We start from the raw sequence: 52,641 nt of genomic DNA on the forward strand, positions 1-52,641 counted from the left end.
ATGAACAATTTAACGAATTTAAACGTTGATTGTAGATGGCCTGCCTATTGTTCCGAGTTCAGACAGCCCGTTATTCCGTCGCACTATTGTCCAAATGGATCGTTGTTGTTCCGAAAACAAATTAAATGCCCAAGCATTGTTAGTCTGCTAGTTTCGACGGTTCATTGATCCGAAAACGAGCACTCTCCATGGTGCTGAAATGCTGCAAAATAGGTCTGCCCGTCAAGTAAGCTACATGTAGCCCTAGAATGTCTCTGTTGTTACATACAGTTGGTACAGTATTCCACATACAGTAGCCATAGCTCGGTTGCACCCACTCCTGATAAAAATGAAACATGTGAATGAATTTATCACATGTAAATATGATAAATGCTTAATTTGTACTTACCCATTAAATTATTCCCAAGACGTGGAGTGAAATATTGTCCCCTATGTTTCATATCCATGTAAAAGTTCTGGCACAAAACGTGTATTTAGTCAATTATCTTCACTTTTTCACGAGCTGCACGACGGACGACTTTCTCTCCGGGCGAGAGTTCCGGAATGATCGATGGACTGAATTAATCAAAACTTCCTCTGATCATCACAAACGTCATCAATGATTGACCAGGGAAGCACAAATGTTTGGCGCACACAATTGGCAGGTGCCTTGCGATAAGTGCTAGGTAATGAATCACACCACCTGCCAATTGTGTGCCCCAAACATTTGTGCTTCCCTGGTCAATTGGTGATGACGTTTGTGGTATTCAACAGGAATTGTTGGTAAATTCAGTACATCGATCATTCCGGGCCCTCGCCCGGAGAGAATGTCGTCCGTGTGCAGCTCGTGAAAAAGTGGAGATATTTGGCTAAATACACATTTTGTGCCAGAACTTTCACATGGATATGAAACTAGAGGACAATATTTCACTCTGCGTCTTTGGAATTATTTAATGGGCGAGTACAAACGAAGCATTTATCACATTTTTACGAGGAGCGGGTGCAACCGATTTATGCTTGTGATACAAAATTTACAAAGTATAAGAATGATCACAGACATTGTAGTGTATTTTGCGGGCAAAACTATGTATGTCTGTGGCTGTGGGGATGTCATTTATAGCCTACTTAACCAGAGACGTTATTTTATCTCTCTCTGCTGTCCACTCATGTCAGAAGAAGGCCTAATGCAGAGATGTCAAAATGCGACTGTTGGATTAGCCTACTTTTTAATCTGGGCATGCATGCTCCATTACTCCCAACTCACAACACACGAGTAAAATTCTAGGCTAATGATTTCACGTCTAGGATTTACAGGAATATGTAGTCTGCTAAATATTTTTATTTTCATTTCATAAGTTTGTGTATCAAGGGAGCTTTCCACCTGCAGTGCCCAAGCAAACGCCAGTCTGCTGCACAGAGCCGAGTTTGCCTATAAATATGATTGTTGTAAGGGGGATATTATGTGTTTTGTAAAACACAAACTGGACATTGATATTTATCCACAAAGCAAGATGCAGATAATAAAGATGCAATCATTCATAACTTTGCTATTCTACCCAACATTCAAACCCTATTTACTTGTCATTCCTACTGTAAATGTCACATAGTTAATAAGTCTAATGTGCAAGGGGGAGATATTTTGAGCAGCAAAAACTAAATGGATAACTTTGACGAAATAACTCTGCCTGAACGGCTGAACCACGTCCACTAGCATATTTCAAACAAACTTAAGGACCACGACCACCTACCTCCCCACAACAATAATATATACTTCATGTATAAGGAGGCATAATGCATTCATATATATTCTATTTGTTTTTATTTTACATTAATTATGTCAACAAGTTGAATTGAATTGAATTGGTTGCTTACTAGTTGAGTTGTGCAAATTACCTACAGTAGATTTTCAGGTTCAAACCACCTACTTTGTTGGCTGTTTCTGTAGCCCATCTAATCCCCATATATAGAGATTCTATTAGTTTATAATCAAAATGTACCACAATGACTTCATAAAAAAACACAATTGTATATTTAATATTGAATTGTTTTCTCTTATTTTATATTTTACTTAGACCTCCTGCACCTCCCTGTGTGTGAAGAGCAGAAATGTAGCCCAGTGTTGTCCAGGGGGAACAAGAGCTTCACAGATTAAAGAGGAACCAGATACTCTTCAAAGACCAGAGGGTGCTGATGCATGGGTCAAAATTAACATTACTAGCAGTGAAAAGTGAGGATGATGGTGAAAAAAGAGACGGCACCTCTAGCCAGTACCTCAACTGAACACATAAAAACACACGCTGATGTAGAGGACTGTACAGTATCACAACCAACAAGTGATGACCGGCTCCTCTCTTCACACTGTTCTGAATCTGACAATGAGCACAGTGATGAGTGTGAGGAAACCAGGCAATCGGCTTCAAACACTCTGAAATCACATAAGACACACAATGTGGAAGGGGAAAGTTTGCCCTTGAAGAACAACTTACAGGACCTGAAATCATCAAAAGAAATTCCATCCACAAGTCACACAAAGAAGAAACCCTTTAGTTGTACTATTTGTGGGAAATGTTTTTATCAAACTAGAGGTATGAAAAGACACAAGATGATCCATACAGGTGAAAGACCCTTTAGTTGTGCCGTTTGTGGCAAAGGCTGTGGACAAATAAGTGAGCTGAAGACACACATGAGGACTCACACCGGGGAAAAACTATTTTGTGAAGAAAATTTCAATCGAAATGGTCAACTGAAGATGCACATGAGGATTCATACAGGGGAAAAGCCATTTAGTTGTACAGTTTGTAACCAAAAGTTTAGTCGAAATGATCAGCTGAAGAGGCACATAAGGATTCATACTGGGGAAAAAGCTTTTGTTTGTACAGGTTGTGGCAAAAGTTTCATTCACAGTGGACATCTGAAGACACATATGAGGACTCATACAGGTAAAAAAAAAAAGTTCACTGGCAAACGATTTAAAATGTCTACATTTACCAAATGGTTCACCCATAAACTGTTTCATAAGAACATTGTTGTGAAAGATATACTTAAAACATAACTTGCTTGCATATATTATTTCTACAATTACCTTAATTACATCAACAGTGTATTTAACCGTCTCACTGCCACCTGGTGGACGCAAGAGCTAACGCTTGACTGCCGACCCAGATCTACTTCGTTTTAGTGTGTTGCACGCTGGATGCATTGTTTTGTGTGTTTTGTTTTGTGTGTTTTGCTTTTTTGCTTTTACTCACATGTTAGACAGCCGACATACGGATCCGACAAATATTTGGAGAAAGCCCTATGAAAAATAAGAAATACTGCATCAAGAAATATAAAATAAACAGTTTTCTCTAATTTGACCCTACAGACTTCCTGCATCTCCCTGTGTATAAAGCGGAGGTTTCTCCTAAACAGAGGAGTCCCAGTCTGGTTCAGGAGGAACCAGAGCCTCAGCAGATTAAAGATGAACAGGAGGAGCGAGTGAAAACTGAAGATGAGGATGAAAATAGAGTGACAGAGCCTCTATCCAGCACCTCAAATGTACAAATGAAAACAGAAGCTGATGAAGAGGACTTGAAGAAACCTTTTAATTGTACTGTTTGTGGCAAAGGGTTTGATCACATTAGAAGTCTAAAGAGGCACACAATGGTCCATACAGGGGAAAAACCCTTTAGTTGTACTGTTTGTGGCAAAGGTTGTGGTCAAATGAGTGAGCTTAAGACACACATGAGAACTCACACAGGGGAAAAACCCTTTAGTTGTCCATTTTGTGAACAAAGATTCAATCGAAATGATCAACTGACTCTGCACATGAGGAATCATACAGGGGAAAAGCCCTTTAGTTGTACAGTTTGTGAACAAAGATTTAGTCAAAATGGCCAACTGAAGATGCACATGAGGACTCATACAGGGGAAAAGCCCTTTAGTTGTACAATTTGTGGCAAAGGTTGTGTTCAAATGAATGATCTGAAAAAGCACATGAGCATTCATACAGGGGAAAAACCATTTAGCTGTAAAGTTTGTAAACAAAAGTTCAGTCGAAATGATAAACTGAAGATGCACCTAAGGACTCACACAGGAGAAAGGCCCTTTAGTTGTTCAGTTTGTGAACACAGATTTGCTCAAAGTGGGCAACTTAAGATTCATATGAGAACTCATACAGGGGAAAGGCCCTTTAGTTGTTCAGTTTGTGAACAAAGTTTCAGTCAAAGTGGTCAACTGACGATACACATGAGAACTCATACAGGGGAAAAACCCTTTACTTGTAAAGTTTGTGGCAAAGGCTGTATTCAAATGGGTGATCTGAAAAAACACATGGGAACTCATACAGGGGAAAAACCCTTTAGTTGTACAGTTTGTAACCAAAGGTTCAGTCGAAATGCTCAGCTCAATATGCATATGAGGAATCATACAGGGGAAAAGCCCTTCAGTTGTACAATTTGTGAACAAAGATTCAGCCGAACTCGTCAACTGAAAGTGCACATGAGGACTCATACATCGGAAAGTCCTTTTAGTTGTACAGTTTGTGGCACAAGCTTCATTCAAGGTGGACATCTGAAGACACACATGAGGACTCATACAGGTGAAAAACCCTTAAGTTGTATTATAAAAAAATAAAAAGCTTCAAAAGAACAATGAGAGATTCTCTGAAAACATCACATTTATTAAGGTCGCTCTGGCCATTTATCCAAAGGGACAACAACTCCAGGAAAAACAAAAGAACTCCCACAACCAGTCAGCAACAGATTAATATTGGAACTTATTGAGGGTTGATTCATTCCTCTGTAGCTATGTAACTACAATTAAATATTTACAAAACAATGTGTTGAGGAGCAAAATTTTACTCGCCACAAGAGAGGTGTCTTTGGATTCATAAATGTATGCTTACCAGTCAAATGTAAGCACCATTTTAAATTGTTTAGAGAAAACAAAATCCTTTCAACGTAGCCCTCTTAAAATAGGTTATGTAGTATGGCGTGTGTGTGTGTGTGTGTGTGTGTGTGTATTCATTCATAGGCTTAACTTAAATATTGTACGTGTGAATGTATGAATGCATGCTGTTTGAAATGAATGCTGCTTTTTTCTTCTCATTCAGAAAACCTCCAGAAAACTCTAACATACACTGTTGGCAGCCAAGTGATGCAGGACGAAGGTATTCAAGAAACCGTGTCAGACATAGACAGTGAAGACCAATTGAGAGCTAATATGGAGGACCTGGAACATGACAAAGACCATGGAACACCTGGAACATGATAAGACTCACATCGGCATTGTCCACTTTTCATGTTTAATTCCAATACCAGACTGATTTAAAGGGGAGACAAGGTCTACAAGGAAGGTGTATGCCAGTTTTGAGGACAACAACAATGGAACGACTCACCATTACCACCATTACCATTTGTAGTTTTGTTGGTCGCCTGATCAGTTTATTGCTTGCTGCTGTGTATAGCTAATAACAGATGATTGTGCTCAGCATTGATCCTACAAGTGTGTATAGTTATTAGTTAATGCGGATCATTATATTTCACGTTGTGAACAAAATAGTCCACAATTATTTCTCAATGATCAATGCCTGTTGTCTTTGGATGGCATGACAATCCATGAAACTTGTTTGGAAAATACAATAATCTATAATCTAACACACTTCCCAATCATTACCACTGCCAGTACAACCCAATTTATGAAAAAGTAAGACCCATATTATTATTATTATTATTATTATTACTCAACCTTGAATTCACACTCTTCCAGCATGATCAGATGATCCTGATCAGAAGCAAGACAATCACTTCAACACAGACAAATGGATGATACTGATTCATCAGACAGTGGATTGTTTTTACACCCGGATACCCCGTCCTGGACCAGGACAGGCTTCAGGCGCCCCTCCATAGGAGACCAGTGTTGTTTTTGGCAGCAAAGTTTGATTTTAGTTGTAGTCATAGTCCCTTGAATAGTTTATTTAGTTTCAGTCACATTTTAGTCACCTGGAATGTTTTAGCGTTAGTCTAGTTTTAGTCGACTAAATCTACAGTTGATTTAGTCGGTCTTGATGACGTCGTAATGACTGTTTTTACACTTTCTGAAAATAGCCGATCTACAAGCTTGTAGATCGGCTATTTTCAGCATGCAACCTAGTGTAAAATGACTTATACTGGATCTCTTGTCCACTAGTCCCATTTTAGTCTAGTTTTTATTTGTCAACGAAATTGTCAGTATACTATATTTATCATAGCTTAGTGTTCATCAGTGAAAAAAGGTTAGTCGACGAACACTTTTCGTCTTAGTTTTAGTCCACGAAATCAACGCTGGATCTGAACTAATTTAATTAGGCGTTGGGAACATGTTGCGACCGCATGCATGCGGTCGCAACAGGTTCCTAACGCTGATGTCGACCGCAGGGCAGTGTTCGAAACATTATGCATAACCTTCTGCATGAAAGGCATATATGCTCTAACGCTAACCACTACACTAGGACGGCCCGACCGTATAGGTCAGGGCATACTGTGTATATTAAACATTGCAATTGAGTATATTTCCTATGCAAATATTCTCATCACATATCAATTGATATGTAATATTGTATTTTCTTAATTATGATAAAATGTAGTCATGAAAAATATGTTGCGTTGAAGTGTCCAATCTGAACTGCTGTCTGCTGCAGATAATTGATTTTATTCATTTTTCTCAATGGAAGAGATTTCTTTCTTTCTTCCTTCCAGATAGTACTGTATCTTTATAACAAAAAACATCGCATGGATGCACCTGAGACGTTTCCTCAGTGATGTATCCCAAGGTCATCAAGGGTTTCGGGTCTCTCAAACAGCATACCCCTCACTCAGGCGACCCAGCCGGGCTGATCAAGTCACGACTTTACGTCCCAGTAGCTACCCTTAATCAGTCCCATTAGGGAAAAACCTGGGCCACACAGTCCGTTGGAACTACTCCAGAACTACTCTGCCAAGGCTGCGAGGTACGCTTCTGGCGCATGGAAGGACTATAGGCTCTGTGGGTTGTCCGGGCCCCTCCTATGTCTCATCAGGTCCACTCCTGCTCTCACCAGGCCCAGGACCTGTGCGTTGCACCAGAGTCCCAGCAACAGACACTTCATTCAGGAGTGGTGGGCAATGGTCCCGCAGACTCCACCTGAGCGAGAAGGTGGTGCTGCGGGCTCCACCTTCATACTATGTAACCTTTTCAATGAAAAGTATTTTTTTCTATATAAATATTTCACTGGCATATGTTTCCCAATAATGCGGGGGGTTTTTTGTTAGTTTTTTGGAACTTCTCTAAACTCTATTTTGAACTGTCTGCATGACACACCAGATTGTTGACGTCCCTATTTTATTTTATTTAATAAAATGGCGCACAGATCCACTATTCGTAACGATAGTTGAAGCCCAGTGGCCATACATACATTTCACACAAGCGTCTTAAGTTTCTTCTTCAGATATGTGGGCTTGCAGCTGCGGTCACACTTCCACTTTCCAGAAGTGATAAAGCATCGTCTTAAACTCTGTCTTGTTGTGAACCTTTTGTAGTGGCTCTCTGAAGTCTATATATGCTCTTGTGTACATTCACCAATATTGTGTATTATGCATACTTGGAAGTATTATGATGCCTTGTGTTTTGATGATTGCTTGTCATTGACACGCCTTTCAGCTTGTGGGTCATATTACTCTTGTGCAGGGACGTGCACACTGCACATATAGACATCAAAGGGGGCTTCAGCCCCTAGCTGCCCTTTTACCTGTCTGTAAAACTACCGCCCTTTCCAGACCACAAATGCAGCATTTACTATAGTGAAAGAAATGCAAATGGCACTCCTTTCCATGCCTTTCCACACAGCGCGACGCGTTGTGAACTTGTAGATGTGCCTTTGTCCAAGAGTGCCCTCTTACGGGATTTTAGCCCCTGCCCCTCTAACGCTCTCTGCACGTCCCTGCTCTTGTGAGTGTGTCTTGTCCTTTCCTTGCTGTGGTTCATTGTTCATAATTGTGTTCATTGCCTTTCAATATTAGGCCTACCACCGGTTTAGAGGAGCGGAGGCGCATCTAAACTAGTTAGATTGTATTGCTTTGTCACATATGCCTCCTCTCCAGTTGACATAATTTAATTACAAATATTTCAATAAATCAATAATTAATTAATATAATTATTATTAATTATTTTGTAGTAAAAACATTACATTTGTTTAATTGTATTCAAGTGGGAAGGTTTGTGACACTTAAGAGTACATTTATATGTCTTAGGCAAGTCATATTTAACTTTAATAATGTAATATTGTGAGCTTGTAGATCTGTTCAAGCCGTTACTTTGGGCATGTTTATCTGTAAAGACAGACCGATTAATCGGACCGATTAATTAATCGGTTTGATTGATTAATCGAACCGATGCCGATTAATCTAAAAACAACTAAAATCGGCCGATACCGATATGTTTGCTGATTAATCTCCCATCACTAATTATTATATAAAAAAGGATATAGAAATAATATATATATATATGATGGCACGATGAAATGTAGCCTAGATATACAAATCTTCATACAAAATCTACTCTAATCATGGAAACACATAATTCCATGGGCAAAATAATTGCCTTTGTTTGTATTGTAGGCTACATTTGTATTGGGAAAACTGGGATTACCTCACTCAACAGACGTGATGTTCTAGAAACTAAACATAGGCCTATGTGTTATATTACAATACCAGATGAATTAACATAAAATGACATTAATATTGTCACAAACAATAATATCATAATAATTATGTGAATTAAACACATTGAACCAGTGAATATTCATAACAGCAAACGTATCCGTATTAATAAGTAGGCTACAGTAGGCCTATAAGCTCTCTGCCGAGTCTGCCTGGTTAATTACTGTTGCATTTTATGGTCTTAAGCCGCCATCTAGCGGTCAAACATAGTAGACCTAATGGCCAAATTCAATGACCGTCGACTCGGCACAGTGCATTTAGACATTTAACTAATTTACCGGCAGGGCTGGACTGGGTCAAAAATTAGCCCCTGAAATTTGGCCCAGACCGCCCCACCACAACCGGCAAGCAGAAAGGCAGAAACTCTACCGCCCGCTCTGTCGCGGCACACACAAACAAACCTTAATCTCACCACTTTTATACTGAAAAACATCCATGTGTAAAATATATTAAAGCAAGGGGGGGCGGCTCACTCATTGGGCGGCCTACTGGGCATTTGCCCTGTACTTCAAGTGGCCAGTCCAGGCCTGGCTCCCATTCTCCATACCTAGGTGCAATTAACTTCCATAGGCAGCCCATTCATCCAAACAGAAAAGTCCTATCTGATTGTATTAAACAAGGTCAAACTCACCAACATTGAAGCTGTACGGAAAGCTTGAATTATAATATTCTCTTTCTATCCTCAAAGTGTTTGTTTCATAAAAATCCACTGTATAGGCTACATTATGTTATGAGCTACTTTGTGTCCTTGCAGGTGATTATTTTGTGTTGGAGTGCTGGAGTTTGGAAGTGCTCGTTAGATATAACTCAACTGTCCTGTGTAGCCTACCACCTGTTTTGAATTAGCACATAATGCAAGAGGCAGCAGGACATTGCTTTACAGAAAACGAGTGCTTCCAAACTCCGATGGAAACATGGCTACGGTCTGCAAATGGGCAATAGAGTCATATGGACTTGAGCGTCCCTTAATTCCTTCCATTATGTTCCTTGAGCACCAACACGGAAGCTTGCCCTCATTTGAGAGCATTCGCCCCAGAGCCGGAACCTTTCTTTGGACTATTTTTTACAGTCTATGTTTTGAACATGTGCAGAGGAGGGATGAGCAGAAGGCAGAGGAGAACAGGGATGGACAAAGAGGAGGTTTATGGATACGGCGACTGAGGAAGATGCAGAATATGGAAAGAGATGATTTGCTGGGGGCGACTCCTGGGATTTAAAAACAAACAAAATCCAGAAGAGCTCTTCTGTTTGTTTGTTTTTTTAAATACAAACATTTAAAAACTTTTTCAACTAAATAGTGTAAATAGCAAATTTACAACTTAAAGTTCACAACGTGTTGCAAAAGCAATGCGTTGTGAACTTAAATAGGGAAAATAGGGAAGGAACAAAGTGAACAAAGGGATACACCACCAAGATACCCATGTACCTGTCTAGATACTTCCTTAATGTTAACGAAGTCCACACCCCCAACACCAGAGGGAGTGCAATGAACCATGTACAGCCCAGATTCGGCACAAACTAGGGACTAAATTATTTTCGCTCCTATGCAAAACATTGTTGTGACCTACCGTGACCTCTGGCCCCTGCCATGTCTCCTGTATAGAGGAAAAATAGACGAATTACCACATAACATTCATAACATTTATCTGTAAATAATTTGTGATTCGTGCGCTGCAATATATTCTTCATGGGAATGGAGATCACGTTCTTTGCACTTGGTCACAAAGTAACCAACAGTTCGTACCGACCGCTGTTTCCTGCTCACAAACCCTGAAAACCCTACAGTGGTTCTGCAGACAGATTTATACAAGCGTACAACGCTTTAGACTCCAAATATAAATTCATACAAATCCTCACACATTACAGACTCCGTATACAACTAACAAGAACTCACAAGTGAAAGTATTAATGTTAGATTCTTATCCGTAGTTAATCATTAACTTCCATGTAGTCAAGTGACTGATGGTTTTAAGTCCACGGCTCCACTCGGCCTCATCGTAGAGCATGCAATAAAAGGTGATAATGATTCATGTGGCCCGTGGTAGTTGTAGACATGCACGTGCACAACAGATCTGTTGCACATTCTGCGAGGCGGAAAGCCTGGTGACGCATCCTGGGTACTTCCTGAGTACCCAGGATGGGGTCATGTTTAGACTACCCTAATAATGCCCTTTTCACTTGCCTCAGCCAAGCAACTCTGGTTTGGGGTGGCAAACGAGGCATCAATGTGGTTGTGAGTTTGTAGATATGTTATTTTCTATTTAAAATAGGACTTAGTGGCTTAGTGGCTAATGTAGCCTGTATACAGTTCAGTACATACATAAAACGCATTTAAAAAAAAAAGTTTTTTGTTTGAGTGTCCGTTGCTTATGTCGATTATGTCCAATATCCGAAAAAGGCCTATAGGGAGAAGCCATAGACTATACCTTTTCCCTTCCTTCCTTCCTACAAATGTGTGAAAGTCATATAAATACCAAAAATCACACCCGTGTGAAGTGAGGGGTGCTCGTATCATCTTTTTATTTTTTATCCTGACATACATAGCCTACCCAACCGACTTGATCGCATTGCACCGATCACAGTAGCTTTTACTCCCCCAAGGAAAAGGGGTCTGGGGACAAGAACCCCAGATGGATGGCCAGGTTGAACTGAAGGGTGGAGTTGGTCTGGAGGACGGCCAGGGGCGGGGCCTTGGAGGCGAGCTGCAGGGGCGGGGCCTTGGAGGCGAGCTGCAGGGGCGGGGCCTTGGAGGCGAGCTGCAGGGGCGGGGCCTTGGAGGCGAGCTGCAGGGGCGGGGCCTTGGAGGCGAGCTGCAGCGGCGGGGCCTCAGGCAGAGGAGACAGAGCCACAGAAGGGACTGCAGGCGGAGGAGCTGGGGCTGCAGACGGGGCTGCAGGTCGAGGAGCTGGGGCTGCAGACGGGGCTGCAGGTCGAGGAGCTGGGGCTGCAGACGGGGCTGCAGGTCGAGGAGCTGGGGTTGCAGGCGGAGAGCTGGGCAGTGGGGTGCTTTGGATACCACTGGGAGGATGTTGAGAGCCATGGCGACCACGCCTTCTCCTGGCAGGCCCACGGTTCCCCACACAAAGGGCCAAGCATGACCCCTCATATGGGTCCTGGACGGGAGTATGCTCAGGGTAGACAGGATTCTTTACCTTCCTACAAAAGTAGGCAAGCAGGCTCATAGGCTGGTCTTCCAGTGGTGCAGGAGTGGGGATAGCAGAAGCAGATGCAGGCTGGAGGCCCACAAACCCGAGTCTGATTGACTGGGGCTGGTTACAAGCAGGCTGGGAAGCAGGGGGGCCAGAACTGGAAAGCTGAAAGCTATTCAGCCTTTTCTTGACCACATCAAGGTGAGGAACGAAGTGGCTCACCCACGGCCTCTCACCAAACCATTTCTGTTGGGGTGAAATCCTCCCCAGCAGCTCAGCATGCTGGCTCAGAGGTGAAGCAATGAGGTAATTCACGGCATAATCAAACTCCTGTACTTTCAGCTGAAAGAGCTTTCGTTCTGCTGAGTCCATCGTGGTCAGTTTGTACTGTCACGGCGTGAGACAAGTATTGGACCCAAGTGCAGAACGGGAACAGCCCATAGATCCGAAGTCCCGTTAGTCCGAACATGCACTGCTCCCGTGCTTGCGGTTAGGTTTAGGTTTTCTCCCATGCTTGCGGTTAGGTTTAGGTTTAGGGTTAGAGATAGGGATAGTAATTTCGGAACAATGAACCTTCTGACTAATGACACGGCACCTGCAGAACCACACACAGGAAGGCAGGCAGATGAAGTTCAATTGAGATTTATTGACTAACACAGGACATACACGGGCTGGACACACCATAACAAACTATAAACTGACAAGTGAACACTGAATACACAGAGGCTTAAATAGACACAAAGACTAACTAGACACAGGTGCAACATAACTACAAACACATGATTGGCTGACACTAAACAGGACACAGGTGAAATACAATTACAAAGCAGACTGGTGAGACAAGGCAGGAGACTTAAAACAAGGCAGACAGGAAATCACAGAACACTACTACAAAATAAGGTACAGAACACAAATACAAGTAATAAGTCCCAAAACACAGACAAAGTCCAAGGGCAGAGGAGCGTACCGTGACAGTATATCGGCTACAGAAGATAGGCTACTTCTAAGTATTAATAATGAGGGTGTCTTACACCGCTGGTCTGGGAATGTCCATATTATATGGACCCTTTTTTAACGTGTTCGGGCCGGGTAGGACATAAAATGTGTACGCATTAGTAAGGCCAGGCGGGGCCTCGGGCCAGCCCAGTTCAGGCCCGGTTAGGGCCCAGTTAGGGCCCAGGTAAGGGCGGGCCTTCATTTTCCGGCCTGTTGAGAACTCTAGTTGTAGATAACTATGGGTCGTGCCCGTCTAGAGTCTGAATGGACAGGTATCAGTCAAAAGGGAGGCATCGCAGAGGAAGGACGGGTGGGGAAGGATCAACATATGGAATGACTGTCAGAACAGGTCAGCATGGTGTCGGTGAGGCCAAACCTGGAGCTGCTGGCCAGCTCCATATATGCAGTGTATTGCAGTCTTCTCTAGGCTATAGCTATTGGGTTTCATAAGGTCAATGTCATGATCTTCATATAATATATTAATATATTTGCAGGTTTTCATAGATATGTCACTATTATATTATTATTATTAGTTGTACCTTTGTAGGTAGCTAGAACTACAAATCATTTCCTATTCCTGAGTCATATATATGATGAGCAGGTGCTAAAAAAAAGCATCATCAATTAGAGCGGACAGCTCTCACCCCCTATACCTATAACTCCTGCCATCCGGCCAAGGGTTAACCCATTTAGGCCTGACGTCGAAATTAAAAAAATATATATTCAAAGATTTGTGCCGCATTTTCACAATCTTTCAAAAATAGCTCATAGCGCACCACCGGGTGGCGCGCTACGAGCTTGTAGATCTGGTCTTTTTCAATAGCTAAAGTATAACAAAATGCTTAGTTAAAACACCAACCCCTGTTACTAAAACCAACAGGTACAAATTCTCATTTATACCTATACCTCCATCCGGGCCATCAACAAGGGAAGCAGGAGGAGGTAGATGTAGTTACACTCGGTGCACTTTAGCTGTAGTTGCTCTTTATATTTAATATAACATCTGTATCTTGTGATAATGTATACGTATGTTTGTTGTCGTTATGCAGGTTCTACTGTTTGTAATGTCTTTAAGAGCTTTTATTATCTGCTGTAAAACAAAGTGCCCAGCTTGGGACATATATGAATAAACTGGACCTTGACCTATGCATAATAGATTAACGGTCATGCAAAATACTGTAAACCTCTTATGCCTGTAGTACATGCAGAGAATGAAGAGGTGCCACTAAAATAACCCAACTTAACCTTTGGGAGTCTTAGTCAAATCAACTTTTCACTAAGCTTTTTTATGATAGACAATAGATGTGGGCATTGCATCTATGATTGGATCAGTAAACCTTAAACTTAATCTGGAAGAAAACTTAATCTATTAACAGGGCTATCGACAATCAAAGGTATCCATATATATTTATTGTTATAATGTACAATACACACAGATAAAATGTATCATTGTTTAGTATTATGCTTCTACGTCTTGGTGGCACCTCGGCCCATGATGGACTTCTTAGTGTTTCTCTCTGGTCTCAAAAGGATTGTATAACACTTTGGTCCGAACAGTGCGACCAAAAGGCCAGAACTCGATGCTAAAATTGCAAACACCTCCACTACATCTGCATATTTGCCCGGAGAGCTGATATATGCCGGAATGAAGGCTATCCACACGGCGCAGAAGATCAACATGCTGAACGTGATTAACTTGGCTTCGTTGAAGTTGTCTGGAAGGTTTCTTGCCATGAACGCTAGCAGGAAGCTGAGGAGTGCCAGTAAGCCAATATAACCCAGTAACACCGCGAAACCGACTGTCGATCCCACAGCGCACTCGTAGACTATCTTATCCCTGTGGTATTGTGAGTTTCTATGAGGAGACGGCGAGGAAGACACGAGCCAGGCTATGCAGATTATCGACTGGATAAAAGTAAGAGCCAGAACCGTTCCTCTCTGCTGCATGGCGCCGAACCACTTCATGATGTCTCCACCCCCGGGCTTGGAGGCCTTGAACACGGCCAGCACCACCATAGTCTTGACCAGGATGCATGAGACGCACAGCACAAAGCTGATCCCGAATGCCGCGTGCCTCAGCTGACAGGTCCAGAGCGTGGGGCGGCCGATGAACAGAAGTGAACACAAGAAACACAGTTTGAGAGACAGCAGGAGGAGGAAGCTGAGTTCCGAGTTGTTGGCGCGCACCATGGGCGTGCTCCGGTGATAGATGAAGATTCCCAGGACAATGCCGCAGATGAGTGTGCCCAGCAACGAGATGGTCGTCAAGGAGATACCCAGCGCCTCGCGGTAGGAGAGGAACTCCACGCTCTTGGGGACACAGTGGTCACGCTGGGGATTGGACCAGTAGTCCTCTGGACAACTGGCGCACTCTGTCGAGTCTATAACAAAGAGGGGACGATTTAAAGGGACCGGACGTCCTAAAGATGACCCACACCGTACATCGCTAAATAATGTAAACATATACCAGCAGTGTTGTTTTTGGCAGCATTGATTTTAGTTTTAGTCATAGTCTCTTGAATAGTTAATTTTTTTGGAATGTTTTAGTGTCTAGTTTCAGTCGACTAAATATCATAAGATTCAGTCGACTAAAATGTATTTTGGTCATTACGTAATGATCTCTCACAACGCGCCGCACTGCGACGCGCTGTGAGCTTCATGTAGATCGGCTATTTTCAGCATGCAACCGATTGTAAAATGACTTAGACGGCATCTCTTGTCCACTAGTGACTAGTCCCTTCCTAACATTTTAGTCTAGTCTTTATTTGTTGACGAAATTGTCAATATATTTAGTCTTAGTTTTAGTCACCAACTCACCATAGCTCAGTTTTTATTTAGTTTCCATTTAGTTTTTCATCAGTGGAAAAAAAAGGTAGTCGGTGAACATTTTTCGCCATGCGTTTCAGTCGACGAAATCAACACTGCCCTACCGGTCTCATTGCTGATCTCTCCCTCAGAGCAAGCGATGCAGTCGAAGCAGCAGACGGGTTCCCCTTTCCTTCTGGCCACACGTGTTCCAGGGGAGCAGCTCTCACTGCAGACAGACCGAGGTGGCTATACAGAGGAAACGGGAATGACCATAAACTATTACCATTTATTGTAAATCATGAGCATGTGTACAGTATATGACCATCAGCTATTCTAGAATGACTGAAGTGACCTGCGTGGATTTAAAGTTCCAGAATATTCTGTCTTCATCGAGGATGAGTTCTTCACCTGCGGAGGCTGACTTCATGAACACACCTACAGTGTGAACCTTTGTGCTTCCGTCGGGGAGCCACACCCAGTTAATGACGTCATAGACCGGCAACGCGTCTCCGTTCTCGTCGAATGACACGTGATCGCCAAAGGATGTGGTGAAGTTGATCTTTTCCAGGTAATACACAAGCTATAGAAATGACGACGTGCAATAGTATAAGAGCAAGAGACTTACTACTGTATATACAATATTAGTATAGTTATTCTGACAGGGACTGTTTATGGTATTAACTACAACCTTGCAGTATTAAAATCACAATATAAACATGAAGTATGTTTGTCCCAGTATCCTGCGCCTGCTCCCATTATTATAGTCTATAAATCAAAGAAGAAGAAGAATACTTTATTTTTCACCCTGTTATGTCAATAATATGTAATGATTTTTACATTGTCAAGTGTGGTTGCCGCAGTCGCTTACATAGACCCCTCCCACTAATATTGCAATTTATGTCTTTATAAACGATTGCAAAACATAGATTGGTTATACGTAACCAACAAAAGCCAATTAGCTATACTACAAACATTATGCAAAGCTCGGCCAATCACAGGCTAGTCTGATTAGAATCCAGCTACAAACATTGACAGGTAAATTGTGAAATCAATTAATACCACACACCTGCCATGGCTGCATTGTCTGTAAACGGGCACAGCTGTGCCCAGGGAAAGGCCCTCTCCCTGGCACACACTGCAGCATGTCATGAAGGGCGTGGGCCAGCGCGTACACAGCCTTGTACACGTTGTACTCTTCCCTGAGGTCGGACACATCCAACAGGGTGGTCTCTGCTGTCACCAGGTCCTCTCGTCCAGTACACACCGTTCCACCGGCGTCCACCCACTCTGACGGAAAGGGCGCAAATTTACACCGAAATGTGTTCTCCCAAAACTGTCTCACCTACCGGGGGGAGGAAAAAAAGAAAACGCAGTGGAAGTTAAGCATGAATCAAATATGTTCATTGTGACTATTTAAAAGACAGAAGCCACTTTGATTTTTTTTAAATAAAAACGAATTAAACAAGAGACTCACTATGGCATTCTCATGGCTGTTGTCAGGGTCGTGGTCAGGATGTATTTTCAGCAAGAAGTCCTTGAGACCTGGGATCTCTCCGCGCCGTATGGAGAGACCCAGGGTGCCTCTCAGATACGGCAGGAAGTGAGGATTCTGGAATATGGTGGCTGTCGTCACAGCATTGCTGGTCATCCATTGTATACCTGTCACATTCTGCCTTATCACCTGTTGAGATATCAGGGGGGGAAAACATCAGTTTCTTCTGGCTCCAAAACTATATGGAATGCACTTCCCATTACAATCAGAACTGCAGCCTCACTCCCAATCTTCCGCCGTAGTCTGAAAACCCACCTTTTCAGACGCCATCATGGCCCGTAGCACTTACCCTATACCCCCTTAGATAGCACTTTATGTAGACTTAGATAGCATTTTATAAAGACTTATAGCATGTTATGTAGACAGCACTAGAATTGCATTGTAGTCACAGCACGTTGTAGTTTATATGTATAGTTTAATTATATAGATATTACACTGTCTGTTACGTTCTTATAGCTTACGCATGTTTCATGATAACACTAATACTTTTTATGTATGTGATGTATTGCCATGCTTTTTGTTCTTGCTTAATGTAAATCACTCTGGCCTAAGAGCGCCTGCTAAATGCCTAAATTGTAAATTGATGAACCTATAAGAAAGTGATTAAATTGCACTGCAATAAAAAAAAATGCTTGCCATTGAATTGCAACGTATTTATACGCCTGTATATGAATGAACGGATGTCTTCGCTTCAATATAACTATAGTATTCCCTAAGGCCAGGTGTCTCCCCTTCCACTAATCATCTCTGGCTCCGCCCTCCAACACTGCAATGGAATGGTTAAAGGCACAGCCACACACACACACAGAACCCCATATAGTAGACTAAAGGCCCAGGGGGCCATTACTTCATCAATACGTAATAAATGAACATTAAACACAGTAACCCCAACCTCCTCCATGAGATCCACCATGTAGCTCCCGTATACAAATAGAATGACCACACGGGCTGTGGACGTCTTGATGGCGGCGACGGTCCTCCGGAGCGCAGCCGGGTCGTGGTCCCAGGGCATGGCCTGCAGGTAGGCCAGACAGCCCAGACCCGACCGGGCCAGGGCGGACTGGAAGACTCGAGCGGCGTCGCGGCCGTAGGCGTCGTCGGTGAACAGCAGTCCCGCCCAGGTCCACCCGTACCGCCTCATAATCTGGAGCATCACTCGTATCTGGACGGGAAAAGGAATGGAATGGAGGGATAACTGTGTTATAGGCTATATAGATCAGTGGTTCCCAAACTTTGTCATGTCAAGGACCCCCAAATTGGCCATAATTAGCCCGCGGCCCCCCATTTGAAAAGATGTGATTTTTACGGCTCTAGCAGTAGTGGTTTTCAACCATTTTCATTTTAAGGACCCCCAGTTTGACCTGAATTACCCATTTCTATCTCTGGGACACCAATGTATATATTGTAAAAATCCAAGTTAATTTAACTCTGAGTTACAGACCCATAAGGGTCCATTTGGTTCCTAAATATCATTTAGCTGGGGACCCCCTGGAACTCCCTCAAGTAGCTACCCCTAGGGGTACCACTGGGCTAGATAGCCGTCTATGAAATTGGGGTCCAGGGACCCCCAGCGGTCCTTGCGGGCGTTCTAGGAAGGGAAGAGGAACAGTTTAAACACTTGAGCGCTATGTATACTTTTTTCTTAATTACTTTTTTTTTCTTTTTTTGCTATTTTCGATTAATGTTGACATACAGTATCTTGGCTAATCTTGGGTCCCTGGCACAAAATATTTTCAAATGGGGGTCTGTGGCCATATTAATCTGAATTTGGGAGTCCTTGACATACATTTTTTTCAGACATCAGAGTCACAAAGTGACTTGCAACAACAAAATAAAATAAATTTCAAAAAGTGAATTTAAGCAAATTCACTTTGCTTAAATTTGAAACTACATGAAAACGAAGGTATGATGACTAAAACTGAGACTAAATATACTGACGATTTCGTCAACAAATAAAAACTAGATAGGAATGTTAGGAAGGGACTTGTGGACAAGAGATCCAGTATAAGTCATTTTACACTTGGTTGCATGCTGAAAATAGCCGATCTAGCTCACAACGCGTCGCAGCGCGTTGTAAGCTTGTAGATCGGCTATTTTCAGCAAATCATTACGATGTCATCAAGGCCCGCCAAAACACATTTTAGTCGACAAAATCAACTGTAGATTTAGTCGACTAAAATCTTATGATATTTAGTCGACTAAAACTAGACTCACACTAAAACATTCCGGGTGACTAAAATGTGACTAAAACTAAATGAAAACTATTCAAGAGACTAAAACTAAAATTGGTTCACCTGGATGGCATCACTAGGGATTGTTCTAAAGAAGGACGGGAACAGCATCTGCTCACTCAGACAGGAGCAGGTGGCAAGGTAACTCACCTGAAAAATAAACAAAACATCTGTTCTGAAATATACTACATTTCTTTCTCTTTTCTTTCCCCCTACACATTTGCTTTTTATATATACTTTATTGAAAATTATTCAGGGTTTACAATGTATGCATTCACATGAAAATTACATGCAGTACAAAAATATAATAAGGCATTTCAATACAAAGGTTTTTTTTTCACAATGTCAATAAGTGCCATGGTTTTAGTTCTTTGTCTCGAGTCTTTTCAGTTCAGTTATTATTTATTTAAAGAGCACCTCTCTAGAGATGGCCTCCTGGTGCACATCTTGTTTTCCACAGTTTGTTCACCACGGTGCAAACTACAGTCCAGTAAAATTCTTGCTCAAAGACCACATACATAGCAGCATTGTAATTTACATACATTTTAAAACCAATTTGTGGCATTTTCCCCCCAACACAAAACTAGACCTCTGGCAGTCTACCAGCAGTTGCAGTGCAGAGCATAATATGAGCAGAGTGAAGCAGAGAGGAATCCCTCTCCACACTCATGAGATTCCGCTCCACCACACCACTCAAAATGCTGTCACTATGATCAAAATCACTCTCCATGTACAGTATACAGTATCAAGATTTATTTACCCCCATCCCCAGAATCCCCTCACCACACAGAATATAAGAAGCATGCATTGTATTTTGCTGCAAACACACGACAGTGGCCAGACTTCACCATTTTGGAATCTCGTTTAGAAACTATTTGGATCAAAATGCAATCTTTTGGAGTTGCACATTCCACCCTATACCCTGGCCTATAATCACAATGTAGATTACAAACCCACGTTTCTAGCCATTATGCTCCCCTATAAGCACCGTGGACAGCAACTCTGTCACTTTAAGGCAGCCATGATGAATTAATATACAATGCTTCTTTTTTCTTTACTAATAGAGATGGATATTGGACTCATTCATAAGATGAGCAATAACAATAAATCACCCATGGAAATGTATTGAAACTGTCTGCTCAGCTCTGTTTGAACATACAGCTGATTCTCTCTTTCTCCCATTCTGGGCATTAAGCATTATGTTACGCTTTAGCTGTTGAAAAATAGCAGATCTACAAGCTCATAGCGCGGCACCGAGTGCCGCGCTACAAGCTTGTATAGGTCTGCTATTTTTTTTAAATCGTGAACATGTGGCGCAAATCTTTGAATATATATTCTTTCAGAGCCATAGTTTTTAACTCAAATCTTTGCTTCTGGGGGGGGGGGTCACCGGAACAACATATTTTCAGATGGGGGTCGGTGGCCAATTACATATAATCTTGGGGGTCCCTGACATGAAAGTGTTTGAGAACCACTGACAGAAACGTAGGTTTTTCAGAAAACTGTCATAATTTCTCAGGACATTTGTAGAATCGTTCCCATGTCTAAATGGGTTAAAAATCTGCCCTTTTCTGCTTCCATGATGCTCTGCCTGCAAGTAAACATATGTGTCTTTCAATATGTAACACTAATGTATAATGGGTGGTGGGAAAAGGGTGTTCATAACTTACCATGGGAACTCGGTACAAACCTAAAATACTCGAGATGGCAATAGAATGAGCTGAGGTGTCGGCGCCCACGATACCGAGCACCGGAGGGGCCCCGACACAGCTCTCATCCGGTTCAAACGGCTCCTCTCTCCCACTGGCCAGTGACAATGCACCGTGGAAGGCCAGTGCAACCGAGTGACAGGTATCATAGAGACTATATCCCAGGGTCACGTTGGGCAGCAGGCTGGTGTTTGTGTTGATCTCGGCAATGGCAAAAGCCATGGTCTGGGCCCATCTGAACCTTTGGATGTCGAAACTATATATAACACACGAAATGCACACCGTAAACTCGAATGTTTATCTTTGTAGAACTGCACTCACGACGTCATTCTAATGCTATGGTGCTGTGTGAATCAAAAGACGTTAGCTGTTCCAATTTACAATTTAGGCATTTAGCTGACGCTCTTAATCTGGAGCGCTTAATCTGGAGCAAGAACAAAAGCATGGCAATACATCACATACATAAAAGTAGTTATCATGAAACATACGTAAGCTAGAACGTAACAGTGGAATATCTATAATGAAACTATACATACTAAACTATACATATATACTATATGCAATTCTGTCTACGCAACATGCTATAAGTCTGTATAAAATGCTATCTAAGTCTACATAAAGTGCTATCTAAGGGACTATAGGGCAAGTGCTACGGGCCATGATGGAGTCTGAAAAGGTGGGGTTTCAGACAACAGCGGACGATTGGGAGTGAGGCTGCGGTTCTGATTGTAATGGGAAGTGCATATACCATAGTTCTTCGGCTTGCTATTACTCACCTGTAGCAAGTGGGCACCTGCTGCTTGGAGGTGAACGACAGCTCAGGGAACACAGAGTAGAGATGCATGTGAAACATGCCCCCCAGTATGAAGTCCCCAGCCTTGTGGATGGTGTTGAGACTGAACTGTGCCTGTAACTCACAATGAGAAGAGGAAGGTGAGGGCAACAAAGGGGAGAAGGAAGAGAACGATATCAAATACACGTACAGGTATGAAAGCAGGTGTGTGTCTCGATAACAAGTCATCATGACTGTATACTCCCCTCTCTGACCATTGTTTTCCTATCATTGTTTGTCCAGTTGTCTCCGTTTTTATACACAGTGCTATACCGTCCCTAGTGTCAACTAAATGTCTTTACGTAATCTGTCATGACACCTTTCTGGACATGAGGCAGAAGTAGGGGTGGGGCTTAAAAGACCTTAACCATCCAGGTGTGCCACTATAGGGGAGGGCCTAATGTGCCCGGGTCCACCCACTTGTATGACTGGCCCACCAGAGAGCAATATATTCTTTTATGGGCGATATAGCCTCTCCTATGTCCAGCTTTTGGTGTGTGTAACCCAAATTGTGTCCTATAACACAAACATTAAATGCCATTGACAATGAACGGACAATTTTTAGTGTTTGTCTAAACACAAACATTGCGTAACAAACATTGATGAATGAGAGCACCCCTCACTTCACACGGCGGCGTAAGTAAAAAAAAAAGTTTCCCTTTGTGTAATGCACCTAAACACTGTTTGTAGCATTGTGTATAGACTCCAGGGCCCTTTCTTGTTGTGCTGCAATACAGAGATTTGGCTCTTCCTCCTTTTGGTTTCTGCAAAAAATGCTTAATTTTACTGTTAGAAAATGTGTTTTTTAGGTTTGTGTGTTTGTTCAGAAACATGGATCATGCTGTACTGCATTTTATTAATTCTATTGTAAAAAAAAAAAGGTAAAATGGTGCATTTTATATAGCGCCTTTATCCAAGGCGCTTTACATAGATTGTGCATTACATTCACCCATTCACACACACATTCATACACCGATGCCGGGGGAAACCATGCAAGGTACCAACCTGCACATCAGGAGCAATTAGGGGTTCAGTGTCTTGCTCAAGGACACTTCCACACTAACTATGGGGGAGCCCGGGTTAGAATCCAGCCACTCTAGCCCTGAGCCACCGCCGCCCCTGTGATCGTGTTGTCATTTTTGCCTCGACCCCAGGAAGAATAGTCTCTACTAGGGTGTAGACTAATGGGGATCCTTAATGAACTAAACTAAACTAAATGGGGACAGACTGGGCTGCAGAAGACCAATGTGAAGAAAACATATGTTTTAGCTACTCCACTGCACCCTCTATCTACAGATCTTGTCAATAGCAAAATCCCATTGTCCAGATTCTTCCTTCCGGTGAAATATTTTCTTTCCTGGCCAAAAAGTAAATTTTATACGTGTGGTGGGGGGCTCAGAGTGCATCCACTACTGGGGAAAGTAGGCGTTCGACTCCACAAAACAGTCTTTGTATTGGTGAAAGGTGAGTATAGTGAAAGTGTTAGTTTGTAATTTTGCAGCAGTCGACAGGAAGTTGAAAGTATACCAAAGCATTAAGTCGTTATGGACCAGAGCTATATTACCTCAGCAGCCCCCAGAGTGCATGCTGGGAAGTCCGCCTCAGCCCCTGACATCCGGTACGGTAGTATTTTGGAAACCCACACACACATGCTCATGCACCCACACACAGGGGCTACATATCCTGCAGGGTTCATCAGTGGTTCATAAACTAGTTTGCTCTATTCTTCCACCACCAGCAGCACTTCTGATTCAGCTATTCACTAAAAATAGACCTGAGGACGAAATGTCCTCTTCTAAATCATCAATTTTCTGAAAAATGTTTCTATATCAGTGGTTCTCAATATTCCATGTCAAGGACCCCAAAAACTATATGTATTTGGTCGCCGAACCCCATCTGAAAATATGTTGTTCCAGGGACTCCCCAGCAAATATTTTGAGTTAAAAACGTTCGCTCTGAAAGAATATATATTCAAAGATTTGTGCCACAAAAAAAATAGCAGATCTACAAGCTCGTGCCGCGCTATGAGCTTGTAGATCTGCTATTTTTCAATAGCTAAAGTATAACATAGTTCTTTTAAAACACCAAAAGGGGTTCATAAGGTCTGCTGGTGTCAAAATGTGTTGCACGACTCGTGGAACACTTAACTTCAATTCATGACCTTTTGCAAAGAATATTTTGTAAAAACCTTCTGTTTGCAGTGAACATAATTAGAATAGATTTATTTTTAGACACATTATGCACAAATAAGACTGAATTGTATTTTTCCAAGTATAACTTGAGACTGTAAGAGAGTTGATTTAAAATAGAATATTAGGGTCAGCGACAGTAGAGGTGATCTGATCATCTGAGTGACAGACTCTGGCATGTATAAGTCCTCAAGTACAGTGGTTCTCAACCAGTGTTGTTTTTGGCAGCACATTTCGATTTTAGTCACCTGGAATGTTTTTGTGTTAGTCTAGTTTTAGTCGACTAAATCTACAGTTGATTTAGTCTACTAAAATGTATTTTGGTGGGCCTTGATGTAATGACTGATTTTACACTTGCTGAAAGTAGCTGATCTACAAGCTCACAAGTTTGTAGATCGGCTATTTTCAGCATGCAACCAAGTGTAAAATTACTTGTACTGGATCTCTTGTCCACTAGTCCCTTCCTAACATTTTAGTCTAGTTTTTATTTGTTGACGAAATTTTTAGTCATCATAGCTTAGTTTCCATTTAGTTTTCGTCAGTGAAAAAAGGTAGTCGACGAACATTTTTCGTCATAGTTTTAGTCGACGAAAACAACACTGAACAGAACAGCCCATGATGCAATAGACCTGAAAGACAGGCTCCAGTGGGAACTGGGATGGAAAAACATGAAAACATGGAGGATTAGGACATCAAACAAAAAGGTTGTTGTTAGCTAGTTAACGAAAAACACAGGTGAAGCCTGATAGAAGCCTGAGGCATCTTCAACACTGAGCTCTGCTCCCAAATGACAGGCAGTCAGTCCCTTATCTGAGTGATGCCATCGAACGGGGAGCCGCACAAAAACATGTTTTATAATTAACCACAGGGCCATTTAAATAGCCACAAGGTTTGAAGAACTACAATAACACTAATTAAATACCACATGGGCCAATGCCTAATTAAATCAGCCATTCAGATTTTATTTATTTGTAACTTTAATACCCTTATTGCAGATGTTCATTTCCCCTACAAGAATGTGATATGTAGAGTCACTTGAGATTGATTGATTGAATACTTTATTGTAAAAAAAAAACAACAACAAAGAAACAGTTTAAAACATTGAGAGCACAAAATCTGTCTTGGAAGAGCCACCCATCGACTAATCTATAATATACGGCAAACTTCCTCGTGTTTCTTCACTGGTCCGATCTAGAAGAACAGTTTGCCGGCCACTGCTACAGAGCTGAATGGGGTTAACGTATTGGGCCTTTACCTTTCAATTAATGCTTAATACATGTTCTTACCCTACGTTTTAGCAGGCGAACAGGCGATGGTCGAAAAGTGGGCGGAGGAACGTCGGCCAAAAAGATTAAAATACTCCATCTTTTGGGCGACGTCGCCCGGCGATAGTGGGCGATGAAATGCAAGAGACGCTCTCCGTGGGTCTCTAATGTCTCCCGCTGTTAAAACGTATAGGGTTAGTTACTAGTGTCCACCACTGCACTGCCTAGAGGGGGGATTAATTCATCGATGATTGATTGAGATTATAGCTGTTCACAGATGGACAGAGTTAAATATTGTAGACGGCCCTTAATCTCTGCCAAACAATTAAAAAAACAGACCATGGCCATTCATAGTTTTGACAGCTATTAAATATTCATATTTTGTCATACTGATCTCAGAAGTCAATTGTTTTACTTTGAATACAATTTAGAGGCTATTAATATAGAGTATTATCATCTACTGCAGGGGTGGGAAACTTTGACGATGGAGAGGGCCACTTTATTTCTACACTCACTCCAGAGGGCCACAGCCAGTGATGTGCACCTCACTGACTGAGACAAAAGTGCTGTGCTTTATACTAGGGTGTGGTGATGATTGCTGATTGAAACTGGTGTGAGTGATCGGTGTGATGAGCTGTGAACTGATGCAGATGGTACAGTGACCATACAAACAGATACAAATACAGACATACAATTATAAACCTGGGTTACACTATATAATGGGAAATGGTTCAGTTGCGTGTGGGCTGCCATGAGAAGAGTCTTAACAACTGCACCTCTCTGTTAGGTTATGTTGTTTGAGTTGCCTTTTCTTTAGTTCAGTCAGGACAACTCATGAATGGAAGGAATATTATATTTATTGAATATAAATTGAGCAATATATTTATTATAGTTTGGAAATGAATTGGATCTGCTTTTTAGGTACTCTGATCAAGCACATGATATCTGTTCTGCCCTTACTATACGTTTGGTGTACAGTCTGTATGGCTTGGCAGACAGCTAACAAAGTTCCCAATAAAGCTCCAAAAGGCAGTGACTTGGTTTAGGTTCTTTACTGGTGATAACTTAAATTTGTAAAACTGCAATAAAGAAAAATTAGAAAACACAATATTGGTGTCATATACTGTACAATCATAAACCAAACATTAGTTCTTTGTATGCATCACACATGATTACAAAAAGAACATGTTGTACTCACTGTACTAAATGGATTCAACAGTTTAGAAAAGAACAAACCAATTTACAAGCATATTGCTTTAAGAGCCAAGATATGCTTAAAGAGCCATAAAGTTTAACAAATAACACACAGACTTATCCTGTCCAAGGCCTGAGAGAAAGGGTTAACTCAACATGCAGTGAGAGAGTTCTTGACAGTGTGCTGGCTTGAACTGAACTGACTCTGGCCAAACTAATCACCTCATTAACTACCCTGGAGAGGCTGACCAGGTGAGGAAAATTACTAATTAGGCTAAGGAACATTGGTGTCCATTACACCTACAAGGCTTAAAGGTAAACTACATAGAAAGTAAACAGCACAATATCAGTCCCAACCATAGGGACTCTGAAATCCCCCGTACCTAAATGGCAGATCCAAAACGACAGGTTAAAGGTATATTCAGTGATTTCACTCAAAAAACCTTAGGTTTCGTTTTTGGCTGTGGGACCCAGCCTTTCGTCCAATCAGGATAGAGAGTCAAAAACGAAACCTAAGGTTTTTTGACCCCCAGGGGTTAACTGGGGACAGGGAGGAACTCCTTATATGGCCAGCACACTCTATAGTAGGGAGGATTATCACAACAAAACAAAAAAATAAGTGATATTTGAATTAAGTGAAATCACTGAATATACCTTTAAGGAAAAGGTTAAGCAGACAGTGTTTTTCTTGCCCCCCTAGTGGCGAAAAATAAAACTTCTGGGAACTCAGATTAAGCAGACAGCAGCGCAGCCGTATCAGTGTGCACAGCAGCAAGCAAGCAGGATGAGCCGTGCAAACTGTTTTAATTCATATATAGCATATTCTACATTTTTTAACTAAATGGGAAAAAAGGACATTTGTGTTGATACAATGACACAATGAAAGCCTCAAGGCCTTCACATCAATGATGCTTTCAGTGTCAGGGCCTTATGTCAATAATCTCCTGGATTTAGTGATTCGTCAGTGATTCTCAAACCTTTGTGGATCACGGCCCACAATTTCAGGGTGCCGTGTCATTAGTCAGAAGGTCAATTGTTCCGAAATTACTATCCCTATCTCTAACCCTAACCTAAACCTAACCGCAAGCACGGGAGCAAACCTAAACCTAACCGCAAGCATGGGAGCAGTGCATTTTCGGACTAACGGGACTTCGGATCTATGGGCAGTTCCCCAATTTCAGAGCATGTTTATTTCAATGGTGAATCAATCAATTGGGGTTCCAGGCTCCAGCTTGGATCAATGGAATGGGAATGGACGCACTCTTTCTTGAGCTTGTAGATGAGCTATTCGTCAAGGACGAAATATAGTGCTATATGATGTATTGTTATGTCTTATGTGGAGCTGTTTTGGAGACATCAGGTCCAGCATCTGTTTGGCTCTGGGCTGTATTTGATGTGCTTGACGTGTGCGGTGTGTTTGGCGTAGTGTGTGCTGCTGTGCTGTGAGGTGTGTCTTTGCTCTCGGCTGTATTTGATGTGCTTGACGTGTGCGGTGTGTTTGGCGTAGTGTGTGCTGCTGTGGTGTGAGGTGTGTTTGGCGTAGTGTGTGCTGCTGTGCTGTGAGGTGTGTCTTTGCTCTCGGCTGTATTTGATGTGCTTGACGTGTGCGGTGTGTTTGGCGTAGTGTGTGCTGCTGTGGTGTGCGGTGTGTTTGGCGTAGTGTGTGCTGCTGTGGTGTGAGGTGTGTTTGGCGTAGTGTGTGCTGCTGTGGTGTGCGGTGTGTTTGGCGTAGTGTGTGCTGCTGTGGTGTGCGGTGTGTTTGGCGTAGTGTGTGCTGCTGTGGTGTGCGGTGTGTTTGGCGTAGTGTGTGCTGCTGTGGTGTGCGGTGTGTTTGGCGTAGTGTGTGCTGCTGTGGTGTGAGGTGTGTTTGGCGTAGTGTGTGCTGCTGTGGTGTGCGGTGTGTTTGGCGTAGTGTGTGCTGCTGTGGTGTGAGGTGTGTTTGGCGTAGTGTGTGCTGCTGTGCTGTGAGGTGTGTTTGGCGTAGTGTGTGCTGCTGTGGTGTGCGGTGTGTTTGGCGTAGTGTGTGCTGCTGTGCTGTGAGGTGTGTTTGGCGTAGTGTGTGCTGCTGTGCTGTGAGGTGTGTTTGGCGTAGTGTGTGCTGCTGTGCTGTGAGGTGTGTCTTTGCTCTTGGCTGTGGAGTCACTCTGAGCTCGGCTGTGTTTCTCTCTCTCCAGAGCTTTCTCCATCTCCGTGTAGTATTCCAGAGCCTTCCTCACTGGGTCAATGATATGTTGCTGCAGGAATGGATCACAACATCTGTCAAATATTTTATGTAGAAGTATTGATTGCATAAAATGGCTTTCGCAATGCAGAGAAAAACACAAAGGTCAAATTTCAAACGGTGTTGATTTTGTCGACTAAAACGAAGACAAAAATGCTCGTCGACTACCTTTTTTCACTGACGAAAACTAAGCTATGATGACTAAAACCAAGAATAAATATACTGACAATTTCGTCAACAAATAAAAACTAGACTAAAATCTAGTCTAAAAGACTAAAAAGTCATTTTACACTTGGTTGCATGCTGCAAATAGCCGATGTGTAAAGTGTAAAACAGTCATTACGATGGCATCAAGGCCCGCCAAAATGCATTTCAGTCGACTAAATCAACTGGATTTAGTCGACTAAAACTAGACTAACACTACAACATTCCAGGTGACAAAATGTGACAAAGACTAAATGAAAACATATCACACCGCTGGGACAACGCTAAAACCGTCTCGACCCTTTGGTGTGGTTAGGGCTTTTAAGTCTTCCAGAAAAGTAAAGTATATGTGTGTAAAGTATCTCCCAGGAGAGTAAAGTATGTATTAAAACCTCCAGACACGGGAACAGGTTGGCCAGCTCCATGTAGAGAGGGAACAGGACAAAGCGAATAAACCCTGTCTGAGAGGATGGTTTGGTGACCTTGTCTCTGTCCATGAAGGGTGTCACCGGAAGTCCCTCCAACTTCTCCATGTCACTCTGAAAACAGACAGACAGGTAAAAGAAGGGTTTGGTAACATCATGAATATCTATCAGTATATAATAATATAAACCAGTTGATCTCTTCAAATCTAATAAAATCATGAAATTACACTCAGGCCCCTTTTCCACCGGTTGGTTCCCAATACGAACCGGTTCAGTTCTTTTTGGTTCTTACTTCTTAGTCCATGAGCCAGAGCTCCAAAATTGGAACGTTAATTATGAATTGAGTGGGTAAAACCATACCTATATTAGATTGTTATCACCATGAAACTTCCCCAGTTGAGTACTTACACGAAGACAAAGATTTATTGTATTACTCATTTTACATTTTTAAATATGCAAATGAGGCATTATGTATGAAAATATGCCTAATTTAATTGAAAATATGAAAAAGCTACTACTGTGGAAGGGTTATCATGTATTAATTTACTTGTATTGATCCTATAAACAATTTAATATAGGTCTAGTTTTTCCCACCAATGTTGAGCTCTGGCTCATGGACTAAGAACCAAAAATAACTGAACCGGTTCCCATTGGGAACCAACCGGTGGAAAGGGGGTCACTGACTCCTCTCCATCAATACAATTTCAAAATGATGGAAAGGCCTTTCAATAAAAGGTTTTAAGGACTGATTTAAAATCAGACACTGATCAGGAGAGCTAGTGATGAGGTATGATCACTGATCAGCCTTTAATTGTCTTCAGCCTCGAATCAGGACCGACTGATATATTTATTATTTATCAGTGTTCCTCCAGAAGGTTCTGTGGGTTTATAGTCACCTGGTTATAAAACTCTTGCAGCAGGCAGTCCAGCCAAGGTTCAGCCACCTCCATGGGACGGGCCTCATTGGAGATGTCACTCACTTTAATTAGGATCATCATCAACTGAAAAAAAAAAGAAAACGTGGCATTAATGTGAAAACTGCCCTACTATAGGTGACATAGTGTGATATGATACAGTACCAACCTGTCCTTACCGTATCTCTGTGCTCCTTGTTGCTGAAGTCAAAAACAGGCAGGATGGCTTTGAACTTGTTTAGAATCTCATTGTGTCTGGTCATGTCAGTGGCCAGAATGCACCTGTATAGTCAGGAGAACAGGGATGTCGTCGGTACTATACGAGCTGTGCTATTGTTGATTTTCTTTTACCAGTGACGTGAAGTGCAATATACATGCAGCCATCTAGCAGTTTTGATTTCATCGACTAAAACTAAGACGAATAATGTTCGTCGGCTACCTTTTTTCACTGACGAAAACTGAATGGAAACTAAATGAAAACTAAGCTATGATGACTAAAACTAAGACTATATATACTGACAATTTCGTCAACAAATAAAAACTAGACTAAAATGTTAGGAAGGGACTAGTCAAGTGGACAAGAGATCCAGTATAAATCATTTTACACTTGGTTGCATGTTGAAAATAGCCGATATACAAGCAACGTGTCGCGCTGCGACACGTTTGTGAGCTTGTACTGTATATCGGCTATTTTCAGCAAGTGTAAAAACAGTCATTACGACGGCACCAAGAACCGCCAAAACACATTTTAGTCGACTAAATCAACTGTAGATTTAGTCAACTAAAATCCTATGATATTTAGTCGACTAAAACTAGACTAACACTAAAGCATCCCAGGTGACTAAAATGTAACTAAAACGAAATGAAAACTATTCAAGAGACTACGACTAAAACTAACATCTAAATTTGCTGCCAAAAACAACACTGCCAGCTAGTGATTGTGTAGTTTTGAGGTGAACGTACTTGATGATGCCCTCTCGTATCCGTTTGTACTGTTCCATGGTCAGATTTCTAAAGATATTGCTCTCCGTCTGCAGCAGAGAAAGGTTGACTGGTTGGCTTCTGTTACGATGGCATGTCAAGCAGTGTTGATTTCGTCGACTAAAACTAAGATGAAAAATGTTCGTCGACTACCTTTTTTCACTGACTAAAACTAAATGGAAACTAAAGGAAAACTAAGCTATGATGACTAAAACTATGACTAAATATATTGACAATTTCGTCAACAAATAAAAAGTACACTAAAATGATAGGAAGGGACTATTGCCCATTGAATCCAGTATAAGTCATTTTACACTTGGTTGCATGCTGAAAATACAAGCTCACAACGCGTCGCAGCACGACATGTTGTGAGCTTGTAGATCGGCTATTTTCAGCAAGTGTAAAATCAGCCATTACGACGGCATCAAGGCCCGACAAAAAAAACCCATTTTAGTCGACTAAATCAACTGTAGATTTAGTCGACTAAAATCTTATGACATTTAGTCGACTAAAACTAGACTAACACTAAGACATTCCTGGTGACTAAAATGTGACTAAAAACTAAATGAAGTTTCAGTCCAAAGACTATGACTAAAACTAAAATAGAAATTTGCTGCCAAAAACCTGCACTGATGCCAAGCATTAATTGCTGAAGTGGGAACAAGTCGCCCATACATGCATGGGCAACTGGCGGCCCGGGGGCCTTGTGAGGCCCTCACCTTCACTTAATGCGGCCCTCAAGGTTAATACCAGAATGCTTATAAATTAGTAGCTTAATGAGTATTATTAAAATGTTATCGTCTTGTTGTTTTTTTTGTCCATTGTATTTAGTTCATAAAGTTAACATAACTATAATTATTAAATGATGATCTGCTAGCTCGAAACGTGTCGCAGCGCGACGCGTTTTGAGCCTATAAATAATACCTTCTCCAGGATCTCAAACGCTACGGCACAGTGATGGTTCTCAAGAGGAGAGATGTCGTTGTAGCGAAGAGCCAGTTCAGTCCGAGCGTTAATCTGAAAGACATGTTATTAATATTATGCAAGATTCCTTTAGTTCAGTGGTTCCCAAACATTTTCACTTCAAGGACCCCCGAATTGACGCTAATTAGACCGCGGACCCCCATTTAATGGCATTTCTATCTCTGAGACCTGCACTTTATATTGTAAAATCAATGTTAATTTAACTCTGAGAGTGTACAGATGGAACCAACTGGACCTGTTAGGGTCCATTTGGTTCCATTTGTGCACTCAAAGTTACAGACCCATAAGGGTCCAATTGGTTCCAAACTATCATTTAGCTGGGGACCCGCTGGAACTCCCTCAGGGACCCCTGGGGGTCCCCGGGCCCTTTGAGAACCACTGCTTTATCTGACCCAAGTTTATTAGAGCATGGAGACACTTGTTACTGAACAAATCTATAGACATTATTACCATGATCAGAATATAGATTGTTTTTGGTATATGGTTAATCTCTCTGCTAACAGCAGAATGTGTCAGCAGACTCAGCACCACTGCCTTCAACATGTAGTGTTGTTGTTAGTAGGAATAAACACAGAAGCACCCGAAAGGAAGTGGACAAATAAAACGGTGTGAAGTGAGGGGCGCTCTTATCATTCATCGTACAGCATCATACATCCCCTCATTCCGGCCAATCACAATTTGCGTCCTCACTTTTGTCTTCAATGTTTGTGTTTCAAGGCCTATGCAATGTTTTTGTTTACACGAACACTCAAAACTGGCCATTCATTGTCAATGGCATTGAATGTTTGTGTTTGTTAGGACGATGTTTGTGTTAGATGGGTATACCTGGTAGGCGTTGTTGTATCCCATGTGGTCAAGGTCATGGCAGACAGCAGAGGTCAACATGGTGAGCAAGTCAATGCTATCCATTTTACTCCTCAGGTCAGTCAACCAGATCAGACCGTACATCTGAAAGAAACACCATGCATTGTGTTAGACATTTGTTTGTTTGTTTTTTTGGGGGGGGCACAATACATTTTTGAGCCCTCCTATATTCAGCTATCAGTGTAGATTTTCGTCTTACACAAACATTAAATTCCCATTGAAAATGAATGGAGAATTTACGTCATATATGTGGACGAGCAAATCGACATGTTACGTCACGTGACGTCATGATGATGTCACATAATATCATGAGATTTTAGTCGACTAAATCTACAGGTGATTTAGTCGACTAAAATGTGTTTCGGCGGGCCTTGATGCCGTCGGACTCGTAATGACTGTTTTTACATTTGCTGAAAATAGCAGATCTACAAGCTCTACAAGTGTATAATGATTTATACTGGATCTCTGGTCCACTAGTCCCTTCCTAACATTTTAGCCTAGTTTTTATTTGTTGACGAAATATATTTAGTCTTAGTTTTAGTCATAATAGCTTATAGTTTTCATTTAGTTTCCATGTAATTTTCGTCAGTGGAAAAAGACAAAATCAACACTGCTGCAAAGAGTGTCAATAAAAACAGTGGAAATAAGCCGATCTACAAGCTCACAACGTGTAGCACCGCGAACTAGATCTGCTAGTTTTCGTTCCGTTTCCTGAAAAGTAACAGTATTGGACATACAAGGTTTCCACCGACAGCGACGAGGGCCGTCTGCATTGGCCCTACTAAACGGTAAACACAAATAAGCACGAAGGCATGCACCTGCACACACGTCTAATATCTCAGGGGTTCTCAACCTGGGGGTCGAAATTATTTGTGGGGGTCACCAAATTATTATTAAAATAAATTAAAAAAAATACATGGCAAAAGCATTTTCGGGGGTCCCCAGCCAAAAACGTTGAGAACCCGGCCTGTCCTTTACTATCTCACCATCTGCGTGACACAGAAGCAGTGTTTGAAGTTGTGGAAGGGGATGTTGTTGTAGCGTCTGTACACTTCGTACAGGAACAGCTGGAGGACGTCCTGTTCAATGTTAAACGTCGCTACAAAGTCCAGGTCTGTGTACATGACCTGGAGCAGCACCATGATCTCTGCATCTTCCCACTGCCTGCAAACACCATATGACACGACACACAACATGGTGAAAACACCACACAACACCATATGACACAACACACAACATGGTGAAAACACCACACCATTATGACACAACATGATACATAGGCCTACAACACCATATGCCATACCTCACCCCACCTAGTCTCGCATTTCCAGACTGTTGCCTCTCGCAATTTTCAAATGCTTCCATCATACAGTCTAGAGAACGGAATCTCTGATCATGAGCAAGCAATAAAGCGGAGGTGAACTAGCCTCCTCCCCACTTCTGTTTTGTCTTTACAGTCACGCAAATGTATTCTAATAGAAATCGAAATCATCTAAGCATATATACAGTATATAGCTTGCTGCTTAGCAGAGATACAAAAAAATTCCTGAACCGAAATGGCAGCGTCCGGATTTCGGGAGGTGTAGTTCCAGACTCTATATGTAGCATTCGGAGATTGTGAAATAGTTCTCTGGCTACACGAGACTATACCCGACCCAACCCACCCCGCCAAATGACATGACATGATATGGCATGGCATGGCATGGCATGGCAAATTGCCAGCGAGTATTTCACATTAACACAGTTTGATGCATTTATTCACGATGAAATACCAACCTCATTCTGAATAAAGATTATGTCAACTTAGACAATTTAACTGATGGAAAAAGCACCCCTGCTGTAAGGGTCTTTAGTGTGTAAACAATTCAGGAACAAAAAAAAAACAGTTATATTTTATATTTATCGGCCAGCACACCTCACCAACACTGGTGTGCGCCCTTTCCTGTTTTGTCAGTCATGCATGTTCAACCACATCTGATCAAACCCTAAACATCACAAGACCTCTGAAACCAGAACACCTGCTACATCACACAACACTTTCAATGGAAAGTACTTAATATCATATAAATATCATAATATGACTATTCATTATAATGGTAATTATACAGTTATTTTATCTACTCTGTGTAAGAGTCTGCTTCACAGGCCACACTTCAAACATGTTAATTAAGAGTTCCCATCAGAAGCTCTATTCATATTCATATATGAGAATGAAAGGATACACTTTAATCAAATAGAGGTGGTGTCAGGCAGCCTGAATGTTTGTGTGTGCAACTGTGCATGCGTGCGTTGGTGCGTGATCATTAACAAACAGCATCTTCGTCAAAACACACACACACACACACACACACACACACACACACACGCACACACACACCCACACCCACTCACACGCATGCACAGTGCACACACACAGGATCCACACACACACACACACACACACACACACACACACACACACACACACACACACACACACACACACTTGACTACTGCAGCTCTTCAGTATTCCACTACAGTGTCAGACACGGATGCAGTGCTTGCTTAACACACAATGATGTGTTCACTGTTAAAACCTCTGTTGTTCTGTGCTAGATCTCACCAATTGTCAAATGTTGGGGTCTTCAGGTACTGTCTCACCTCTTCAGACACCTCCAGGGAGCTTCAGAGACAGCAAAACACATGCATTCAAAGGATATCCTTAATTTCCAAGATAATGTAGTATTTCACATTCATGTTTATAACAAAACTACGCAAAAAAATGATTATTTTGAAACATGTGATGCATGTGTCTTTGGTTTTCATGACGTGCTGTATAAGTTGACGTTTGTGTTTGCAGACAGAAGGTAGGATGTCCGCACACCGCCCTTAATGCTCAACCAACCAACCAACCAACCAGCCTTGTGGTTAGAGTGTCAGCCCGAAACTGGGAGGTTGGGGGTTTGATCCCGGCCGGGTCATACCAAAGACTGTAAAAATGGGTGCTTGGCACTCAGCATCAATGGGTTGGATTGGGCCCGGGTCAAATCAACTAATCAAATGATTCCAGAGCGCGGCACAGCTGCCGCTCACCTCTCCAAGAGATGGATCAAATGCGGAGAAAATATTTCACTGCCGTAACGTGTGATAAATCGTACAACTTCGACTTTGCTCCCCAGTAGTATTTTATTAGATTCAACGTGCGGACATCCTACCACCTTCTTTCTATATTGTTTTGTTCAGCCCCCGTCAACGTTTTGGAATGTGCGTGGTTCCATTTTGGATCTATCTCATGCGTTTGCACCTGCCTCATGTGGAGGAACTTGTTGTTGACGTGTTCACATTCATCTGGCGTTTTGTGTAGTGTTCTCTTGTGGTAGAACGGCGAGGGTTTATGAGTGCATCCTGAGAGCTCCTTAAAGAGCCCCAACCAGCTCAGATGTTCTACACTCTGTGGGACACACAGAATAAAACTATCAACCCAACGTTGAAAGCAACGTGTGTTTCTGTTACACGCACGCATGTACACACGCGCACACAAACACACAAACACACAGTCACACAAACACACAGTCAGTCACACACACACAAACACACACACACACACACACACACACAGTCACACACACACACACACACACACACACACACACACACACACACACACACACACACACACACACACACACACTCCCTCTCAGCTTTCCTGTAGTCTGCCAGTGCTTGTCACTAACTTTGTGAGTAGAAACAGCTGGAGCATAAATGTTCTTCCAATATGATTGATTATATTAGGCTGGTTCCCGGTGGGAAATACAATCAGGGCCAATGAAAGTCGTGAAGTTGTGAAATCCTGTTTGCAATTATATACCTTTTCTCGGTGTCAAAGAACCTGTTGTTACCCATTAGCAGAGAACCAACAAGTTTGTCAGGCATATCCATATTATCTGGACATATTCTATACAGACAGACAGACAGACAGGCAGACATGCAGGCAGACAGACAGACAGACAGACAGACAGACAGACAGACAGACAGACAGACAGACAGACAGACAGACAGACAGACAGTAATCAGTATTATAGGCCTACCTCTAGTTTCTCTCTGAATGAATCCACCTGTTTCTTCATCTCATAAACGACTGCAGGAGTCTCCCCAGCTTCAGTCATGATCTTCTTCTCCAGGGCCTGCAGTCTGAACACAGTGACAGTCTGACAGAGTCCATGCTAAACCCCTTATCCCTAAACTACTTAGCCTTTTTATTAATTTTCTACAGTATTTTGATAAACATTTTTTGAATAGTTAAAATGGACAGTCTACAAGCTCACAACGTGTCAATGTAGAGGCTAGTTGAACTATTCACAAATGTTTTTCAAAATAATAAAAACAAAGAAAAGGCAAAGTATAGTTTACGGATAAGGGCTTTAGCATGGACAAAAAGTGACGTTAAGTCATTATAAGTAATGTCGAGTATAAATTAACAACTTTCAACCCGACATTTTGGTTATGTCAGCTATGCGTTTATTTATACAACCAGTGCTCAGGAACGTGCACACGTAGACATCAAAGGGGGCTTCAGCCCTGCCCTTTTACCCACGACTGCCCTTTTCAGACCACGAATGCAGCGTGGAAGAAATGCAAATGCCCCTCTCCTGAACTTGAACGCAGCATTTTGCATTGAACTAATTTGTTTCGAAATCCATGTCATATACACCGCATTCTCCACTAGCTAAAGAGTGCTGGGTTGCGCCCCGAAAATAGATGATCTACAAGCTCTCAAGCTTGTGAGCTTGTAGATCAGCTATTTCGCTGGGCCAAGAGTGCCCTCTTATGGCTCAAGTGGTTACGCTTTCACCCTCTCCCCCCTACCTTTTCTCCATGGCTGAGAGGTCAAATCCTAGTGCCACGGCAAGCCCCACACCTGAAAGAACACCAAAGATTAAAAACAAAAGATGTACTGTACATGTCTTATTTGTCTTGTCTTGTCCTTGTCTGTTTGTTTGTTTGTTTGTGTTTGTCTTGTACTGGTCTGTAGTGTCTGTATGTTCTTTTCTTTCATTCTTTTAAAAACAAAACAATCCTATTATATTTTGCTGACTCATGAGTTTCACGAGTTACAGTATATTTATATATAAATATCGATTTTGTTTTGTCTTTACATTTTTGCCCCCCCCCCCCCCTCCTTTTTTCCCTTTTATCATTGTCATTGTTTCATTGTTTTAGCTGTCCCTGTGCATGGCCAACTATGTGCATTGGTGATTTACATTTGTTTGTCTTGTTAGGAAATAATATAATAGATAAGAAATGGAACTAAACTGTGGTGCAACATTGTCCCATACATGAAGCCATGTTGTTGGAGATACCTAACAGCTCACTGTTGCAGTCGGCCGCCACGACCTCCAGCTTGTAGGAGGTGTTTGGATCGTTTGGTTGCAGCCGAGGTGAGATGTTGATGATGTTGCCTTTGGGGTTGTACAGCTTCAGAATGTCATGGGGTCCTGCTTCAGCCGCCGAGCGGAACAGATCTGGAGGAATGAAAAAGATTGAAAAATGTATTTGAACAGGAAAGTATAATACAAAGTGGTACACATGCGTGCACAGTACACACATGTGCATGGGTACACACATGTGCATGGGTGCACACTATACACGCGCACGCACACACAGACCTGAACAACACTTTCTATTCATGAGATGCATCGATCCATTCTTTTGACACACACACACTTCAAGCAAAACCTTAGTAACGTTACTCAAAGCACTGAAGAGCTGTCAGCAGCACCTGCACATGCACCTCTACAAACACAACACAGTGTGTCCACCTCTAGATGGATGGATGGATGGATGGATGGATGGATGGATGGATGGATGGATGGATGGATGGATGGATGGATGGATGGATGGATGGATGGATGGATGGATGGATGGATGGATGGATGGATGGATGGATGGATGGATGGATGGATGGATAGATAGATAGATAGATAGATAGATAGATAGATAGATAGATAGATAGATAGATAGATAGATAGATAGATAGATAGACTTGAAGACCTGAAGATTGATTGGCTTTCTACACTTTGACACAGGGTAGAAATGTGCTAGAATATAGTCAGATTTGTAGATATATATAAATACAGGCATAAATATCATGTCCATCTGTATCCCCAGTACAAATGGCCACATGTATGGACTTTACTACACATTATTATTATTATTATTATTATGTATCCACCCCACCTCTACATACACCAAACAATATCCTTCTCAAGCTTTGCGTTGCAGGATGCTTGTGCCAAAGTATCATAGTAAAACAATGACGCCCGCTCTCATTAAAACCCATTTCGACCTGAGGTCGATTCTACAAAATGACAGTTTTCTGAAAAACCTCATGTTTCTATGGCAGTGGTTCTCAACATTTTTTATGTCAAGGGCCCTAAAAATGTTGTTCCAGGGACCTCCCAGAAGCAAAGAAATGTTTGCTGTGAAAGAATATATGTTCAAAAATTGCACGTTTTCACGATAAAAAGAAAAATAGCAGATCTACAAGCTCTGTAGACCTGTGGGAAATTGTTCGTCCTACCTTTGACATCCTGTGCAGGACAGTCGACAGGGAACTCGGCCTGTTCTGGTTGTCCGTTCACTGTGAAGTAGATGGTTCTGGTTGCCATCTCGGACAGCTGGACACTGTGGACTGTGTGTCGAGGTCCGGTCTGTGTGTGTGTGTGTGTGTGTGTGTGTGACTGTGTCACAGCCTCAGCTCAGCTCAGCACTCCTCCCCATCTCCTCTCCTCTTCCACCCCTCCTACTCTCATTGTGTTTACTGATGTGTTTTCTGATTTACAAATGTATTTGGTGAAAATGTATTTGTTCCTGTAGGTGCCATGTAGGCCTATATGAATGGGTTGTTGTTATGGTCACAATCGTTCAGAATTGAATGAGGCAGATTGAATTAGAGGCCTTTAAGTCCTTATTGAAAGCCCATTTCTTCACAGTGGCCTTCGACACCGTTTGATTGTATAACTTTGTAATTATGCATGCATATGTTCTGTTTCCTTGTATTTATCTGTTTTTCTTTGTTTTTGTCGGTCTTGCTTTCTTTGATTTCTTTTTCTCTAACCTGTACAGCACTTTGGTCGACCTTTGGTCGTTGTAATATGTGCTTTTATAAATAAAGTCTGAGTTGAGAATGCAGGGGATTCGAGTCACTTGGTGTTGGTTTCTGCATGGTGATACAGTCAGGAGTAGCATTCAAAACTGCTGGTCACTTTGGTGGAACTTTAAGAATGAAATCTGCCAAGAAAGCCTCCTTACCTTTTCTTTCCTGGCTTGGTATGGAGGGCTCTCAGAGTGCTCTGCCCTTCAGCATCTCTACGACCAGAGGACAGTGAAGAAAGCAGGAAAGATCGCGATAGACCCGACTCATAACCTCAGCACCCATGCTTCAAGGTCCTGCCCTCGGGTAGGAGATACGCTGCATCTACATTCAAGAAGGGCAAAAGGGCAGTGCCAGTTTCATCCCCTCTGCGATTAGGCTCCTTAAAAACACAAACCCCCCAATACCTCATTCACCTCAACTTGACTTGCTTGCCAGTGCCCCTGGCGCACGCACGCACACACACACACACAGACACACACACACACACACACACACACACACACAGACACACACACACACACACACACACACACACACACACACACACACACACACACACACACACACGCACACACAAAGGCAGATGAACTGAGCACTGATAATGGACACACCCACACACACACACACACACACACACACACAAACACATTATGAGTGTTTCATGGTGTGGAGAGAGACTTTGCTTTCTTTTAAATAGCTTTAAAAAATGTAGAATTATTTTACTAGTACTTTGCTGGGTGTTTTATTGTATTTGTATATGTATGTATTGTCCTGAATGTATGCACTGACCTGAGAAAAACTATTTTCCCTTGTGGATAATAAAGACATCTAAGTAGAAAGTCAAACTTTTGCTGACCACTTCACTTCGCTTCGCTGGTGCTTCAATAGCACTTTTGATGAGACGCCGCCTAAAATTTACTGTTTTTAATCCATTAATAAAGTAGCCAACCAACCAGGATACAAGCCTACTCTGGGAAGTATACATTTAGTGACAGGTTTTGGTTTTTGCAGGTTTTCCCCGACCTTCTCAGCGAGACGCTGACTAAAGAATCTGTTTGATAGTCACCAATAACACAAAGTAACTACGTATTACACATCCAGGCCACTGTGGTTTATGCTTGTATTTACGAATAGGTTAATTCATGATACAAGTTACCAGAAATTCTAATTCAATATCAGTTACTTCAACACACTATATGCCAATTGTTAAAATTGATACAAACCTGTCTGATATATGTCATATTCCATTCTGATTGGCTATGATTAACTTCGAAGCTTTGCAGGCCCTGATATCTTAACAAAAACAAAGTTTCTCCTCTCAAAATGAACTTCCTGTGTGGCTGTCATGTCTGTGGGTGGCACGCCTGTGGGCGAACTAGAACAGACAGGATGTAAAGAAAAGCCTATATATTCACATCTAGAAACAGCTATCAATCTGTCGCTATTTGAGGTGGTGCATTTGTATCACAAAGGTTGAGTCTAAAGAGAAGATCTAATTGGCTTTTCAGACAGGGATTAATGTGAGATTGACAAAGCAATGCTGGTAAGTAACTAAAACATAGTTTAATGTATTTTGATTTACATTTTTTTTATGTAGGCCTATTCACAATTTAACCATCGTGGTTTTCAAACATAACTAAGTTATAAACTAAAGTTCAACATCTTTGTTTCAGTAATGTTGAAGGTAGAATGGAGGTCTGTGCATAGATGCACATGCACTGTCATGAACACAACACTGACTGTCCTATGCTTCATCATAATCTGGATATTCTCAAGTGGTAAAAAAAAAAAAAAGACAGCATTTACAGATCTGAGCAACACACTCATATTTCACCGTTTTACCAACAACCTATATTAGTTTTGACAGACACCACAATTCTTTGGCAATATTATTTGTTTATGCCTTTGCAAGGTTTCGATCATTATCATCTGAAACGTCCCTTTTTTTCCCTCTCAGATGGGAACACAATCTCACAGCCGGCTGGCAGCACAGTGACACTGCCTTGCGGGAACCAGTCACTGAAAAACCTCAAGCAGCTCGTATGGAGGAAGAATGGGGTTAACCTGTTCAGCTTTTCTCCAAAGAGGGGTGTCCATAACCCTCAGCATAGTGCCAGCCCCAAAATAATTCTGAATGCCACTCAGTTGTATCCACTGGTCTGGGAAAGAGTGGGCATTAATGCTTCCGGTAACTACACCTGTGACGCAGCTACCTGGACCAGACACTTGGAACAGAACTGGGAGCTGCTCATCACAGGTATGCTATGCCAGCAGGACCGGGTGCATGCAGTCGAAAAGTTTGAGGGTGCACACCAAGTGTCGTTATTTTTTTATTTCATACAGCTGTTGCGTTGTTAAATCAAACAGCTAAGGGTGATAACTGTACATGCAGGTGCCTCTTCATTTCGCCTTGTCATGGCATTTTCAGAGGACATCACTAAGCATTTTACAAAAGGGTCTGCCTGTATAGATTGCAGCTACTCAGACAGAGCGAATAGCATTGCATCGGCCTAAATTCATGGAGGTGTGGCACTTTCTTGGTACTTCATAAAAGAATAGATGTTTTGACCTCATGTGAAGTCAAGCTCGGTCCCCATCACTCAGTCACATTACAAGAATGAATACATTTACCACTCAACTGAATGCCTAAAAAAAAGACACTTCACATGGGGGTGCAAGGAGGTCAGGCAATGCACCCTTTTGCACTTCAGTGGCGCCGAGCCTGTATGCCAGTGGTTAACCTGAGGGGTTATATATATATATATAAAATATATATATTATTATTTTTAACACAATGAAGCATAGGCCTACGGTATGTTTGCAGTATTGGCACTGAAAGTCACTTCTACATTCATGGAGGGAAATACTAATTAAATGCTATAGGTAAATAGGCACCGTTTGTATGACACATTTTAGCCATGGGTTTGGTGTGGTTTAACTCATTATTTTTGTGTTACGTTCAGCCACTGTTAGTGGTTAGGTTTAAATGCACTGGGTTGGTGAGGTAGGCCATTAGCCTCGGAGACCACATGCATTTTCCATTCAAAAGAAAGGGAAGTGAGGTATAATTAGTTACTAACTAGCCTAATTACTTTTAGTTGTGTCGAGTTTAATCAGGGATTTATGAACTTCTGTAAATTCTGAACTACACTTTTGCAGATGGAGAGGAAACTGAAGCAGCAGCAACTGGAGTGACTCATGTGGTCGTGGTGGTCCTGGTGGCAATAGGAGCCATTGTTGCTGTGTTGCTGCTCTCAATCACTGTGGTTTCCTGCAACAGACTACAAGCCTGCAACAGCTGCCGCTCAACAGAGTGAGATTATAGGTTAACTTATGAGGAAGAAAGTCAATGCATCTTATTATTAGTCTCATTATCGCCTGAACCCTTTATACCAGTCAGCTCTTTTTCCACCCCCACTCTGCAAACAGGTTGCAATGCAAAATTACATGCGGATGTTTTTACATTATGTAGTGTCACCTTTTTGTATTTCTTAACATACAACCTCCAAAAGACACAAGTAAACAAAATTAATAAATAAAATAACAAGAAACAGAAGAAGTCTGGGTCAAATTTATGTGTCAGGCTGTTTCAAGTCGCCCTCTCTGCAGTCACAAAAAGTGTCGATGCTATCAGAACAGAGGCAAAACTTGTGATATCGGAAAGGATACCAGCACCCACTAACCACAATCTTTTTTTTCCCCCAGAAATGACATTTCACCTCCTTCAATAGAAAGGGTAAATATCAGAAGTTAGCAACATGATGCTCTGTTACTCTGTATAGCTTGGTGTGACATTTAAAAATGTAACAACTACATTTATTGCCTTCCCTTTCATTTATTGTTTTTGTGATACATTTATGGATACTTTTTGCTCTTTGTGCAGGTGGTGCAGGTGCAGGTGGTGCAGGAGCACAGTGGAGAAACTTATGCAAACTGCCTGTCAATGAAGGAAGAAGACCCCCACTTGTATGATACTGTCGCTTGAAGTGCAATAGAAAAATGGGATAAATAATCTCCAAATCAGGCACTGGATCAGAGATCCATCAGGCACTGGATCAATATGAACATCCATAAGAGATATTTTATTTTACTCGCCAGCACAGCTGGGGGGAAAAAAAATATCCTTCCTCAAAAACCTCACTGAATGAACTTTCTTCTTATTGTACTCCTGAGAAGCTCTTGCATAATGTAAGGAGAAAACCATTCAACACAATGTGGGGCTCCTTTCTCGACGCTCTGCCTTCATCGACTCCCCTAGGATGATGTTAAAACATTAAAACATGACGACAACAATTGCTGTTCCTGTGCAGGTTGTTGTCAGTTGATTGTTGTGCCATTCTGGCGGGGAGGGCTTGGGGGAAGGATTGTCTTTTTGCTTTTCTTTAGATTTTCTTTTCCTGTATTTTTGTCGGTTGATTTTGATGGTTGTACACAGTCGACAAATAAATCTTCACAAAGAAAATCTATTACAGTGGGAAATAAAATGAATACCAAAACCACAGTTTTAGTACACTTCCTCCGCTGCTGCCTACTGACCAACTGTGAACGGTTTCCCTTGACCTATACTGGATTGAGCCATCTGCTCATGCACGGTCCGGTCCCTCCCTTTCATATCTTCTGACATTCCAGCGATCTCTAAGATAAATCAGTAAATGTTTCAAAGGTTTTGTATGAACGCATGCACCCATCCATCCATCTTCAACCGCTTATCCGTAGTCGGGTCGCAGGGGGCAACAGCTCCACCAGAGTGTTCCAGACTTCCCTCTCCAGAGCAACATTAGTGACTTCCTCCTGGGGGAACGCAGCCATTAACAAAATGAAACTCTCCCGTCTACAAAGCAAGTTTTTCTTTTGGACAAACCGTCAACAGCATATCTTTCGAATAAAACAAAACAAATGCATTCCTCCCCTTACACATGGACAGCTCTGCACGACAAAGATGGCTTACATGATCGTGTCTCTTGTACTTCTTTCTCATCTAATTTTTCTTCTACTCCCTGGTTCTCGTCATCACCAGGAGGCCTCTGAAACACCACTTCTTCTCTCCTGTTTTAGGAATCATTACATTATATAATATACAATACACTTCAAAGAAATCTTTTCAGCGATATCTAAATTTCAGAATACATATGCACTACTTATAGTTACCAGGGTAAAACTCCATATTTACTCTTGTAGTACCACAAGGCAAGACCAACCGCAACAGCAACAGCAATCATGCTAAAAACTAATACCGTCCAACAGGCAATGCAACCTCCTATAGGAACAGGGAAAGAAAAGAAAAGAAAGAACTAAAACATTGTCATGACGACACAAAGGGGCATGGGGGACGTGACATTACGTTTATTTTAGGATATTTATGTTTTTCTGATCAAATGTTAAGTTTAGTTGTTTTTTTTTCTTCTTTTCATTCTCCCCAATTTAGTAATTTCCAATTCACCCCCATGTTTCTGTAGTCCCTATGCCACTGCCAACAGATCTTTCAACGTATCTCTCTAGGTCGTCCTCAGACGAGCCCTCCATCGTCGTTTCGACGTATGGCATTGCAAATACGTTTGATAATCACTACTCTGCGCAATATTGTTTTGGAAATGCCGCAAATTGCATTGCAGTGAACGAGAGCAAATCCCAACTTCCCTTGGGGGTGGTGACTCCGCCCTGAATACGCGTTGTGGTGTCAGTGTATGGTACTTCCTCGTACTTACTCCCCCAGTGTAAATTCTTCCGCCCTTCCTTCAACACACATGGCTCCAACGAACAGCAGTGGCCAATGAGGCATCTATTTGTTTGTGCATTCATGTCGCTCACCTGTGGCTGTGGCATAGTACACATAGAGAGAGCCATCTTTTCGTCCATACGGGTTAGATGCCTCACAGACATAGAGGCCTTCCAGGTCAGAGGTGGGGCTGACTAACTGCAGTACGTCTCCCTCTGCACTGATCCCAGATCTGGGCCATGACTGGTTCGCTCTGGAACAGAGGCACAGCAAAAACTAATTTAGACCCGAGGATGATTCTACAAATGCCTTCTAAATCCTGACAGTGTTCTGAAAAACGTCAGTCGTTCTCAAACTACTTCATGTAAAGGAGCCCCAAAATATATGTAATCGGCCACCAACCCCCATCTGAAAATATGTTGTTCCAGGGACCCCCACCCCCCCACACACACACACCCCTCACCCCCAGAAGCAAAGATTTGAGTTAAAAACGTTCACTCTGAAAGTATATTCAAAGATTTGCGCCACATTTTCAAAAATACAGATCTACAAGCTCATAGTGCGGCACTCGGTGCCGTGCTGTGTGTGTGTGTCACGAGGGAGAGAGAGAATACAGGTTGAACATGTATGCAGAGACTTAACATTTGCACTCGTTTGCTGAACCTACCTACTCCAGGTGTGTCTAGCTTTTGGACTTGAGTCAGACACACATTCCAACACATCTTTGGATGTTTCACGAATATTCACGGACAGGGGTGCATCTGCAAGAATGAAAATTAGATGGGACATACAGTAGCAGTGTAGGCACTAGTATTGAGTGTAGGCAGTGTAGAATGATGTCTACAGATCCCAAAAACACATAGCACTTTTGCAATCGAAGGACCAAAATGGGAAAAGAAACTCAAGCTTTTCTGTGTTTCACGTGTACAAATAATATCATACTATAATTCACCGAATGTCTGTCTGTCTGTCTGTCTGTCTGTCAGAAACAAACACTTATCTCCTCAATGCCTGCACCAATCGCTCTTTTCACACAGGCATTGACCATATGAATATGGAGGGCGTAACGGAGCCCTTTTTTCGATTTGACACATTAATTATTAATAATGAATTTATTAGTGAATTAAAACGCACCGGGCGCAGTACCGGGGCAAATATCTCACAACGGGTAAGGGCTACTATATATAATATATACGTTTTATTGGCAAAAATGCATATATTATATATATGTATATGCATTTTTGCCAATAACACCCACATTCTGAACTGGAGATAATGGCACAAATATAGATAATCCTGGAACAGGACTTTTTTGTGTTATCCTTTAGCCTTAATGTCTGTACCTCGTGCGGTTTACATTTCTGATTAATAAAGTATTCAATCAATCAAAAGCACATGAATAATGTCGGTAACATCTGAACTGGAGACAATGGTACCCATATATTAATGCTGCAATGGACTTAAAGTCCTGTGACAGTCCTGCTTGATTCATTGCTTTACTCTGTCAGTCATTTATACATTTTACAGTACCGCCAACATTAAACACCATTAACAATAAAGATACAATATGACGTAATGAGGCACATTATGACGTAAACAAAACAAACATTGAACTAAAGAGTCAAGACAAACATTAAACCTGTGTATAGGAGGGGCTGGCGCACCTCAAAAACGACAAAGGTGGCATACATGGTCCCAGGCATTGGAATGTCCCCTCACCTGTAAACTATATGGCTATGTGCTATGAAAGACAATGACTCCTCTGTGATGACTTGTGGAAAATATGCACTTTGGACTACTCATTGAGACAACATACGCATTCTTCAGCTAGTGTTGTGGCGTGGGTTCAACTAGAATTTCACAATATCTATGTGGCAGGCGAAAAGGATACTCCTTCAAAGGGAAGGTATATAAGCTAGACTAGAGGGCAAGTAGCCTCGGAAACCCAGACCGAGTCCACTTCAATTCGGCATAGAGTAGCACAAACTATCACTCTCTGCTGATTTCTGATCGTCTCTCTCTAATTAATTAGTCTCATGCTGCGCAGCTGCGTCTAGATTCTCCCGGCAGATCCTGCCGGGAGCTGCCTATGCCATTGACCATTTGCAGACCGCGGCCATCTTGCCATCATCGTTTCCAGTAAAGCCTGTCCTGCTGCCTCCTGCATTATGTGCAAATTCAAAACAGGTGGCACACAGGGCTGTTGAGTGATATCCAATGAGCAGTAAACTGCAACACTGCAACTGCAACACACAAAAATAATCACCTGCAAGGAAAGAAAGTAACTCATAACATGTATACCATAGACTGTAAAAAATATGGACAAAGCGTTCGCCGGGTTTAACATGGACGTAAAATGAAGCCTGTTATTCCTGCACTGTAAGTCGCCATCTTTCTAGATCCGTTTGGTACCAGCTGGCCATTGGCTGGCTCCGTTTTGGACCAGCTGGCCATTGGCTGCCCAGACAACGAGGCGGGACTTCCCCCCCTTCTTCTCCGTTGGTTTTTATTTTGACTCGAGTGGGAGGGGAATCCCGATCATAGACTGTAACGGTAGCCACGCCCCTCAGAACATACGCGATGGTTTTTTTTCTTTATGGTCATTTTTTTAATTAATGGGACCATAATTTTCCAAAAAGAATATTATGATTATATCTAATTATTATTAGAAATGAGACTTTAAACTAGTGACTGGAAGAAGAAAGTATTCATGACCATGTTTATTAAGGTAATACAGTCTAGGTGAAGTTGGGCCAAAATACATGGGCCTCTATGGAGCTATGGGGCTTTTTGGGTCCAGTCCAGCGCCACAACAGGCCATTATATGAACTACCGATTTCAAATGAGGCTTCACGAAATATCTGGCTGTCTCCCCCCCTGATGTATACAGGGGATTTTCATGAAACAAACACTTTGAGGATAGAAAGAGGATAATTCAAGCTTTTCGTACAGTTGCAATGTTAGTGAATTTGACGATGTGTAATACAATCAGATAGGACTTTTCTGTTTGGATGAATGGCTGTCAATGGGAAGTTGCACCTTGTTAGCACCTTGCCATTAACTTATATGGTAATATGGCCGCGTTCTGCATATGGTCCATACTCCATAGAAAGCATAGGTGGACCCCAGGCTAGAGGGCAAGGGGTAAAGGTATACCCACAGTGGACCTCAATGGCGAAGGGCAGGGTGTCTTCTGTTGCCAGAGCATGTTGCTTGACCACACACTGTACAAGGAGGTGGTTGATATCTCTGGTCGGTGTGCCAACCAGATGGCTAATTGTGGTGGTGGTGCCGTTGGCATGTTGAGTGGAGTTGGACACTACCCTCAGCGCTCCTTGAGAAGACCCAGTGTCCCAGGTCACTTCTGCAGGAGGTTTGGCACCAGCAGCCATGCAGCTTGCGTACGTGACCCAATCTTCACCCACAACGGGGACAGGAACTTTGATTTTCAGACTGGTAACTGGAGGGACTAATAAGAGAGCACAAACAAGTAGACAAATGCATAATTGGCATTATTAAGCTGCATATCTGATTTCTATATTGGTATCAATAGACACCTTTGTTCTGTAACAAAACAAAAAGTAAAGCAAATTGAATTCACACGGTCATAGCCATGTGGATACAGAATACTGTGAGCATGTCATATGACTTTCCAGTGTGAGGAATGTATGGTTTATTTTATACGGGACAATTTATCACCAATGGAAAGCCCATGATAAATACTGTACATGTCACAGTACGATTGGAAAATGAGTCAGATTGAAAAGGATGTACTCGGTTTCACTGTCGGGATGCGCACACCGCTTGAAAGGTGACTTGAGTCACGTGAGGCCCTGCTGAGTCGCCGTGCCGAGCGCTGCGTCGACTCAGCGCTGTCCGAGTGAAGTACCGATGGGGACAGAACCGACAGAAGCGTAAATCATCGCCCCCCCCCTTGTGTCTGTACCTTACCTCAAGCGAGAAAAACAAGCACTCCTTTTTCAATCTGACTGACACACACACACACACACACACATCTAACATGGGCATGGGTTATCCTCTATTAGCTCTATATATATATATAAAATGTAGAATTTCCATGTGTTCCAATGGGGAGTTCCAATTCGGTCCTAGTATTATAAAAAGGTGTTATTATACCAAGAACTGTCAAGGGCATCTCTGTCCTGTAGGATCCACTTGGGAAGAGAGTGAAGATGCAGCTGTAGACTCCCTCGTCCAACAGGGTGACATTAGATAATTGGATAGATCCGTTCGTTTCATTTAAGCTCCCGATGAACTTGAATCTACTAGTGTCATGACCGGCATCAACAGGCTCTGCTCCGTACTCGGGTGAAATGGTGAAGAAGTCACTGTATACACCAGGGTTTTGTCCGGTTTTCCTCTTCCAGAAGATCTGAGTGATGTCATCGGTTGCAGGCATCTCAGTCAGCGTGCAGGGAAACGAGACATTCTGCCCTTGTATTGCCGTTTGCTTTCCTCCAATCACCTTGATACCTGGACAACACAAGGGACATTTTATTATTATTAACCCATTTAGGCCTGAGGCCAATTCTAAAGGAAATGCCTCTATGTACATATATGTAGCCTATAGGCCTATGTCATTTGTAACTTGATTAGCGGTATACTGTGGTTACTTTGCGTATGCCCCGTTTGATGCGTATATGTATCGTAGCAGCATATGACGTCAGGGTATAACTGGTACAACTAGCTCTCAATGATGATGTAATAAAGATGTGGATTAAACTAAAGGACCCAATGGTGTAATTGGTTTTCGATGGTGACTAATGACGATATTTTAGTGTCGGGAGGATTAAAGGTAATGCCCCTATGCCCTAAGTATACATAAATGTATGTAATCTGACACCACTGCCTTATCAAGCACAAGTAGTCATTACGTCATACGCTGGCACGGCGCATATGCATCAAACGGCGACATGGACGAAAACTGTTACTTGCGCGCTCTGCTTGCGCAAGTATTTATACAGATTAAACCTTATTGTGCCTGCGCGCACTCGCGCGCGCACACACACACACACACACACACACACACACACACACACACACACACACACAGCAAAGCATGTTGTTGGAAATAATTACGGGTGTTGCGTCAACAATCAGGCGGACGGAAGGCGTAATTGCTGATTGGTTGGCTCAGCTGACACCAAATAATAGGCCTAGACAGGAAAAATTGCTGTTTTTATCTATGACTTTGAGTCACTCTATAGTCAGTAATTCACTATAGTCAGTAATTCGATGTAGGCTACTTACTTAGCCTACTGCCCTGCTAAAATAGGCTACTTAGCAGCTGCATTAATAAGAGCAAACAAGGTTATTTGAAAATAATAAATTGCAGAAATATACAAGAATGGAAGCATACTTTCCACTGTGTTCTTCAGCATCATCAGCAGCCACAGTAAGTATAGTGTGGCGTTCCGAGACGACATGGCATTGTGTCCGACACACAAAACAGAGAATTGTACAAAAACAACATAAGAGTTCGCACTGATAGTAGTGGTACGTGAAGAAGTCTAGCTAGTCTCCCAGAGATCCATTAAATATTCGTTACTCTCAATCTTTCGTAGGCCAATTCCCATTGCTCCCGCAGCTTTGTTGTCCTTACAAAACAAAGATCGCAGTCACATCCAGTTCGACCTGTATATTAGAAATCCCCTTGACCAGGCAGACCTAGCTCCCATTGTGTGTGTATAGCCTCGGAGACAGCGGCCCTTTTGTTCAGATCAGATCCCCCATGTGATGCAGGTGGGTAGCTATAGCTACCACTACCAGAGCTAAATAGCTATACAGGACTTGCCCACAGGGTGGAGCCATTGACTAAGTTAACACATGCTGCCTCTGTAACATCTTGCTTGGAAGTTCAAGTAGGGCTAGGCATGCAATGGGCATACATTGCTGCATACCGCTCTGGCTAACATGGGCTGCTGTGGCTCAGGAGGTAGAGCAGGTCGTCCAATGATCCCTGGGTCGGCGGTTCGAATCCCGGCTCGACTCCTGTCCACATGTCGAAGTGTCCTTGGGCAAGACACTGAACCCTACATTGCCTCCAATGAGTCGGTCGGTGTGAGCTTGCCACCATTGGTGTGTGAATGTGGGAAGTGAGGACGCTGGCGTCAACTGCTCATGATGCCCCTCCAAATGATCCAGAATGCTGCAGCATGCCATGTCTTCAACCTCCTCCTTATGTGACATTGTTATGTGGTGTTAATCCATTTGAACCTTTTTTGAATGCAAAGATTTAGATTTTCCAGAAATGTTCTGCTATTTTCACTATATCAGAAACACGGATTAAGTGGTTTATTCATAATGTACTTGTCCCCCCCTTGTAGAAATGTAGTGGAGTCGAAAGTACAATATCTGTCTTTGAAATGTAGTGGACGTGGAGTGATCGAGAAATTATAATACATATAAGTACAGATACTCAAAATATTTACTTACTTACGTAAGTACAGTACTCTTGGAAGTACTATATTGGCTCATCTGCACACTCTGATTCACACTGTAGGTCGCTCTGTCTGGATAAGAGTGTGTGCTAAATGCCAAAACTACAAATACACA

At 42.2% G+C, this 52,641-nt stretch overlaps 3 protein-coding genes and 2 long non-coding RNA genes across 6 annotated transcripts; 2 read left to right on the forward strand and 3 right to left on the reverse strand.

The window, feature by feature from the left end:
* The first annotated feature begins 2,696 nt into the window (after nucleotides 1–2,696).
* Nucleotides 2,697–5,794, forward strand: LOC310867331. Its single transcript, XR_014569995.1, has 3 exons — nucleotides 2,697–2,918; nucleotides 3,344–4,558; nucleotides 5,072–5,794. It is a non-coding gene; the product is annotated as an uncharacterized lncRNA (long non-coding RNA).
* Nucleotides 5,795–14,308: 8,514 nt separating this feature from the next.
* Nucleotides 14,309–22,162, reverse strand: LOC310866982 (extracellular calcium-sensing receptor-like; the record flags this gene model as incomplete). The annotated part of the gene is made up of 9 exons (XM_083776776.1): nucleotides 14,309–15,222; nucleotides 15,772–15,895; nucleotides 16,002–16,229; nucleotides 16,716–16,991; nucleotides 17,124–17,330; nucleotides 18,094–18,363; nucleotides 19,496–19,582; nucleotides 21,103–21,397; nucleotides 21,918–22,162. The coding sequence occupies 9 exons, from the start codon at nucleotides 22,160–22,162 to the stop codon at nucleotides 14,309–14,311; spliced, it is 2,646 nt and encodes an 881-aa protein (XP_083632902.1).
* A 5,815-nt stretch (nucleotides 22,163–27,977) lies between these two features.
* LOC310866983 (high affinity cGMP-specific 3',5'-cyclic phosphodiesterase 9A) lies at nucleotides 27,978–35,984 on the reverse strand (the record flags this gene model as incomplete). Its single annotated transcript, XM_083776777.1, has 10 exons — nucleotides 35,817–35,984; nucleotides 34,201–34,378; nucleotides 33,176–33,298; nucleotides 32,291–32,383; nucleotides 31,349–31,416; nucleotides 30,565–30,667; nucleotides 30,368–30,472; nucleotides 29,439–29,585; nucleotides 28,724–28,855; nucleotides 27,978–28,691 (listed from the first exon to the last, which is right to left on the reverse strand). The coding sequence occupies exons 2-10, from the start codon at nucleotides 34,354–34,356 to the stop codon at nucleotides 27,978–27,980; spliced, it is 1,641 nt and encodes a 546-aa protein (XP_083632903.1). The 5' UTR covers nucleotides 34,357–34,378; nucleotides 35,817–35,984.
* Nucleotides 35,985–41,389: 5,405 nt separating this feature from the next.
* On the forward strand, nucleotides 41,390–42,882 carry LOC310867190. Its single transcript, XR_014569984.1, has 3 exons — nucleotides 41,390–41,892; nucleotides 42,023–42,629; nucleotides 42,667–42,882. It is a non-coding gene; the product is annotated as an uncharacterized lncRNA (long non-coding RNA).
* Nucleotides 42,883–43,805: 923 nt separating this feature from the next.
* On the reverse strand, nucleotides 43,806–51,733 carry LOC310866312 (nectin-3). 2 transcript variants are annotated; one of them, XM_083775908.1, is made up of 8 exons: nucleotides 51,446–51,733; nucleotides 50,203–50,559; nucleotides 49,226–49,534; nucleotides 46,733–46,826; nucleotides 46,158–46,318; nucleotides 45,520–45,606; nucleotides 45,298–45,395; nucleotides 43,806–45,140 (listed from the first exon to the last, which is right to left on the reverse strand). In XM_083775908.1, exons 1-7 carry the CDS (start codon nucleotides 51,510–51,512, stop codon nucleotides 45,340–45,342), a joined length of 1,131 nt encoding a protein of 376 aa, XP_083632034.1. In that variant the 5' UTR covers nucleotides 51,513–51,733; the 3' UTR covers nucleotides 43,806–45,140; nucleotides 45,298–45,339. The 2 variants fall into 2 exon arrangements, with proteins under 2 accessions (XP_083632034.1, XP_083632033.1); XM_083775907.1 differs by having other exon boundaries at nucleotides 45,498–45,606.
* Between the last annotated feature and the right edge of the window lie 908 nt (nucleotides 51,734–52,641).

This window comes from Protomyctophum parallelum (assembly GCF_964188405.1).
Source record: "Protomyctophum parallelum genome assembly, chromosome: 11".
NCBI lineage: Eukaryota > Metazoa > Chordata > Actinopteri > Myctophiformes > Myctophidae > Protomyctophum > Protomyctophum parallelum.

What these genes read in the sequence shown, in the direction of transcription:
- LOC310866312 (XM_083775907.1), bottom strand. Translation starts at nt 51,512, where the DNA reads ATGTCGTCTCGGAACGCCACACTATACTTACTGTGGCTGCTGATGATG. An exon ending in CTTCGCCATTGAGGTCCACT is followed by an intron (nt 46,827 to 49,225) that starts GTGGGTATACCT and finishes TCATTCTTGCAG; the next exon opens with ATGCACCCCTGTCCGTGAAT. An exon ending in AAATATGGAGTTTTACCCTG is followed by an intron (nt 45,396 to 45,497) that starts GTAACTATAAGT and finishes TTCCTAAAACAG; the next exon opens with GAGAGAAGAAGTGGTGTTTC.